Source organism: Callospermophilus lateralis, unplaced genomic scaffold (assembly GCF_048772815.1).
Source record: "Callospermophilus lateralis isolate mCalLat2 unplaced genomic scaffold, mCalLat2.hap1 Scaffold_805, whole genome shotgun sequence".
Taxonomy (NCBI): domain Eukaryota; kingdom Metazoa; phylum Chordata; class Mammalia; order Rodentia; family Sciuridae; genus Callospermophilus; species Callospermophilus lateralis.
In genome coordinates this window covers 47,557-119,645 of record NW_027516097.1, presented here as the reverse complement: position 1 = coordinate 119,645, position 72,089 = coordinate 47,557, and the positions used below count along the sequence as shown (strand labels likewise).

General features: G+C 36.9%; 1 pseudogene; it reads left to right on the top strand.

Annotated features, from left to right (window-relative positions):
• The first annotated feature begins 34,725 nt into the window (after positions 1–34,725).
• LOC143387728 (hexokinase-2-like) lies at positions 34,726–48,886 on the top strand (annotated as a pseudogene).
• The last annotated feature ends 23,203 nt before the right edge of the window (positions 48,887–72,089 follow it).

Below are 72,089 nucleotides of genomic sequence, written 5' to 3'. Positions count from 1 at the left end.
AAGATAAGACAATAAGAACCTCATCTCTGGCCACATTACTTAGAGTGCTGGAAACAGTCAAGTTCCCTGAATCCCACAAACCATATGGCAAGTTACTGGGCACTGAGTGCAGTACCACTATCTAGATGACACCCTTTCCTTTATGTGAAAGCCAATCAAACAGCTTAGAAATAAATCACAGTGCCTTTCTACTCTTTGAGATTTGGAATTCTGAGGAAGTGAATCATCTTCTTCCAAAAAGATAAACTGATTTGACACAAAATCATTCACTTCTTTCTAGTCACTCCAACATGTTCCTGTTTATGTGCACACATGCATACACACACACACATACACACACACACACACACACACACACACACACACACACACACACCAACCCTCGTATTCCATGTATTTCCATGTATTTGGTGGGATAAAAGTGAGCCAGTGAGGGACTACAGGGAGGTCTGTCAGAGCTTCCCCCTCAGACATACAAGTCTGCCAAATTGCCGTAACTGACAAGCCATCATTTTCCCAGAGCAGAGGCTGACATTCAGGGTTGCTCTAGAATGTGGAAAGAGGTCTTCACAGCCAGGAAAAGACACTCAACTCCTCTGTCTCCCCTCCCCCACACCCTGCTCCCCAGTTGTGGCTCCTCTAAGGCTTGGATACAGGTCTCCAGAGGTGAAAGGAGCATGGATTAGCCCACTGTGCTGCCTTGCCCACTGCATAGTATAATATTAATTAGTCACCTTCCTTATTATTCAGTCAAAATATGCCAGACTGAAATAAATTACATCCTTAGCACATATTTCACACCCCTGGATCAAGTCTTGCAAGGGTTTTCTTTTATTATTTATAAGATCATGTGCTGTCTTCCTGCAGAAAATGAGATGGTCTGCATGAGGAAAAAGGTAGAAGAAATGCAGAGAAATGAAACAATCAGATATTCCCTAATGATATTTAAAAATAGAAAATTTGCTACTGTTACATACAGCATGTTCCATCTTTTGAGATTTAATGGCTCTCTTGTGGTTTAATGGAGAATTACTTTCAGTAATTGATTATTAAAATTTAAAATTGCTAACCATCTTCATTATTAGATGAGCGAACATGTTATCCTTGTAATTAAAAAAGCCCGAGAATCACTTTCATCCTGTTGACAGAGCGGGCAGACTGTCTCCACACTCAGACTTGATGGTTTCAGGCTTCTTGTTTGACAAAAATAGCCAGGCAGTCATTTGATGATGAAAATGCAGAACATCCACAGAGACTGAGAAGAAAATATAATGAACAAAAAATAAAATAATAAAAAGCCCTACAAGCTAATTAAAGTTTTCAGTCCCGACTCATTAAATGCTATGCATCACTTATGTGATATTTCAGTGTGCCGGGCTCAGGTATCACAGGGCACTGTCACTTTCTCCCAGCCTCCCTCCAAGTGCCCTCAGAAGGCACACAGCCATTCCCTCTCCTCATGAGACAGCTCTCACCCTTTGACATTTCACCTCAAATGTTTACCGTTGCAAATTGTTGATTTCAAAAACATACTACACAAAGTAGGCACTGGAACAATCCAGTACAATGCCCATTGTCTAAAATGTGTATAGGGAATCTCTAGTTTTTGCACACAGAGCTCCAAGGTTTGACCCCTGCTAAGTCAAAAGAGAAACCCTTCCAAAGTCTACATCCCGAGAGACAAAGTTTTGCCAGTCAGTTTCCCACGCGTTGGGGATAGGGGATTGCCAGTGTGGAATCTGGTGTTTCCTTTGAAGTTTCACCATATTAGAGTTCCATTTTGTAACAGCAGCAGGCAGTGATTTCCAAAAGGATCTTTTATAACTGTCAATGAAAAGAACCTATCCAAAAAGGCATTTTCACAGCCTAAGTATTAGACAGATGTCAGCCTTTAGGAAAGGAAAATCCAGCATACCTAAGAAATACAAATTTGAGTGAAGCAAAGATTTTTGTTCATGAACAGGTATTCTGGAAATCAGGAACGACATTTGAGTATCAGCATTCCCACAGTCTTAATTGTTTAGCTCGTAAAATCCCTGCTTTGAATGTCAATTTTTAAAAATTGACTTGTCAATGAATTTCCAATATTGTTTTAAGATCCAGGTCCTCAAGGATGTCCTCTCTGATTCAAGCCAGCCAACCCTGATTATTCTTGAATGCAAATCATATCCCTACCCTTTGTCCACATTCAAAGACTAGGATATCACTGGGCAGTATTTAGATCATGCTGTGAAGCTGCTCTCATGTTTTTGTCCTTGTGTTTGTCTTCCCAATTAGATTATGAAACCCTCAAGAGTAAAAGCAATTCCTTTTATTTCTTTTGCTATTTTCACTTACCTACAGTCTCTCACCTGATGTCGAACTTAACAGACATCAGACCTACCACCCATCTACCACCCATCTTATTTGCTTACAGAGTTAGATATGAAGGTTTGACAAGAAGCTGAGCTTGGCTATTCTAATTAAATATAACCTTGAATTTAGGATACATACAAATATAACCTTGCATTAGGACCCTTACAGACTGGATCAGCCTTTCTCACCATGGAATTATTTTCTCAGTACTCCCAAGGATGGTAAATAGCTAGCGCCATTCTACATACAGATGAGACAAGTGAATTCATTGTATCACTGAACATAAGGGTTTGATAAAGTCTAGTCTAGATCATTCTTTCAGATTATTTAAACAATTTCACAAAGTCATTAACAAAAAAGAAAATTCCTTTCCTCCCCCATGAACTTTCTGGCTTTGGTAATATGACTATTCATCTTGGGATATAAAATGTCATTCCATTTTTATAGCCATATCACACATCACCCCCTCCTAATCACTTTCCTATACCCCAACATCATGGTACCTTATCTGTAACACTATCATATATGTGCCGATAGGATAATTCATAATTGAGCATTTTCCTACCTCTCTGGGCACCTAGTGGAGTGCTTTTAAAGTGTAAGAGATTATAGTATATACTAACTGAATAATAAATGAAACCAAGGGGATGGCTTCACCCTGGATTTTTATCTATTTCTCAATTTTATTTCTTAAATTTAAGCATTGATGAAAATAATTACTCAATTTAGAAATTTAGAAAACATTTCCTTCTCATATCAGCATTAAAAAACTTATCTCTGCAAATAAATTTCCATCTCAGTTGATGGCAATTCCATAGTTTTAGTTGCTGGCTATATCCTCTGTATCACCCTATAATTCTCTATATCTCTCATTCCCCTTGTCCACTCCATTAACAAAGTGTGTCAAATCTTCCAACAAAATAGATCCAACACACACCTGTAATCCCAGCGGCTAGAGAGGAGGAGACAGGAGGATTGAGAGTTCAAAGCCAGCCTTACAAAAGCCAGGTGCTAAGCAACTCAGTGAGAAACTACCTCTAAATAAAATACAAGATAGGGCTGGGAATGTGGCTCAGTGATAAGTGTCCCTGAGTTCAATCCCCAGTACAAAAAAAAAAAAAAGATCCAGACCATTTCTCACCATCTTCATCACTAGCAGTTTGTTCCAAAGTATCATCCTCCATCCCCTGGTTTATTCTATTGTCTCTTAACCACACTCCCTATTCATCTTTACAAATATCCTCTTATGACATCACATGGCTCAAAATCATTCTTCTGTCCAAACCCTCTAATGACTCCCCATTTTATTACAATGGCCTACAGAAGCCTAGGAAATCTCCTGTCCCTCTTCATCATAATATCATCCTTTACCACTTTTCCTCTCCTGTATTTACACTAGGCATGCTGGCCCTCTTGCTATTTCTAACCAAGCACCTCACTCACTGTCTCAAGAAAAGCTTCAAGGGTTCTGCACATACTCTTTCTTTAGCCTCCATGCAGATCTGAAAATAGAGGTTTGCTTCCTCACTGTCTTCAGATTGCTGTTCAAATATCACCATTTGATAAGACCTCCAAGAGTAGGATCCATCTGTTTTTTACTAAGAGTAATTTAATCCAGTTAGTTTTATCAAAGCAGATTTATAATGGAGAAATCCTAGCGTGTTAAGCTATTTGCTGATTATCACCATGTCAGAGGAAGATAAAGAAGATTACAGAGTTTGGGTCCATTATGTGGGCACATTATATGGAAATGTTATGGCTTCCTAGAAGGGGACTGCTGGAAATGCATTTTCCACTGCATTGTCTTTGTGTCTCTTTTTCCTCTTCTACATATGAAGAGAACAAAGGAGAAGTGTTCTCAGGAAGTTACCAACAACTGAGAGAAATGGTTTAGACCACTCCCATTCTCAATTAGTGCCTAATTGGTTTGATTTTCTCTATTTTTCTGCATGGTTCATGAGGGAAGAAAAGAAGAAAGAAAGTGGAGAAAAGGAAGAAAAAAACATTTTTATAAAGAAAAAAATTTACTACTTCTTTGTGGTCAAAAAATCAGAGTTTAAAAAATTAAGTGGAAGTGAAGTATTTTCCCTCAAGATTTTGTTTTTGTTTATGCTTATTTTTTTTTCAAGTTCTTACCACTCATGATAATATCCTGGCACCAATACAACTGATAACAGTCTGTTGGCATTAAAACAATTTTTAGAAAGTACTTGTTTCCCAAATTATTACAACCTTACATGATATGTGGACTACACCAAAGCTGATTTTTATGTTGAAGGAAAGATTTTATAGTAGAAACTTTTTCTGTTGAGTGACTTTATATATTTTTTTTAATTCCACAAGTATCTGAAAATTTAACCTGGATACAACATTGAATGATTTGCCTCCTCATTTCATAGATGAAAATTCAAACACTAAGTACGATTAAATGGTTTTCCTAGAGCATAGGGTTTGTTACCAGGAGAACTGAGAATAAAATTCAATTCCTTGGCTTCTGAATCACTGTTTCTGCTGCTCTGCAATGTCCTGTGTCTTATCCATGATTGTGCCATTTGGTTTCTCACAACAGAAATTCAACTAATATCTGCCCTACTTCCTAGAAAGTTGTAATCGAAAACTTGAAAGTAAATAATAACATGGAAATAATCATAGTCATAATTATGATGAAATAGATCTACCAACTTCCAATTTATAATCTTCAAAATATTTATATATTTATCACCTCATTCTGTCCTTGAAAGAATGTTTCACAAATTATACAATAGAAAACATTATATAAATATTAATAGACAACACTTAAATAATCAAAGATTTTCTTAGATGGTGATGAGAAAAAAAGTCACCATGGCATCTTAGATGGATGAATGAAATGTTGCTTTCACCATCTGTGCTAGGTTTCATTAATTTGGCTTGATGAATTAACCTTTATATGTATGTATGTATGCATGTGTGTGTTTGTGTGTGTGTGTGTGTGTGTGTGTGTGTGTGTGTTTATATGCTGTGTGTTCTCATATTTATATTTGGAATTTACTAATGCTCTTTGCCATTTTCCATGTGTCAACATTGATGAAAGCCATCTCAGGGCTCTAGAAATGGCAGATTGTAAATCATTAAGATCAGGCATCAAGACATTGACATGTCATTCACTGGTAACACAGAGGGACAGGATGCCAATAGTACTTTTTAAGTATGCCACCAATGGAGGAAATGCCTAGATCTTTAATAAAATTGGCCGCTATACATAATGGATATTACCAGCCATTATCTGCTTTCTACCAAATGGTTTGTCTCAAAATTATGAAGGGAAAAAAGGAAAAAAAGATATTGTCCTTTTGCTTATAGAATAGACACCCATTTATTCCATGAAATCTGAATGGAGTCAGGCAGGGCCTCTGGTCAAAAGTATATCCCACAATACCTGTAACACTGCCTGAAATCCTACTGTTATTGACTCATTCCTTTGTGCATTGAATCTTTTTTTTTTAGCCCTTAATCAAACCCATTAAAATGCATAAACCCATAGCACAACCACAATCTCCTCTCAGATCAAGCCTTTAATTTATGGGGACCCAATAAATCAGGAATAAGGAAAGTGATAGTAGAGGGAGTTTTAGAAATAATGCAACATAAGCAAATAATAATTCCATACAAGGAAAATTGGCCTAGGTCCATGCTACATATGAGAATGCTGCAAGAGACTTATCTGATTGTCTCCAAGTGAGCACCAGGGTTCACAGATGAAATACAAATGACAAGAAAAAAAAAGAATGCCTAAACTCTAAAGAGAAAAATCACCAACCCACTGCATCAGGCAGTCTGATACCAGGCAGGAGCTTGGGATTCTTAAGAAGTACCTGGAGCCTGGTTTCTGGAAAGGAGTCCAAAACAAATTCTCTATTTAAAAAATAAATAAATAAAATAAAATAAAATAAGCTTCCCCTGACAGTGAGAAGAAGGTCCTGTTTTTTTTTTAACCCCCGTGAGTCCCTGTTTGAAATCCTGTATGCCTACCAATGAGTTGTAAGAGCAGATTATGCAATCATGAATATTTCTATTTTTTTCTCTCAGAAAAATCAAATTCCATGACAATCTCACCACGTGGGAAGACCTGACTCTAGCTGACTCAATGTCATTCAGGCTTGGATTCCTAAAATCTAATTGGTTTAACTAATATGTGACCATTAAAAGATATTCAGTTGAATCATTTGTTGTGAGATTAAGAAGATAAGGTGGACAAAGAAGCACTATGTAAAACTCCTGAGGAAGATGTGGCAGCAAAGTGATCGTGAGAAGTGCTAGGATTCTTCACAGTCATTTTACACTCTTGACAAACTCACACACGCCTCCCACTGCCGTGTACTAAGGGAAATAAGCATGAGGATGGCCGAGAACAGGAGAATATTGGCAGCCTACTGTGCAGAGCCAAGATGGAATGTCTCTATTCTCTATTGCATCTGTTCATTTGACCACTAGTAGGTAGAGAGGAAATGTTGCCCTAGATCCTCAATAAGAAACAAAACTCTACTTATGATTAAATAAAACCGTGGCTGGGTTTAAAACCAGTTGTGATTTTGTAAAGAATGAAGAAAATGGTAGTGAAAATGCAAAATGCAGTAGACTCTAGTAGATAGGCTATCTGGCAAAACCCCTTCAGTCATACCAGTCTGTGATGAATCCCAGGAAGCAGCAGCTCCTTTGGACAAAAGATGTTTCACGACCCCCAGTGGGACAATGAGGCCATCAAGGACAGATTCTACAAACCTAGACAGACAGAGTGGGGAAAGGCTCTCTTCGCTCACTGGAATTTCCTAGCACTTTCATAAATGTCAATAAACACTGGTCTTAGGGGCATATCATGTTCCAATATATTTTGGTATAAAAGTTGTAACCAAGAGAGTCTTAAAATGAAAGTACTGAAGGGAGATGTGTGAGTTTGTTGAAAAAGACAGGTCATTCTCAAAGGCAGTATATAACTGCAGAGGCGGGGCTTGAGTGCCCTGAAGCCAATTGAATAATCTGTTTTATTGACACAATTATTAAATCATTGATTAGTGTGCTGAGTGGTCTGAATCTGTTGTCTTTATTACAGGTGAAGTGTAGTCATTGCCAGCTGTTTCTGTGGCAAGTTCTTCAGCTGCAGCAAAGCTGGTATTGTGCCCAGATGCAGGCTGGGAGCCCCACAGCTTCAAAGTGTTTTTTCTTTCCCCCAGCGAGTGCTTCTCCCTGTCATTACATGGTTTCCCTGTGCTCTCATCATTACAACAATAGAATCCATAAAACCAAACGCAGAAACAAAGAGATAACTTATTGGCAACTAATGAAACACAGGAAGATTGTTCAAGCGTTTTAAATGCGAAAGGGCTTTGAACCGTTTTAAATGATCCACTCGTATTCCATCGCCCCATTGTTAACACAGGCGTGAAGGCAAGTGTCTCAGCCTCATAAAACTTGCACCATCTTTGCCTTAAAAGTCTGCTCTTTTGTTGCCTCTACTTCTAGAACTCTTTTTGGATGACTGCTTTGCTTTCTGTCCACTTGCCCAAATTCTACCCACCAGTTGAGGATGACTCATCTGGCAGTTTTTCCTGAAGAAATTTTCCCTAGACACTGCAGACTCAGTTTTCCTTCCTTTTCATTCCTCCAATAACTTAGTCATGTGTCACTCACATAGTCAGCAGATGCTAGGGTAGGATAAGAAATTATAGAATCCATGTCACATCATAAGTAGTCCAAGGTGCTTCCCTCTGATACCAGATGAGCATTGAGAAATTTTCTCAATCAACTCTCTTATTAGCTTGCTATGATGTGAGGTGCCCTCCAAAAGCTCATATGTGAGATGATACCAGAAGGTTTAGAGGTAAAATGTTTGGGTGATGAAAGCCTTAACCCAATCATTGAATTAATACCCTGATAGGGATTAATTGAGTGATAACTAAAGGCAGGTACAGTGTGGCTGAAGGAGGTGGAACATTGGGACTGGGTCTTTGGGGTACATATTTTGTCCTTATTGAGCAGAGCTCTCTCTCTCTGATTCCTGGTGAGACGTCTTCAGATGCTTTCCTCCACCACATTCTTCTGCCATAATGTTCACCCCACATTGAGCCCTGAGAAATGCAGTCAGCCATCTATGGACTGAGATCTCTGAAACTGTGAGCCCCAAAATTAACTTTTCCAACTAAAATTATTCTTGTCAAGTCTTTTAGTCACAGCAGAAAAAAACAAAAGCTGACTAAAGCATAGCTCCATCAGTGACTCAGCATTGGCACTTGGGCTGAAGTCTCTTTTCCATTCCTGATGTTGAGGAAATTGGACAGGCTGTGTTATCAGACCAACTGGGATTCACACTCCAGAACAAAAGCTTATAAAGTGTGTAATCATGGATTTTGCTCTTTTTTTTTTTTATTTTTAACCCTCTGAGACACAGGGTTTTAATCTATGGAAAAGAAATTGTGGACCCTTCCTCACAGTGTAGTGTATACTGAGCATCTGGTACACAGTATACATCTAATATATGTACATTTTCTATTCCCTGGGCCCCTACCAACACTGTTCATGTATTGCTAACTAGGTCTTATCTGTCCGACTAAGTTTTAAGTCTCTTGAATATAGGGCTACAGAAGCTTCTTTATACTAAGGCTAAACGTATCTATCTATAATCTCAGGGTGTTTATCCTATTTCCCCAAATGGTAAGTATTGACTGGAAGAAATTTAGTTGATTTTATGAATGAAAATAGGGGATTAATGAGCTAATATTTTCAAGCAGTTGATACCAGTAATATAATAATTCTCCATAGGGTTTATGATATAAAGATACATAATCGAAAATCCTGCCCATTTATAACCCAGATATGTAACAGCCTTAAAAATCTTCTCGTGGATTCCCGTCAAAATTCTGATTCATATTTTCAGTGTCTCAATGGGGTCTGCTCAAGTCTAGAGATGAGGATCTGATATGGTCAGGCATAGCTTTGACAAATGGCAAATGAGACCCACATCCACCCCTAGCCTGATTTGTTCCTGCCAAATTGTACTTGAAAACCACTTTGGACAAGGACTGGAGTTAGTACAGATGTCAGGTTATTCTCTTTGAGCAAAGAACTAGCCTATCCTGGACATAAAATTGCACCTCTAACCAGGGCCAGAGGCATTTTTAAAAAATACTTTCATGCCCCCACCAACTGCCTCAATGTGCCACTACATGGGCAGGTTACTATAAGTAGTTCAAACTATATTAGAAATCAATTTCTTTAATTCTAATATCTATATCTAAATTTCATTTCCCTTTCACAATCAAACTTACGTACATTGTAAGTAAAATTTCTAACTTTCCAAGTTAAGTTTCCTTTGCTAACTTTCTACATTTGGCAATTGCAAAACCTTTGGTAACTAAGAAAAAAAATTAAGTAATCATAGAATCATAGAATTTTCAGTGCTAAAAGAGATCTTAGAGATCATTTATTCCAACCCCCTCATTTTAACAGATGAGGAGACTGATGTCAGTGGAAGAGTATAGCCTCAGGGGTAAACCAGAGTTCATTAACTCATCTTAGAAAGCACCTGTTTTTGTTGTTAGAATAAATGATTAAATGATTCCAATTTCATGCCATCTCCTTTATTCAGAAAGTTTACCATTGCCTTCTCCTTTTGTCCATGTAACCATGACAATTGCTGGAAATAATATAGCTATGAGTATAAAAATAGCCTCATTAGCATCAACAAGGAGCCCGCCAATCAGGTTGGACCTATTAAAGGGCAGATAACTGCCCTCCCTGCCTTGTAGTTTGCTACATGCCAACTCTCCCACTCCTCCCTCAGGCTGGCTCTTTCCTCTTCTGAAGCTACGTCCCTCATAGTTTGACAGCTGGATTTACAAGTGATATCCTACCTGAGAAAGCCCTGTTCTCAAACAGGCTCAACTGCCTCTTTCCCTGGGATTTCTGGCCTGCTCTGCTTTTGAGATCCCCTGATGCCATGTCTAAAGTGAAAGTGAACATTTTCCCTCTGTGTATTAAAAAAGCAAAGGACAGAGAACAAATGAGTATAATTTAGAAATTGACATACTTATTAGCAGGAAATCTTTAGAGGGGTTTTAGTGTTCATTTCTGTTCTTTCCACAATCTTTCCACCATTGCTTCTCACCCCACATGAGTAATTTGATGATTTATGCTGACTTGTATATGTTTCTCTGCAATAGAAAATAGTGTATCACAATGTTTCAGGGGCACCTCCTTCTCCTCTCAAAAGAAGCACAAACCAAATAAAATGGAAACTGGGAACACAACTGGCAAAGGGCAGGAAGAGGGGCTGGGGTTGTGGCTCAGTGGAAGAGGGCTTGCCTGGCATGTGTGAGGTACTGGGTTTTATTCTCAGCACCAAATATAAATAAATAAAGCCCACTGATAACTAAAAAAAATTAAAAAGGCAGGAAGATATTTTTAGAGTAATTGTGATCACTGGCTAAATTCATTTTGTCTAACTTTCACTGAAAGAGAAAATTACACTGAGTTTCCCTGTTGAGGAACATGGAAAGAGGAGGAGATGGATGGAAAGACAGTCAACAAGCTGCTTCAAGAGTTAAAAGTTTTTAAAATATATCACAGTCTTAAAGTTCACAAATAGAATAAAGAAGTAGAGTGAAGAAGAGTCCAAAAATGGGTCCACCTATCAATGAGCATTGATTTTTTAAAATGATGCTAAGAAAACTCAGTAGTAGAGAAAGAACTGGATTTTCAACAAATGGCACTAAAGCAATTGAATATACCTACTGCAAAAATATAAATATTCATTTATGCCTTTCACCACAGGAAAAACGTTTATTCAAAGTGACTCATAAATCTAAATGTAAAATCAAAATCTATAAAACTTTTCAAAGGAAACACAGGAGAAAATTTTGTAATCTTCAGTTAGAAAGAGATACACACACACACACACACACAGAAAAAAAATTGGTAAATTATAGTTCACCAAAATTAAGAACTTCTCCTCAGAAAACAGCCACAGAAAGGTGAAACTATTGAAAAATCATGTTCCCAATAAAAGATTTTTAATCAAAACATAAAAAACCCTCAAAAATCAGTGATGATAAAACAATGAACTCAAAGGGAGGAGGCTAAGTATTTGAATAAGTACTTTACTAAAGAGGATATGAAGAGGAGGAAGAAGCACACGGGAATCATTAGAGAATTTAAAAATAATATCATAGGGAGATACCACTATGTCACTCTTAAAAATAGCCAAAATTAAAAAGATCAACCACGCCCAGTGTCCTGGGGCATATGGAGCAAGTGGAACTCTCACATGATGATGAAGAGAAAGGTGGGGCACAAGCTCCTTGGGCAGCAATTTAGCAATTATTCAACAAATTAAACCTGTACCATATGATCCAGCCCTCCACTCTTATGTATTTCCCCAAAAGAAATGAAAGCACCTGTCTGCACTAAGGCTTGTGTTTGAATGCTTAGAGCAAATTTATTGGCAAATACTTGAAACAATCAAAACAGACAACAACAGGTAAATGGAATGATAAATACTGCTGTGTTTATACAGTAACTTTCACAGCAAGAAAAAGAAATAAGTCATGGATACCACCCAACACAATGGATGCATCCAGTAGATAGGATGCCTCATGGGGTCAAAATGTTTAACTTAAAAAGAAACCTCCATATAATTATGCTGCATGAAAAAAAGCAGATCAAAGTATCAGCAAATGAAAAAATAGATACTGGACAGTTCTACTTATATAAAATGCTGAGGAATGGAAACTCCTCTATAATGACAGAAAGCAGATCAGGGGTTTGTCTAGGGGTAAGAAGGTACAATGGGAGTTGAGGTGCCAAGAGGGAGGGGGCAGGAGAAAGAGCAGGAGAAAACATTTGGGAGTGATGAATAAATTCATTAATTTGATTGTGGTAAAGATTTCATGGGTACAAACATGTCAAAGCATCCAATTTTAGAACTTGTAAAAAAACAGAGGAGAAATGATTAGGCTAACTATACCATGGGCTCATTTATTTATGTGATTCCCTTTGATGATAGAGGGCATAGGTCAAGGAGAGGTCATAGGTCAAGGAGAAGGCATAGGTCAAGGAGAAGTAAATTATGAGGAAACCTGAATAAAGAATATTTAGCAAAGGCATTATATAGGTAATTGTTGTTCTTATTTCAACTTAATTTGTGAGTTGGGTTCTAGAATCAAGCTTCTTAGAACAGCAATTGTTTCTGGTATTTGTTTCTTTAATTTGTCCCTCCCCACTTTAAGCACTGCCCTCTACTGAGCATTTACTCTGTACCTCGAATTTTACCAGTCTAATGCATTTTCTAATGCATTTTCTCCCAACAAGCATTCTTACACCCATTTTACAGATGAGTAAACAGAGGGACCTAAGAGATTAAGACCACACTTGAAATCACACAACTAGCAAGTATCAGACAGAACCAGGAGTCACAAGCAGGTCTGATTACAAAACTCCATGCCCCAAAATGTGCTGTTCTTCCTTGATTATTCAGAAAACAGAAGCACTATACTGGGTTTGAAAATAGTATGAGATTCTTCTGACTTCATGAATCTATCCCCTAAAGGGGCTTGCCTGCTCGAGTGCATGATCTCCCCTTCATACAGCTCACCAGAATGCATCCTACTCCAAAATGCTTAGCAGAGTTGAATTATTCAAGGCCTGAGCACACTGAGAAAACTTGCTTTTCCCTGGTAGTAAAATGTAAAGACCCATGAAATTGTGAATGAAAATAAGTGGAGATAAGTAAATACAGATAAGTAAGATAAGACACGGAGCCACTAAAAGATGGCATGTGCAGCAGTACAATTCGTTCAGGGCTTGGGGCTGAAGGGATGCCCAGGTTTCTGTACCTCAACTCCATTTACCACCCCTGGACTTTTACTCTTGCCCAAAGCTTCCTTGACATAAGAAAGGGCATTCTCTAAAAACATCTGCATAGAGCTGCTTCATGAACCAGCAATGGCCTTCATGAACAGATTTCCTTTGTTTGTCTTTTGTTCTTTTACTATCTTCCAAACTCCTGGCCTTACATTACCACTTTGGATTCTGTATTATTCATGACAGATAACCTGCTAAATAATGTGTCCTAGAAAGAGCAATCTGAACCAAGGTAGTTCACATTAAAAAGAAAAAAATACTGGCATAAATGATAAATAAAATAAAGATTTTAAAGAAATTTTATGGTATTTAATTAATCTAACAGTTTTATTAAGTTGCTTTCAAGTGAAATCGCTCTTTACCAGCGCATTTTGAAAAGGTTAGAAGTGAATTCCCTGAGCTACAATCATTAGCATATAGATGTCTCTAAGTGTTAATTTCTGTTTTCACTGAATGAATGTAATTTAAAATGAGGCCCTTTCAAATCAGTTAACTTCGGCCATTTGAGAAAGATAAGAAAAATGGACTCACGCATGAACCCCCAGCAGAACCTGCTTCTTCGGGATAAGTACTGTATGCCACAGCCATGCACTATTTTGGGAAATTACAGATCTGTACAGAAAGAGAAAGAGGGTTTGAGGTGAGCAGGTTAAAAGGACCCCAAACATTTGCTTTCGATTTAACTAACCATGAAAAGGAAATTGAAAATAAATGAAGGAATCAACTTGAAAAATATGGCAGTTCTGTCCCTGTTGGAAACCCAGTAAGGTTGATAACGAAGCCCAACAGCCCCAGTGTTCTGCTTCAGTGTTCTGCTTGGCACAGTGCTTGGCACATGGCTGGTACTCAGTATGCTTTGGCTTAATGGTGCCCTATAAGTGAAAAGTTGTGCCTAGTAGTTGTGCTTAGAGGATTTTATTCATGCTCTCTTCATACCCTATCTTGGTCTATTTGCCATAACAAAATACCTGAGATTCAGTAATTTATAAAGGATAAAAATTTATTTCTTTTAATTCTAAGGTCTGAAAGGTAGGTAGATCAAGGCATTGGCAAGTTCAGTGTCAGGTGAAGGCCCTTTCCCCAAACAGTGTCATCTAGGTGTTCTCATGGGGTGGAAGAGCAATAAAGAGCCTACTGGTTTCCTCTAGCCATCTTACAAGGCACTAACCCATCCACATCCACCAGGGCAAGGCTCTCACCATTTAATCACACAGCAGAAAGCCCCTCCTCTTAATGCCACCATGAAGGGAACTGAGTTTCAACACATAAATTTGGGGAAACACATTTAGACTATAGAATGACCCGCTTCCCTTTACTTTTAAAATAACTTTTTAAAAATATAAACCATTCCTGTTATCTTATGCTTACAACTCTTCAACAACTTCTCTTTGTTTTTTTCTTAGAATAAAACCTTAACCCCTTTGCATAACCCACAGATCCACATGACATAGCTGCTTGATCCCCCTCTCACTTTCATCCTAATAAGGCTCAGCCTCACGGTCTGCCTCAGTTTTTGCACGCACACCATTGTTTTACCTCCAGCCTGCATTGTGCCTCTCTCTGAACAGGATGCTCTTCATGTAGCTCTGTTATGGACACCATGTGCACATTCCTCAGCTCTCAGGACAGACCTCACTTTTCTCAGGGAGCCTCTTATCAGTCAACTACAGTGTCCCCACCACTCCGAGGGACTGTTATCTCACCACTCTCTTTCTATCACAATACTTATCAAACTGGAACATTGTCTTTCTTTTTAAACATCTGTCTTTCTTATGGATGTAACAGCATTGTAAGAAGAGAGAAGTCATCTCTCTGTTCACAGCAATATTCCCAGTGCCTAAGACAGTGTGCATAGTGCCTGATGCATTTTAGGAGGTCAAAAATATTTTCTGATTTAATGAGCAAATGGTAAACAGATAGATTTTGCCAATCCCATGTTAGATTTCTAATGGCATACAGACCTAAGAATATACACAACCCATTGCTTAGGTCTAAATTTGTTAGAAATCTAACATGGGGTTGGCATATCTATTTGTTTACCATTCACTCATTAAATTAGAAATTAAATTAGAAAGAGTATAAAATGACGGAGTTCAAAATGCTATTTTTAAAAAGTCAAGTTGTGTCTATGTTCCCCCACTGTATTTACAGCACACTGTAGCAAAATGGAACTTCATATACCGTGCTAATCTGCCTGCCACGTTCACACTACACTTACCTGCTTATGATCCCTTCACATTCCCTAAATTAGAAGATGTGTTCAGAAAGAGATCACACCTTCCTTGATTTTTGTACCCTCCATAGAGTTGCTTGCACATAATAAATGTACAATAAATATTTAATTAGTTCTCACCTTTACCACGATTCAGACACATTGTCACTTGAAGTTTTTCTCTAAAATGACTTCATATTCAACCTTAATTGAGTCATCAATTGATGACGTTCATACATATATGAAACTATTAGTATGGAGCTCCAATCCATGTGACTGGTAACAGATTCTTCTAACGGATCTCCATAAGAGAGAGCAGGATTATCAATTCATTCATTCATTCATTCTTCCTTTAACCTACCCACCCTCTGTGTTCTGGACAATAAGTGTGGCCTACACCACAATATAAAAGGCAGAGTAGGATCCCTCTTAGATCTTAGTCTAAAACCACATACAAGCAAGTATAAACAAAACCCATAATTCAAGTCACAAAGAGCTTTATGAAGATATCAATGGGGCTAATGATAAAGATTAAGACAGCCTAACTCATACATAGAACCTAAATTGGGATGCCCACTTGGGAACAGAGAGAAGAAAAGTAGTTACCAGAGACTGGGGGACAGAAGATTGCCTGGAAGGTGGGGAGAGATTGGTTAGTGGTACAAAGTTCCAAGTAGATTCAAATAAGTGCTAAAGCTCGTGTTCTACTTGCACACTAGGTGACTGAGATTAACAAAGATGCATTTTATACTCCAAAGTAGGCAGAGGACAGATTTTGAACACTCTTACCACAAAGAAATGATGTATGTATGAGATCATGAGATTGTTAATTTTCCTAACTTGCTCATTATATAGTGTAAGTCATCACACTTAACCTCACAAATATGTATGATTATGTAAATTTAAAAAATTAAAAGGAATGAGATGTGTAAGGGTCTCTCTGAGACAAAATTGAAGAGGAGACTTTGAAGATGAGAAGGAAACATTCATGCATAAATCTAGAGGACAAGTGCCCTAGGCCAGGAGCAGCATGTGTGACAACCCTGAGGTGTGAAGATTCTGGCTGCATAAAGAGAGCTTCAGAGACCCCGGCATCTGGCAGCACAGCTGAGAGAAGAAAATGGATGGTGATGCAAAGGGAAGCAGAACCTGTGTCCAGGGGACCTCATAGGTCACGGTAATAACTTTCTATTATACTCAGTGCAATGGAAATTCATTGAAGGTGTTTAAACAAAGGCATCACAGACTATTTTATTGTTTTAAAAGATTTTTCTGGCTGATATGTGGCGAATTACCAATTTTACAATAGTCTCTCTGCCACTTGTCAACATTGTATTGTGCATAACAAAATCTTCCCTTGACTGATGGGACCTCCCTAATACTCTCAGAAATCTCCACTGAGGGTCCCTCGTTTATCTGGGTATCTGATTGCACTGTCGCACTCATCATAGCTTCTGCATGCACAGGGACACAGACACTGGGATATTGCTGAGTCTCTTGCCTTGACACTGGATATAAAATGGATTTCCTCCAGAAGGACTTCATTCTTTTGAGAGGAGGTCATTCCTTTTGTGATTGCTTGCTTCATGTTTATTTTATTTTTGGTTTGTTTACCAAGGTTTGAGTTGTATAACTGTAAGATCACATGTTAAAAGCCAGCAACTTCAGACACTATAACGTCTATCTCCCACTGTATTGCTCAGCCAGTTCTCCCAATCCTTATTGACAAAGACAATCGTGGGTCACTCTGCACACACAGACATATGCACATACACACTTGGGGCAATGGATGAAGGGAACCAAAAGTTTTGTAATTTTGTTTTCCTTTTTTTCAAGGGCAAAACTAGAATAAAACCTTGAAGTTCACATAGCCACTCAATGGCTCAAATCGCCACTCTACAATAGCTCCTTCCTTCTGCTTGAAGAGCTATTTAAAGGACTCAATTCTCTGAATGTCCATCCTTCCTTCAGTGCAGAAAACACCAGCGCATAAAAAGCATCTATTCTCTGTGCTCTAAATAATATCCTAGGCAACCTGATTTGATGTGTCAACTAAGACAACAGAGGATTACCTAGAGTACCCTAAGCTACAAGTTAACATAGTTAAAAGAGGGATCCTTCTCTATATTCAAGGTTAAACTTCAGAATTCATGATAAAAACATGCAACTAGTTGGTCAATTCAGAGTACAATCTGCTTCATCTGTTCCTCTCCCAGCCTTATTTATGCAACAAACATGTATATCACTAGGACAGTACTGACCTTAGAGGATAAAGATAATAATATTTATAACAGCTAATTTACATTGAGCAATTCAGACACTTAATCCTTCTAGTATAATATAATGATGAATTAATGATTCCCATTTTACAGAAGAGAAAAGCTGAGCTCCACAGCCTATATAATGTGCCAAGGTCACATTTTTACTATATGACAGACCTTGATTTGAAATCCTAGGTGTGTCCAATCCCAGGTACAAATTCTTAACCATATACAAATCAGTTTATTGCTTTTAGAAGCTCACGGGGGGGACGTCAATCATGAAATCTATTAATGTTCACTGTGCAACGTGATGATCACAACGACTATCTGGCAGATGCTCAGACAAGACTCTCTGGGTGGGAAAAGAGTTGCAAGAGCCAGGGAAGGTATAGCTGAATCCTTTGGTGCCAGTGTAACATGGAACTTTCAATATCCTGTTCTGGAGTTACATTGTCAGTACTTCAAACTGCTGTAGACTTCTTAGGAAAAAAATGATTCAATATTTCAGCATAGCAGTTTTTCCATCTATCAAATGGGAATGATAACAACATGTATTATATCAGCTCCATGGATGATTTAATGAGTTAAATCGTATCATGTGCTTAGACCAGTGTTTGGCAAATAGTAAGCATGCAATTAATGTCTTTTTTTAAATCTATGAAAACATAGAAGGTTATCAGTGTGGATTAAATGTTGGCAAAAATGGCTTTCTAAAATGAAGGGACACAAATGCCTATAAGGAAGAAAGTGACAGAGTCAAAATCTTGAGACATTCTATAGGTTGGAATTTTGGGGTTTCCATATGTAGAGGAAGGTGGTATTATCACATGACAGGAGAGGGAGATAGTATCATAACATCAACAGCATAAGACCTTTGTATTAAAGAATTTGTACTTAGTGTTCTCATCAGTAAAATGGCAGAATTTTATGATATGATAGAGTGGCCCCTGGCAGCTCTATTAATAACCAAAATCTATAATTCCTGTACTCTATAATTGTAAAGTGGATGGAATGGACTTGTGAGTCTTTTTTTATCTGCCTGGCCACTGGGCACTCTTACTAAAGAATCCTTAATCAGTTGATGTAAATAGTGGACTTAACATATAATATCATCAATTTTATTCATGATTGTATCCCTGTAAGAAGATAATCCTGACATTTTGGTAACTTTTTTAGTTTTGTAAAATTTCTGTAACTGTTACGGTCTAGATATGAGGTGTCCCCCAAGAGCTCATATGTGAAACAATGCAAGATGGAGAGATGAAATGATTAGATTATGAGAGTTGTAACCTAATCAGTGGATTAGTCCACTGGCATGAATTAACTGGCTGGTAGCTGTATGCAAGTGGGGTGTGGCTGGAAGAAGTAGGTCACTGGTGCCTTGGCTTTGGGGTTTATATTTTGTTCCTGGTGAGTGTTTTCTGATTGTCATGTCCAGAGTTCCTTTCTTTTGCCATGCCCTTCCACCATAATGGTCCCAGACCTATAGAGTCAGCTGACCAAGAATTGAACTCTAAAACTGTGAGCAAAATAAACTTCCTCTCCTTTAAATTGTTCTTATCAGGTATTTGGTCACAGCAATGCAAAAGCTGACTAAAACAGTCACTAAGCTTTTCCTCACCAAAATGTTGTCAATTTTGACATGGTGTCTTTTTTAAACAAGTCTATGATAAAGCTATAAATACTCTTCAGAAATAATAATAGAGAGAAATGCTGGGGACATAAAATACTAATATTATTTAATGCCAAACAGTAATGTGTATCTAACAAATATGTACAGTGTGTTTGACATTTCTCCTGGCATCAATTTATTTTATTTAGGTTTTTTTTTTTTCCCACTTACGGTAGTGCAAGTACATTTAAACAGTAAATTTGCTTTACATTTAAAATGTTCAAACTCAACCTAAATTATATATATCTTGTTTTAATCCCATGTTGACTCTTTTATGAGAGATAGATCCAGCACCCCATATGTGTTCAAAAGATTGCTATTAGGGAAATCGTTTGTTTCCAGCACGTTCAAGTCCTGAAAAAAAAAAATAGGGATTGCCATTGTGCTGTAGATACTGCATTATGTTATTTATAAAGTGCTGCAGTGGAACAGAACAATGCCATCCATCAGTTTCCAATCAGCAATGAAGTTGGCAGAGGGAAGTGGGGTGTACAAAAATGCATTGGCACAGACCATTTAAACTGGAAGATTCTAGAGCTTGAACTTGGCAACAGTTTTTGAAACTAATTTATTTGTTATTTGCGGGAATGGGTTACCACTTTGAAACACACTCAAAAAGTTTCCAATTTCAGGACATTGAAGAGTCAAACAATACAAATAGCACTCTGTGTGATTTCTTTCCAACCACCCGCTTCCCCCATCCACATACCTGATAAAATGTCATTTCATTATCTGCCATGGTTACATTTTTTTGCTCATTCTCTATTTCTGTTTTTAAAATTGAATCCTCTCCAAATTCTTTTCCATTTTTAAACACCACCTGTTCTTCTTGCTAAAGTACCTTCAACACAGGTTCACGTTTCTTGAGAGTCCCATTAGATTTGGAAGTGATGCATTCCTGCTTTTTCTTGCTTAGCTTGAAAGGCCAGAGTAGTACTGATTCTTTATTCAAATATATTAGCATTATGTGGACAAGTCCAAATGCCATGGGCCCCATTAATTCAATGCCATTCCAATCAAAAGCAAAATAGGATTTTTCATATACCTTGACAAACTGACTCTTAACTCCATATAGGAGCACAAAGCTCTGAGACCTGACAAACATTTGTGAGCAAAGAATAAGAAACAAACAGATTTTGCTCCACTAGAAATGAATGCTTTTAATTTTAGACCATGGTCATTAATATAACATTTTAGACTATAAAATGACAAATTGATTCATGGGAATTAATTAGAATCTCATAAACAAAAATACACATATAAGTGAATTTGTTAAATGATAGAAGAGACTTTGAAAATACATTATCACAAAACAGTTCATGAAATGGCTTCTGGGCTGGAGATGTAGCTGAGTAGTAGAGAACTTACCTATTATGTGCATGGCCCTGGGTTCTGTCTCCAGCACTAAAAAGAAAAAAGCTTTTCATATTAAATGACAATAATAATAATAGTAATAAAATCAGACTCAAATAGCTGTATGTGTGTATCTATACACATATGCATACATATACATACATATATATGTTATACATATTTATATTTCAAGGAGATTGAAACATATATAAAGCCAGGTGTAGTGGTACATGTAGAGGTACCACAGGAGCAGCTCAGGAGGCTGAGATAGGAAGATCTCAAGTTCAAAGTCAGGTACTAAGCACTACTCAGTGAGACCGATCTCTAAATAAAATACAAAATAGGCCAGGGGATGTGGTTCAGTGGTCTGGATTGAACCCAGAGTTCAATCCCCAGTATCAAGAAAGAAAGAAGAGAGAGAGAGAGAGAGAGAGAGAGAGAGAGAGAGAGAGAGATTGAGAGAGAAACTTGCATATAAAAACAAAAATAAAAGTATTTGTAGTCTTAAGATTTTATACAATTAAGATTCATAAAAGAATGGATGAGTTAGTTTGGCCAGATCCAGATCAAAACTAAAACAAAGTTTAGGGACAAGGCACACACAAGGAAAAATATTGACACACATATCACAAGAAATTGCATTAAAATACGATTGTACAACTCTTGTACGAGATTAAAACACAGCCAGATAGTAAAATGAGTAAAGGATATAGTCAACAGAAGAAGAAAGCATTTTTAATTACCATGATCCCATAAAAGGGATCACCACATACAAAATTTGTGAAAGTGATTACCTTTGGGGAAAAAAGGATAGAGGAGGCTATAATGCTTTACTTTAAAAAAAATAGCATGAAGCAAATATAACAAAATGTTGTTTATTAATTCTCGAGGATATGTAAAATACCTGTCGTGAAAAATAAAACTGAATTGGAGGAAGTATATCATTTTTGCTTCTTACATAATTGAGGAGTTAATATTATATCTCTGTTATTGTATGTTTTGCCTCCCTGAACTAGATCTATGGTTATTTTTCACATTGCTTCTTGAATAAATTATACTTTAAAAATTTTAGAATATCTTAAATTTAAAATTTAAGAAGAAACTGATTGTGAAGTTTACACAGATAGAAGCTAGCAGGAAAAGAATTATGGTTTCAGAAAGAACTAGTATTCCATTGGTACCACAGGAAAAAAGAGGGGAAAGGCTCTCACTCTAAATTCATTCTCCCCTGCCAGTCAGCATGGAGCTATGGCTGAGGTATAGCTGAGCTATGGCTGAGATAGAAGATATTCTACCAACATGCATTTTCTTGCATAAAAATAGCATTACCTTGAAACACTCTGGCATCTGCCGTCCCATTGCTTTCTTTCCTACCTCTAAGGTTGAGTATATCTAGTAATATTTTCACATAAATTGACTTATTTCTTAAATGTACTTCTTAAACACCTTTGTAATCTAATGAAACAACCAACTAAGATAAAGATAGTTTTGATAGAAAGTGTAGGAGTGGAAAATAACCTGCGTTGGGGCTTTTATTAATTAGGTTGGACTAGGTTTTGCTTAGAGGAGAAGATTGCTAAAATAATTCCAAAAGTCTAATTGGTTTTACATAAAATGTATCTTGCTCATGTCATATGCACAAAGCAGATGGGTGGAGGGCTTTCTTTCACCAAGGAATACAGTTGACAGAGGTTGCACTGTCTTGCAGCTGTGCCATCCGGAAGATGCAACCTTCTCAATCTATTGGTCAGGTGGAGAACAAGTGTAGAAAAGCAGGCCTTTCACTATCAAGGTTTTTTTTTTTTTTTTTTTTTTTTTTTTTTGTCAAAGGAGGTCCAGAGCCCAGGGAATCTCTATGTCATGTGCCAGGCATGGGAGAAAATTGAATGTTGGGGACAGTTAGTGATGTCCACCTAGGTCTGGGTTGCCAAGGGCAGCTAGAGTGGACACCTAGGGTGAAGGTAAGGATAAAGTCAAATGATGGTTAAGAAGGCAAAGAAAACAAACGATCTCAATATCTGTATCTTTCGTAGAGACATTTTTATTTACATACAAAAATTAGGGGAAAAAACTGCTTGAAGTCCAATGTTTTTAGTGTAGAATTTCAGTGAAAAACAAGACATATATTTTCAGTATTTTTTTCCCTCAGAAAATTCAAGTCAGATTTCTTTTATTTTGCTGATGGATACAATTGACAAATAGATGCTAGATCTTTCATAATTTGATATGAAAAGATACAAAAATCAAAGAAAGATAACTCATTCTCGTTTTTTTCTCTTATTTTTATTGAATTCACTATAAGAAAATGAAAATTTGCTAAAGTGCCATACACACTTTGAAAGAGTTTTTACAATGATCTTTTGAGGAGATTATATTGTTTATCTTCAGTGATGGCTACAGTTTGCACAATTACATGTAAAATTAATCACATTAGGATGAGTCTTTTTACTCATTTCATTTATTACACTATAGCTACCATAATATATTTGATTCACTTCTGGTTTAGCTAAATTGTGATCATGTATACTAGCAGTTCTCTATGGGAAGTTGCATACTAGGTATTTTTAAATCCAAGGCAATTTAACAGAGCTTGTCTGCTTCCTTTATATTTTGAAAAAAACTATTGGTAATTGCAAAAATAACATAATCTCTCCTCAAGCATAATATTTATCTATTGGCTCATAATTTGTTAAATTCAGTGGAGCAACTATAATGAGTTTATTCAATTTTGCATTCAGAATCAAGATTTTGGGAATAAGTAATCTTCTTACATTTCTGTTCATAACTAAAATACAAAGCACTATTATCAATTTGTAAGATAGCAAAACCTCAAAGAAATTTCTGCAGTCAGCTAGATCTGTAGGCTTAATTTTGACAGCACAGATAATGTGATAAACTTATTCAGGAATATTTTTATTACACCTAATTTAGACACACTGCATTTATTTTCAAAATTTTCTCTGAAAAAAAAAAGCATTTCTCAAAAGCATTCCATCTCCTTTCTCCTTTTTTAATGGAGAAAGAAAACTAAGTCAAATGGCAATTTTTGTTCCCTCAAACAAGAGCAGCAGGGCCTTTTAAGGACCTTCATTATTTTATGTGTGTTTGTTCACAGCTCTCAAATTTATTGGTACAGCTGTCAACATGTATGTATAATTTGATAGCAATGTTCCAGCTTAACAAGTCCTCTTGGAATTATTTATTACTAAATTTCATTACTTCGTACAAATGTTCAGGCTGATTAAGCCCACAATTTCAGGTTTCACCACACTTAGACAAATCACAACATCATGAGATTGTAAGATTTCAGCTAACTCACTTTCTACAAGACCTATTTTGTCAAGGCTTTACATATAATTCAATGAAATGTCTGTTGATATGGCTACAGAAAATAGAAAAAAATATTTTTAAATCACCAGCTGTTCCTGAGATATATTTGCAATCAATGAATGTTGAGAATCACTTGTACATTTTGGACTTCCTTTGTGTGGAAAGAATTATCAAATATTATTCCAAATTTACTCTGCAATGAACATGGTACATCTTCCCTGGAGAACATGTCTTCCAAGACTCAAATCTCTATAAACATGTCATGAAAAGAATTAATTTTAATAAATACTTTTCAAGCTGTATAAATTTCATACTTATGAATGTTTCAACATGGAATATCAAAATACTAATTTTTTTCTGAACTCAATAAATAGGAACGAAAAGTGTGGATGTCAGGTAGAGGTACAGACCCACTTAAAATCTTCATGGGGAATCGTAGGACAATATCTTAATTTTGAAAACAATGACAGCTAAGAGCAGGTTAACTTTACCCATTTGGAGTAAACTTATGAGTCCTACATTTATACCAACATTATTTTCATATTTATATTCTAATGGATTTGTCCTAATTTTTTATGAGTTTTTAGAGAATAAGGATCTTCCCTTTCTTATGTTTCATTTCCTTAGAAAAAAAAGGGAAAATAAAACAAGTACTAAGAGGGAGGAAGTGTTCAATAAATATTGAATAGATGAATGGAAGTTGAAAAAGCAATCACAGTCAAAAGTTTGTGAAATTTTCTTATATTCTAATTTGATTTAAAATTATTTTATAATCCTAAAAAAGAAAAGAAAAGATTAAATATGTAGAACGAGAAAAAGAGCAAAATTATTTCTATAAACTTGAAAAGGATTTTTTATATTCTCCCTGATATGATTTAGTTGGAGATATATCTGCTAATATTTACTTGTCTACCTTACTAGGTAGCATTGAGAGGACACTGACATGAAATACATTCCCTGAGAGTCTACCTAAAGGGGACCTTATATTCTCTTTCAAACACATGCTAATTTGACAAGGCACTCTTGAATATGTCTTCAGAAATGTAAAATTTTCAGAGAGCTGTTTGCTGTGTGAATATTTTTTTTTTGGGGGGGGGAGGCTTCATGGGAAAGATATATTTTAAGTTGTTCATTGAAGTACAGCCAGAGTGTGAATAGCAAAGGAGAACTTGACGGACAAAAACCGACTTCCAGGGGTGGATGTGAGCAGAGACACTAATGCCTGCCTAAAAAGAGCACAGTGTTCAGCACATGGTAATTCAGAGAGGTGTGGGGAGGTTTTCAAGACAGCCGCAGAATGGAAAATCTTTGCCTGCTACTTTCTGACAGGGGAGTAATATCCAGAATATATAAAGAACTCAAAAAGTTAAACACACACACACACACACACACATCTAATCAATAAGTGGATGCATGAACTAAACAGGTATTTCTCAAAAGAAGAAATGCAAATGACAAATATATGAAAAAAAATGTCCATCTTTAACAATTAAAGAAATGCAAAACAAAACTACACTGAGATTTCATCTCATCCCAGTTAGAATAGCAACCAAGAATATAAATAATAATTAATGCTGTCCTGGATGTGGGGAAAAAGAAACACATATTGCTGGTGAGACTTCAAACGGATACAACTGCTGTGGAAATCATTGTGGAGATTCCTCAGAAGACTAGTCAACTAGATAGTTCACTTCTTGGAATTTATCCAAAAACACGAAATCAGCATATTATATTGATACATGCTTTCTGATATTTATACCAGCACAATTCACAATAGCCAAATTATAGAACCACCCTAGTTGTCTGTCAACAGCTGAATGAACCAAGACAATGCAGTCTGTATACACTATGAAGTTCTATTCAGCCATTAAGAAGAATGAAATTATATAATCTGTTGGTAAATGGGTTGGACTATAGAATATCATACTAAGAAAAATAAAGCCAGACTCAGAAAGCCAAGAGTTGAATTTTTTCTCATATGCAGAAGCTAGAGAGAAAAAAGAGGAATTTTTTTTTTTAAAAAAGAGAGGGGGATCACAGCAAAATAGAAGGAAGATCAGTAGAGGTAGGAAACCAAGGGGGAGGGAGGAGAGGAGGAAAGTGGGAAAACTGGGGAATAAAATTAACCAAATTAATTCTATACAGGTATGAATATATTATGATGATAATCATATTAAGTTTTTAAATCCAATTATATATATATATATATAATTAATATATAATTATATATATAATTGTGTATATATATATATATATATATATATATATATATATATATATATATAATTTGTAGAGTAGAGGAAGCTGATCTGGGAGGGAAGAGGTTAGGAAAAGAGGAAGTACTAAGAAATGAAATAGAGCAAATGATGTTATGTTCATATATGAAGGTGTCACAAAGAATCTAGCTACTATGTATAATTATATTGCAATAATAAAATCTTTGTAAAATTTGGAATATGAGATAATGAAAGATTATGACAAGAATGGACATGATAAATCTATAAATAGGTTTAAAATTTGTTTATGCAGTACTTCATAATTTATTCTCCTAACCAAAATTTAGTGAAGGATTATTGTGTCCACAAAGAGAAAGAATGAATAAAAGAATTTAAAAATACTACTTATTAACCTATTTTTATTCCAGGTCCAAAGTCTTATGTTTTGTATATATTATCTCAATCATTATGACAATTCTCTTTATAAAGCAAAACTACAGTAAAGAGAGATTATTTGTCTCTTCGTGATAGAGTTAGTTAAGTGGGCTTGAACTCTCTGTGTTTCTGTGCCTAAAACTTCTGGTCTTTTTATCCATGCCACTGCTCACACACATAGTGCTTCCCACAAATTCCTTCCAACTGAAACATTCATCAACAAGTTCCTCTACACAAAGAGCTTATAACCTATTTTTTTTAAATAAAAAAGATAAAGAGATACATGATAGATTAGACAATTGAAAAACAGCACATCTGAGCAATGGCAAAATAAAGCAGCTTCATCAACATTTTATAAACGAATAAATCTTAAAATATGAAGGAAAAAGGCAACACATTACTTCACCAACATATTTGTTCTAAAAATTCACACTATTACTTTTTTATTGAACCTAGTTGAAACCACTTTATTATTACTATTCATCCACAATGTTTATCTACACATGTAATTGTGTCATGCTGATGATATTAGAACTCATAGTTAAATATTACCAAGCAAATATTATAGTTAGGAAATTAATTTTAAAAATTTCTACATCAGAAGTAGGCTCAATAATCAGCTTCAAACAGGTACTATCCAGGGGCCTTACATGAGAAAAGCTGGTCAGTGCTAGGGATAAGTCTAGATTCTTGAAATGACCTTAGAACCATCATTTATATCATTTATATTCACTATGGTTCTTCCATGTTTAAATTAAGTTTGAAAATATCTTCCACAGTTCCCTTCTTCTATGATAATGCTTCAAAGCCTAATGTTAATGTTCCACTGGTTCTGACTCCACAGTTTCCAAAGTGTAGGTAACTAGATTCAATGCTATGGGTCAGCAGAGACAGAGCCTACTTCAAAGGGCTCTGGAAGAGGCTTAGCAGGTACTTTCTGTGCTCACATTGAGGCATGCACTGCCAACCCCTAGCCAACACACTGCACGTGGAGGCAATTCAATCCAATACCAAGGCCTTAGAAAGCATGGCAACAGCATTATTGACTGAATGAGTCCTTTTAAAAATTCTTAGGCAATTGAATCAGACACCCCATGATTTGAAAGTGAGCTTCGGCATTTCTGTTTTCTCTTCTGTGATACTAGAGTAACACAGCTTCCTTTATAGGATTTTTTTCAATGATTAAATGAGATAAACTAATCAAAGAGTCTATGGACATTTAGCACAACCCCTCCACCCCAAATAACAACGATTCCTGGTATTGTTTGATTTGCCCTGTAAAACAGGGAAGAAAAAAGATATGTAAGGATTTAAAATGTCTTTTCTACTGTCACACAATGAAAAAACCCTGGAATAACTCCAAATGTATGCTTATAGTAGAAAAGAATCCATGATCTAAAGAAAAGCACATTTTAAAACTTAGAATTGGGGGGTCAGAGTTGCTGAGTGCAATTTCTTAAATTTACAATTAACTAAAAGTAGCTTAGTTGTAAGCCCAGGGATCTCCACAGCAGCCCCAATTTGATTTGGTCAGCTATGATTCACTGCTTAGACTTTACAACAAACCTTCAAATGGCAAAATTCACTGGAATAATGAAGGTTTAACTGGAGGCAAAAGTATACAATTCACAAAATGTATTTAATTAGCCCTCAGGCCACTCACTGATTTAATATACAATTTCTAAAATGAATTGTGGAATTCTATAACATAAAATTTACTAAAAATGATATCAGTGTTTTAAGACAAAACAGTTCTCACTTTCTTATAGGGTATATTCTAATGAAAGAATATTCTTACTTCTTGCCATTTAGCCTGACTCTCTTTAAATTTTCATTTTCCTTACATGCTTTCAAGCTTGTTTTTTATTAATTATACAAATCATGAGCATTAAAAGGCAATATAATAGTTTCAAAAAGTAGATTCAGTGACTATCTGCATATTTAATTAACTGCTCTAAATTTTTATTCATTTTATCCATGGCGCAGTAGTGACATCCACTGGCTGTCCCTTAATATTGTGTAGATTCCTTGGGCTTTTAGTGTAAGTCTTGTAAAAAAGAATCTGTATGCCCTACATATTTATGCCTTTGCTTCATGTCAACTGTAGTTGCATTCACCTATACATTCACTGCATTTAGTGCTTCGTGTGTCTCATACTTAAACCTTGAAATTCAATAACAAATGAGAAATATTCTGTGTTTTCAGAGTTAGAGGGACTCCAATAAACCTCATCATTATGAGACTAAAAGGAAACAAACTAAATATAGTGAGAGGGGGAAGCATCTTTACTGGTTGTTTAATCAATGAAAAAAATCAATATTGTCATTTTACACTACCAGAAATTTGGTGCATTGCTCTGTTACTATGATTTTGAAAATTGTGAAGTATTTAGAAAAGATGTGCCATGGGCAGAACTTGTCAGGTGCACTAAGGCAGTAATTTCCAAAGTTTAGTAGGTGTTAGAATCTTCTGGAATGCTTACTACAAATGCAGATATCTGAGCCCCTTTGCATAACTGTAGAAGAATCTTCAACAGACAATTTTGGTGCATTTGGTATATTTCCACATTTTGAGGAACACAGCACTGATAGGCCCTATTATCCTTAGTGTTCCAATACTGAAATCTCATGCACAATGCAGGTTGCATGCTGTTTTGAATTCCTTATTACTGACAACCTAGAGAACAGGTTCAATTTTATCAGGGGGCCAAACTCTTCAGAAATACTGTATGTTGTACTATGCCACTTACTAATATTTCATCATCTAATCAATTAAAACTTACAAAAATATTTCCACAGATTTTCCAGGCAGTGCATAGAAAACAGGAATAGTTTATGATTGCTTATAAGTAAAAATCAGGTGCACTCCAAAGATGAGATTAAATAGATGGGGGGTAACTAGTATGAAATGTTCAACGACAGTACAGAATGTATTTTCACTGTATATTTTAATATGTTAGCAATATAACATCATCTGCTGGTGATGAAACTACAGCTGATGTTTTTCCTAATGTTGCCTAATTTTTCTGTAATGAAGATGTACTATGTATGTGATTTGTTTTAAGGAAGCATATCCTACAAGTTTTGGGGAAAATTGTGGGTGTCAGGGAGGACTCAATGCTGCATTCAGCATTCTTGCAATATTTAACCAATCATCATCATCATCATCACCATCATCATCCCTCTAAATCTCACAACAAAGCTCTCAATTAACCAGAAGCTTCATGGATGATTTGAGTTATTGCACAATGAATTTGGGTACTTACTTGGAAGCTATGATTTAATAACCTTTCAGTTAATAATTGTGACATGGAGTAAGAACAATTCTGAAAAGCACTGAGGAGGTAAGAGAAACAAGGGCAAGAAAGCACAAAGGCTAAGCTATTTTCTATGAGAAACCAAGGAAAAGGTATTAAGGGGATGGAGCTATAAGATTACAAGAAATGAAGAGACAGCATCTAGAACTTAGAGTGGAAGAAAACAATTTTTTTTTTAATTTTCTAAAGGGACTAAAAATTAACCAAGTAGATTGCAATTCCAAATAAGCAACTTCCTCCTCCTATAGAAAAGTGTTAAAAATTACAATGTGCAGCAAGAAGAAAGTAATATTCTTTCTGAAAACATGTTCAAATAACCCCCAGCTTCCCCAGTACCTCTGTAGGATGTATGTGCATCTAGGGTAATGGTGCTTGCTGGAAGACGACTGGGGAGTTTGATGCTAACGCCAATTTGTAATTTTCACCAAGTCTCCCAGGTGAAAAGCTGGGAAAAACCTGGCTTCAGAAGTTAAAAATAGGCCTCTTTGCAAAAAAAATTTTTAGGCTCCTTTGCCTTACCAAGACCACAGACTAGGGAGAGAGTCTAAATTTAGATTCTTTTCCTTAAGAAAAAGGCAGGCACCTGCCAAGATGCATGTTCATCATCCATAGAGAATTAATGGAAACTAATGAATCTCCATATTTTGGCAGAAAAATAACATGCTCAGGCTCAAACTCTGGATTGTTAGGATGAGACAGCAATATAAAAATGTGCATTTTATCCAAAAAGATTGCCAGGTCACATTAAGAGCCTACTACCTAATGTGGTCAAATTTAGAAAAGTAGGGAGAGAAAATAAACAATTTAAATAATTTCATCCTGTATAGGCAAGTTTGTCTTTCTTCCTAAAATGAAAGGTTGTTTGTTTGTTTTTTTCTAATTAAAAACAGCATGCCCATTCATAGGAAAGCTACATGGAATGAAAAGATAAACCAATTTATAAAGTCACCTCCACAACCCACTAATTTTATGTGATAGGGAGAGCCAGGCCAACTACTTCTATCATTTTGTTCAGATTTTGTAGCATGGACACACACAAACATACAAGCTGGCCTTGAACTTAAAATCCTCCTGAATCAATCTCTCAAGGCAAAGAGCTTTTACATGCACACACACACACACACACACACACACACACACACACGCACATACACACTTTTTCTCGTTGTAGTAGAAATTTTTTCTAATAAGTGTAAGCAGATAGATGATCAATTCATTATGATCCCTATTAATAAGTATTTGGTTTGAAAAATTTCACTATTATAAATGGCATTATGGGAAACATCTACTCTTACTCAGTCTCAATCCATGATCCACAAAGCTTTAGAAGGGATCTTATAGGAATAGAAATCTTATTTTATCTTTTTCATTTGTTTGTTTAAAGGCCATTCATGGAATTCCATTCCCATTAGAATTAGGCTCACACTCCTTTCCATGGCCTAAAAGATTAGAATGTTTCCTGTATCTTCACTACCCTCTTTACCCACCATGCCCACTGATGCTGATCTTTATTTTTTCCTCAAATGTGACATGTTATTTTTTGCCTTGGGGCTTTTTACACATGCTCTTTCCACTGCTTCAAAAGCTCTTTGACTTGGGGATTGATTCAGTAGGATTTTAAGTTCAAGGCCAGCTTCAGCAATTTAGCTAGGCCCTGTCCCCCCAAAAAAGAACTGGGGATATAGCTCAATGATAAAGTATTCCTGGGGTCAGTCCCCAGTACCATAAAAAAAGCAAACTCTTCACCCAGAGCTGTCTTTAATTTCTCAGTGTTCATCTTTCCATCTTTCTCCTCAGGTTCAACCTTCTACCTGTTATTGGGCTCTTTGTTTCTGTCTCCATTCTTCATCTTTATGCCCCAGTTCTAACTTCCTATGTAAAACAAGGTCTCAAGTCTTAACTATTCCCTTCAGCATCTGCCGTAAGGCTTCCCCTTCTTGTATAAAGAAGTTCTAAATAAAAACAATTCTTGCTCTAAGAATTCTCAAGACATGCTAAAATCAATTTTTCACCTACATGAATGAATATCCATTCTCCTAGTTTTCTAGACCCTAAAGGTACTAACTGTTTTCTATACCTCCCTTGCTGCCTTCCCATGTCTCTCATCCAGCGGCGTGTGTTATCACTGACAACTTCTCCTACACAAAACATCTCTCCATGCCCAGACTCTGGAGCAGACTCTTCTGGTGATTGCCAAGAATATTCAATAGCTCTCTGCTGGATTCTACTCCTGTGATTTCCTTCTCCACCTTACTCATCAGTCCATGGTTACCCTTCTCACTCCAGATCATCAGATTCCTTCTAAGATATAATAAATTTACACATTCATTCATAGTTTTGAGAATTTCTGATGTGCAGGGCAGAGATAAAAATTTAAATAAAGCCCCTCCATGATTTCAAGCAGGTGAAGTGTGCAGGCCAAAATACTGAAGTGCCTGGCTATGGCCTTACTTAACTGGAGTATCAACTGCTTTGCCTAACATTGGAACTCCCCCTAATGCAGCAGGAGCTTGCCTGTGTTCTATTTGCCATGACTTTCCTTTCTGTTATACTGTTCCACACTCTTCAGTTACAATGAAGTTATCATTTGCTTAAAAACTCTTAAATTCAATCTCTGTCCTTTCCATGCTGGCTGGCACTGCCCCCTCCTTTTGATGACGCTGCACAGTCCTATCTCCAGTGCTTTGTAAATCTAACTCCTGCAGCCTTTCAGAAAGCCACTTCCCTCCTCCCATCTTTCAGCAAGTGTAACCAATATCCCTCTCACTTTGTGTTTATAGTAGAACACTTACCCAGCCCGCCTTTAGGTTTTGGGTTATTATGCATGAGTATTTTAAGTAAAGGAAAATAAATGGATTTTTAAAATGCAAATTTAGTTAAAACCAAGACCAATTTACCAAACTCCAAACTTGCAGAGGTTTCTTGAGGAACTCTGAACCTGGGCAGAATGAGATTCCCATATTTTCTCTCTTATCAACTTCCCCAATAAAGAGCAGAACTGCCTCTAGATAGATATCTCTAGAAACCCTATTTGCATATTAAAATACTTGACCTCTGTTAGAGGAAGTTGGCCCTTGTACACTAGTGATCTCCTTTAGTGAGAGACCCCAGTCCTAGCTTAGCACTTATCCTTGAGAATGTTTTGGTTTAGAGGTAGAAGGTTCAGTATCAGCTGTGTTATCAGACAGAGGGACAGAATACATCTAGGGAGCCTAGGTAGAACTCTCCCCTCCTAGGTTGGACTGGCTCTGCCTTCCAGCTGCCTTCTGCTGACCACACCCCAGGCATCAGAGAGCCAATCAGGACTGTGAATCTTTCCTCAACCTTTCAGTTTCTAAGTAAATGCAAACAATTTTCTGTGGTTTAAACCACAGCAGAATTTCTGCTATGGTAGGTCTTGGGAGGAGGGTGAATGGATTTTGCATTTTTAACAGGTTTCCAGGTGATGGTGGTGGTGGTGCTGTTGGCCCAGGACTATTCTTTGAAAATCTTTAGTAGAATTTTTACTTCTTTCTGGAAAGGAAAAGATAGTTGTTCTTTTCCACTTCCCTCTGCCCCACTTAGCTTTTCATTTTTGCCACCTGGTTAACCTTGCACTTGGAATGTGTTCAGCCTCTTCCTTATATTTTGTTCCCCAAACCTCTGGCCTCATCCTTTCGCATCTGGAGGGTCACCAACTTCTCTTTGAGGGTGCTGAATGGCCAAGAAGGAAGTCAGGGCGCTTTCTTGGGGCTGATTGAAAACCTGGCTCATTGTGAATGCAGCTTTCTCCAGGGCTGAGGAGCTGTGGGTCCTGCTCAGTGTAATCACAGTTGTGAGAGTGCCCATCCACAAAACCCTATTCTTTGTTGCTCTTCAGAGAGAACTTAGTCTTCCATTTTTTTTTAAAGAGAAAATCAGAGAGGAGAGAGAGTGAGAGAGGAGAGAGAGAGAATTTTAATATTTATTTTTTAGTTATCGGTGGACACATCTTTGTTTGTACGTGGTGCTGAGAATCAAACCCAGACCGCACGCATGCCAGGCGAGCACGCTACCACTTGAGCCACATTCCCAGCCCAGTCTTCCATTTTTGAAAGTAGAAAACAAAGATAACTTCTTTGGATTGGCCCTAGGTGATTAGTTTTCTAGAATAGAGGAAAAAATAGGAAAAAGTTACTCAATTTTGCTAAGTTGGTTCATAGAATGCCAACACAGAATGTTCCACCACTCCCCCAGTCACAAGAAAGATGGATGATGAAGTACTACTTGATGGTGAGGTGAACTTTCCTTTCTGGTAAGATAATTGGCTAGGCATTTGTGTCGGGGGGGTCTGCCAGGGCCACCAAAGGATGTCCTATTTGTAGGGCATGCGTGGACTTTCTGATAACTTTGGTCATGATTTTCCCCTTCCTCTCAGGGTTATTTTGACAGATATTTAGATAAATGGTCTAAATGTAGGACAGCTTTTAATGAGTACTAACTAGTATTAAGCCCTTATATGAACTGACTCTTTTAATCATTTGAGGAACTGTTTGTGGGCAGTCCAGTTACATTCCCATTTCTTTGATGAAAAGCAAATGAAGACTCAGAGGGTAGGAAGAGGATCTGGTACAAATTCAACTAATTTATTTGCGAGCCCAAGGTCTTAATTTCTGTGCCATTCTGCCTGCTCATCTTCCTGTATCATGTGTCCTTAGCTATTTGACCACATTACTGAATGCCTGGCCAACTTCATGAATAAGCTCCAAATCAAAGACAGGAAGCTCCCATTGGGCTTTACCTTCTCATTCCCCTGCCACCAGACTAAGCTAGATGAAGTAAGATGGGTTCTTCAGAAGACTTGCTGCATTGCTTTGCTCCTGGGGCTGGGAGGACTGGGAAGAACTCCCTGGTGGCCATCTGTTGCTGTGGTATCGGCAGTAGCACTGAAGGATTTTATAGCTAAGGATTCAGTATTGAGAGTTCTGGGCTCCAGGTGACTGTGCATGTGTGGAGGTGTTGAGGGGTGAAAAAGTATCGGGGAGGTAGGTGCTCTTTGTTACTCTGCATTTCACACCCATTGCACAGTGTCCCAATCTCACCCAGGGTGACAGGAATGAGAAGCTAGGAACTCTTTTGATCCTGAGTGTTTTGATGAAAGGTCTTGAAAGAAGGATGCTTTGTGAGTTAATGATTCAAGGATATACATATCTTATTTTGGCAAGTATATAGCTTGCTCCTTCTGTTTCTTTGAGGCGGTAAATCATGAAGGTATCACTCATTTGATCTCCTTTCCTGAAGCTGGGAGGAGCCTGAGTTTCTTTTTCCTCCACTAGTCAGGAGACAGTCTACAAATTCAATGATGACTTTAGCTGGGCATCAGAGAGCTCTACTAATGATGCTTGGCAAAATGTGGCCTGTGTTTTAATTGTAGAAAATCAATATTCATTCCTTGGTTGTTTTGTAGCAGAGTTTCCTGGTCTCATGGACCAAGGGCTTCAAGTCCAGTGGTGTAAAAGGCAAAGACGTGGTGGCTCTGATCTGGAAGGCCATCCAGTGAAGAGGGGTGAGAGTGGAGTGGTGGGACCTCGGGTGTGTAGGCCCTTTGGGATTCACTCTGAAGTCTGTGCTCAAACTCAGCCTGAGAAGCTTTTGTAGAGCTTAAGGGGAGGTATTCTTCTTCTCTGCTGTTACCCAGTAATTTTATATATGATCAGATGCCTTTGGGGTTTTGAGATTAACATGGTGGAAAGTAATCTTAGTCTTGGTGCAAGAAAAACCCTTCAGTCCTGAAGAAGACTTCATATCATTTCAAGTAAGGAAGTTGGCATGATGGTGACATGACGGTAGAATGGGGCAGAGAGTGGACAAGATAAAGTTCTGTCATAGGAGTGGGAGGGAGAGAGAGAAAAAGAGAAAGGGAGGGAGGGAGAGAGAAGGAAGAAGAGGGAGGTGAGAGGGAGAAGAAAGAGAAGTAGAAGAAGCCAACAAGATTGACTTTTCTTAGTGCAGTAATGGCTACAAATTAGACCACAGGGCTGGTGTCAGGAAAATGGTTCTCCACAATGAGAACAAGCAGGGTGGGAGTGAGTTGCCCGATATTCACTCGGGTGTGGATCTAGCTTTCCAGCTCGAACATTCCTTGGCTCTGAGTTGGGTTAGTAAGCCCGTTGCACTTGAGCTGTGTGTCTTGCTGCTCTTTTTCCATCTTTACATCCTGTATCCATCCCTTCTGTGATGGTGAAGGTCAGAACCCTCCATTTCATCCCTACAGGACTTTGATATTGACATTGTGGCTGTGGTGAATGACACGGTTGGGACCATGATGACTTGTGGTTATGATGACCAGACTATGAGTTTGGTCTCATTGGGGGTGAGTGAGCTCTGGGTGTGAGAGCCAGATGTGCAGTAGGGGGAGTAGGCTGAAAAGAAGGGAGTGACCTGTAGACTGGGTTATATTTGAAGATAATGATGTAGTTGCTTTGGAGGGCCAAGCCAAGGCTTGTGGAGCTGGGGGTAGGGTAGTAGAGTTCTGGATCATATATTGGGTAGCCCAGGAGTCTGCAGGAAGGGATCCTAATATGGAGCAGCCTTGGACAGTAGCGTAAGAGGAAGATGGGGGCAGGGGAGGGACGTGTAGGGAGGTGCTTGAGCAGTTCCTTGCTTTGGTCAGGCACTGGCAGCAATGCCTGCTACATGGAGGAAATGCACCACATCGACATTGTGGAGTGCGATGAGGGGCGGATGTGTATCAACATGGAGTGGGGGGCCTTTGGGGACGATGGCGCGCTCAATGACATCCGCACGGAGTTTGACCCAGAGATCGACATGGGCTCACTGAACCCTGGGAAGCAACTGTGAGTGGGCCTTTGGATGGCGGGGTTGGGGGGTGTGTTGGGAACTGAGGTTGGGGCTGCTCAGGGACAGGGGATTTGTTTTCAGGTCATCTCTGTAGTCTTACTTTGTCACCCAAAGTTTGCCAAGGCACCCACTAATTATGGGAACATTTGGGAATATAAATTGCTGAGAGGGCTCTAAAACCAGCGCGAGTAATAAACCCCATCATCCTTCAGCACATTCACTTTGGAAGGCCATATCCTAGTTCTTGAAAGCCCCTTTGTAGCTCCCAACCACTGCACTCCACAAAGGACCAGGTTATATCATATGGCTGCTCACTGCCAACCCACAGAGTCCCAGGGCCTCCTGCTTCAGCTGCAGACTGACTAAGGCTTATGGAAAAGCTGGCTTCTCAGAAGCCTTTTTGGGCTCCATCCTGGGTCTGTGGCCCAACCATAATCTTGAAGTAGATCGGATAAAAGGCCCCAGCATTTTGTGACCTGAATGTTCTACACTCCAGCCAGGCCAGACTTGGTTTTATGTTACTTTCGACTCTTACACAACCTTATTTCATTCTCACATTGGCCAAATGTCTTTGAAGATGTTGAGACAGGATTGCTGCAAGCACTAAACATAGTTACAAAACATTTTGAGCAATGCAGCATCTCTCTGGTCTTCTTGATGTTGGGACTGTTTTGGGAAGTCTTTTCACACAGATCTCTACTTAGAAAGGAAAACTAGCCCTATAAACCAGGTCAGTGGTGGGCAGCCTTTTGCTTTACTGGGGAGTCCTTTCTTCCTCAAAGCTTGGTTTCATTAAGTCATAAGCTTTTTTTTTTACGTGTTGGAATGTGAGTCCATTTACCTGAACTTAGGAACATACTGGTTGTGTCAGCCATAGGTGACCAGAGGTTTATGAGCTCAGAAGTCACTCACTCAATGTCCAATAATGAGACACACCCATGTCATTCCAAAGAGCCCTGTACCCTTTGAAGTATCAAAAGACAAAATTGCCAGCCAGGTCTTGACAGCATATTCCTGGTTTATCCATAAAAAAAAAAAAGATTGGGGAGTCATCTTTCAAATTGTCAGCTGAGGTAGCCCCAAAATCATGAGTGATGACATCACACTGTAGAGATCCGCTTGCCCTGGGGGTGCTTCCCTTAGCTCCCATAGAACTAGATTCACATGTGAAGATGTAGAATCCTCACTGTTGAAGCCAGGTTACTCCCAAGGCAGGTGCCCATGTTGTTACTTTGACATTTTCAATGTGCCTTGTGCTCAGAACAAATGCTGCCACCTGTCCCTTAGCTCCAATGCTTCCTGACTTGTCCTGAGTTGTCTCTTTGTAGGTAATGTCCAACTCCCTTCCACACCCCTGCTCTGGGCCTCCTTGTCACTGAAGCCAGTCCTAGACAGTACCAGTAGCCCTAGGAGCCTCCTTTCTCTAAGACCCAGAGGCTTTCTGAGAGACCAATGGGTCTTCTTTGCCCAAAAGAGATTGAATTTCCTCTGCCACATAGTCATCGCCGGAAAGACTTCTAAAGGAAACAGTGTCACCTAGTGCTGCAAAATTAAGTTACAAAACTGCCTCAGGTTGGGAGCTGATCTCTGCCATTCTAAAACATGTTTCTTCTATCACCAGCCTGCTCAGAAACTTCCATTGTGTTTACCCCCAGACTCTTTGAGATCTGTTCCAACTTGGTCTTGTAATCTTGCCTCACTATCTTCCTGCCCCAACTTGTCCCCCAAACCCACCATTTTCTCAGGAATCCACAAATCGCCTGTAAGAGGCTTGTGCCCTATATTTAATAAGGTTAAAATTTTTTTTCTCTTGAAAAAAAATATTGGGACTCTACATGAGATTTTATTTCAAAGAAGTTTTTTTTTTTTTTTTTTTTGGAGAGAAGAAATTTTAAAAAACATTCTCCTACACAAAATTAAATTACCTAAAATTCAGTCTGTTCCAGAATGTTCTATACTCCCTGGTTGTTTCATCTGTTTAAGTCCTGTTTTTCCCCATTGTTCAAGACTCACCAGCCTGAGGGTCAGTCCCAATCCCACAGTTCCTGCAGCGCCCCCAGTTGTCACGTCGACACACACCTGAATAAGTTAATCTTTAATCATGTTGACCTCTAAAGCATGCTGAATCTTACATATTTGTGTCTTGCCTCCCTAGGAAAGTTGTGCATTCATGGACGGTGAGGGGGTATTATTGCTTTGATCTATATTTCCCTGCAGGTTTGAGAAGATGATCAGTGGGATATACATGGGGGAGCTGGTAAGGCTCATCCTGGTGAAGATGGCCAAGGAAGAGCTGCTGTTCCAGGGGAAGCTCAGGCCAGAACTGCTTATCACAGGCAGCTTTGAAACCAAAGATGTCTCAGATATTGAAGAGTAAGTTTCTGGTCCCAATGCCTCTCCCCATAACCGAGTGTCTGGTTATAGGGAGAGGCATTTGGGGAACATGGATGGGGCATTGGCTTTTGACTCTTTGAGCAGGAGGTCCACATGATTGTCTTTTTTTGGGGGGTGGTGGTACTAGGGATTGAACTCAGGGGTGCTTAACCACTGAGCCACATCCCTAGCTCTTTTTAAAATATTTTGTTTAGAAATAAGGTCTCGCTGAGTTGCTTAGAGCCTCACTAAGTTGCTCAGGCTGGCTTTAAACTCATGATCCTTCTGCCTCAGGCTCTCTAGCTGCTGAGATTATAGCCATCTGCCATGTCACCTGGCCACAAGAGGGTCTTGAAGGTGGCCCATGGTGGGCCTGTGAATTCACTCTACTTACTTGTCTGTGCTCCTGTGGATTTTGAGGGTGATGCTACCAAAGTGACTCAGGGTTCTGGGAACAGTTGGCCTGCACATGCAGGGACTTGGGCTGTTGCACTGGGTTAAATTCTGGAGGCATTAACGGGGGCACATTAACACTTGTTTGCATCTATCTCCTTGTTCTTCTCCTGAATTTCTGACATTTCTTTTCTTATCAGCAGTTCTCAAAAGGGACTACCCTGAGCCCTACTTCAAAACAGAAAAATAGGTGCTTGAATGCCCACAGATATATTCACCCACTCATAGTGCAGCTGGGGAGTGGGAGTGAGGATGGCCCATGGTATCCTGATAGCTGGGGCTAGTTTTCCATTCTTGCTATTTCCTCGTGTGAATAGAGGGGGTCCTAATAGTTGAGGAACCAGGTAGAGAGAGGAAGTGATTTCAGTGCCAAAAGGAGCAGTGAAAGCATTCCAAGGACTTTGTTCTGAGTGGAACCTTTAAACAGTGGCTAAAGTTGCTACACCCCAAGGGGATGGTAGTACTCAATCTAGTGAGGCATTTGGTTCCCCTGAGAAGGGCAGTTATGGTGTCAAATCACCTACCCTTTCCCACCATCTTCAGACACAGACAAACTCTGGCTGCTTTAGAGAGAACAAATGGGCACCACAGCTGGATTCACATGTTTAGAGGTGACTCTATAGAGGCAGAGATTCTGTCTGTTTACCCTAAGACAAGCAAACGGCAAATGCAAAGAGTGCAGAAGGTCCATGAACCGGGTCTTATCTTCATATTAGCACACAGAAAAGAAATACTGTTTTTTTTTACTGGGGGAAAAATGAGCCAGGGTAGTACTGTATGTGAGTGTGTGTGAGTGTTTGTGTGTGTGTGTGTGTGTGTGTGTGTGTGTGTGTGTGTGTGTGTGATGTCTGGGAAAGATACCTCAGGGTGGTGATGTTGCATTGTATTCCCTCCTTGTTGTCCCGACCCTGCTCACAAACAGGTAGCAAGGTCATAAGATATGCTGTCCTCACTGATAGATGGGGTTGGCTGGAGCTGATGGGCTTCCTTGCCAACCCATACCCTCCTCCTGTTGGCCACAGTGGGTCAGACAAGTGCCCACACACTAGCTTTCTCGTTCCCCATGATAAGGATGACATCCGGAAGGCCTACCAGGTGCTGGTGCGGCTGGGTCTGAATCCATTGCAGGAGGACTGTGTGGCCATTCACCGGATCTGCCAGATTGTGTCCACATGCTCAGCCAACCTGTGTGCAACCACCCTGGCTGCTGTGCTGCAGCGTATCAAGGAGAGCAAGGGCGAGGATAGGCTGCGCTCCACCATTGGGGTTGATGGCTTCATCTACAAGAAACACCTTCAGTGAGTCAGCATGTTGGGCCCAGGAGTTAAGGAGGTCCAAGAGTACCTGGGCCCTGGTGACTCCATAGTGCAGCTCTGTTTTTCATCCCAAGGTGTTGGGGGGTCTTTGTAGAATTATAGTTCCCAACAGAGCAAGCGGCTACTGGAGGATGTCATTCCTGGTGTGGGTGGAGGTGATTTCTGAAGGCTGCTGATGACTCAGAGCTCCCCTGGCTGCTGGGTACTCTTCTTGGCCACCCTCTTATTTATAAGACAGAGTTTCAGTATTTACTCTTATGATTCTTGGTGGTTCTTATTGCTATGTATTCTGCCAGGGACCACCTCAGCACTGGGGGTTACCAGCCTCTGATTTGGGTATTGAATTGATGCCACACTGCATGTTTTGATCCCTTGGGTTATATATATCCAGACATTCAAGTTTCAGTTGGGACCTGGAAGAAGCCTCTTGTTGCACTCACTTAATTTCTCCTAACATGAGTGCCAGGTCAATATGTCATCATTAACTGAGCTGGTCACTGTGGAAGGTCTCAGCTCTGAGGCCCCCTAATCTCCTAGCTCAGTGCCTCCCAAACTTTAGTTAATGTGCCCATGAATCATATGGGAATCTTAAGAGGCAGATTCTGGTTCAGAAGGTCTGAGGTGAGCCTGAGATCCTGCATCTCACAGCCTCCAGTGAGGCAGTTGGCTCATGGACCACACTTGGAGTAGCAGAGCGATACCTCAAAGCAGTCATCACCTGGAGAGTTTCTTGCCAAACATAAGATGTTATCTTTAGTTGTTCAGATACCTTGAGATGGTTGGCAGAAATTGGCAAAAGAGAGGCGAAAGTGCAGAAGAAGTAACATATTCAAATAAAATGAGTTATGAAACATGAAAAATGGGTAATGTTAGAGCCACCTGAGTCTATTAGACTGCAGAGGCTGATTGCAATCTCCTGGGCAGAGGAGATTTCTTGTGACTGCACGTAGGGAACAGTGTTTTGCTAGAAGTGTCCTTTTCTTTCACTGGGGATAAACCCCACCAGGGCGGTCATCTGAGTTTTTATACAGGGATTCCTAACATGGGAAAGAGTGGAGGGAGAAGGCTTAGGGAAGCCTCTGCTCTTGCAGGCCCAACTTTTGGGCTGAAGCAGTGAGTCACTGTGCAACCATTTATACCACTGACCTTAACTGTGGACACCTGTCTCTTATCTCACCTGGGTGGCTACAGTTTTGCCAAGTGTCTTCACAAGGTTGTACGTTGGCTGGTGCCTGACTGGGACATTTGCTTCCCCGCTCTGAGGATGGCAGCAGCAAAGGGGCAGCCATGGTGACTGCAGTGGCTTACCAACTGGCTGATCAACAAAGAGCCCACCAGAAGACCCTGGAGCCTCTAAAACTGAGCCATGAGCAGTTGCTGGACGTCAAAAGGAGGATGAAGCTTGAAATGGAGTGAGGTCTGAAGAAGGAGACACACTCCATCGCCCCTGTGAAGATGCTGCCCACCTACTTGTGTGCTACCCCCGATGGCACAGGTATGCAGCAGAGATGCTCACCTAGCAGGCATTTGTCCTAGCATTGATGCTTGGGTAGCTCAGTTAGCATTAGCCTTGGACATTTGAACTGCCACCTGTTTTTGAAGCTATATTACTATAATACTAGAGTCAACCAGACATATCTCAGCTAAAATCAAACAGTATTTACTGGTACCTACTATGTATCAACACATTTAATGCCTATTAATTCCTTTAATATTTGTTAGCTATTAAAGATTAGTAGTTACTTTTGTGTATTAACAAACTGCTGTATGTGGCAAAAAACAGAGGCCTGAGAAGTTAAGAAACTTGCCCAAGTTCACACTACTAGCAAATGTCAGAGCTGGGATTCAAATCCTGGAATTTAGGTACCAGAGCCACTGCTCACAACCATCACTTGGTCCGGGTCAAGGTTCAGTATACTGTACTACCTGGGCCAGGTTTGGCCTATGCCTGTTTTTGTGAATAAAGTTTTATCAGCACACAGCTATGCCCATTGGTTTGTACAGCATTCATGACTGATTTGTACTACCCCGGCAGAGTTGAGTGTTTGCAGTAAGACTATGTGGTCCACGAAGCTTAAAATGTTTCCTGTCTGTCCCTTTACAGAAAAAGGTTACTATAAACCCTCTTGTAGGTCTTGCAACCTAATAAATGGAGGTCTTTTCCCAATTCAGAGAAAATGATTGCTGAGCAGGCCAATGTAGCAGTTAGTATAGGTTCCAGAGACTAGGGTTTGATCCCTGCTCCCTTTCTCTACTGATGTGATTCTACATAAGTAATGTTGTCCAGCTCAGCCAGATTTTGATCATCCATAAGAAAGGAATGAACTGTATCCCTTAGGATGGCCTAAGTGTTGGATGGGGACTGTGTGTGAGGCTTGTGGCACACTGAAATTGCCTAATGGTGGAAGTTTTTCTCATTTTAAAAGATTTTCCTTCTAATTCTTTTAAAGAATTACACTCTCTTTTTCCTTCTCTAGTCTGGAATCTAACCTAAGATGGTATTTGATTTGGCACAAATAGCGTATTTAGATAGTTTTAAATGTACTATATCAGCATCCCCAGAGCTCTGCAGTGCTCTCTTTGACTTCTGGGCCCCCAGCATGTGGACTCATTTGAGAGTCACTAAGGAGCCAGCAGAGATCTCATCCTGGGGCATCATTTTTCTTCATCATTAAATAGAGCTCACACTCCATCACCCCCTGAGGCTGCTGAAGCTGTAGAGTGGCCCCTGTCAGGGGAAGGTACATAAACTGTCACTCTTTGTCACCCCAGCTCATTTCCTCCTTGGATTTGTTTTCCAGAGAAAGGGGACTTCTTGGCCTTGGACCTTGGAGGAACCAATTTCCAGGTCCTGATGGTGCGTGTGCAAAATGGGAAGCAGCAAGGAGTAGAGATGCACAACAAGATCTACTCCATCCCACAGGAGGTTATGCATGGCACAGGCGATGAGATGAGCAGCATGGAGCCTCCAGGAGGGCCCAGGAAGCTTCTTGCTTTCAATGACAGCTCTTTCCTTGTTTACCCATGGACCTGGAGAAGGTTTGTGGGCCCCAGGCCCAGGCTGCTCTCTGGGTTTGTGTCTGAGATTTCATTTCTTCTGGATGGAAACCTTGAGCTCCTGCTGAGGCCTTGTTGGGGGCAGCCCATCTAGGCCAGGGCCTCTTTCTTAGTGCTCCAATTTCTCCCCACAGCTCTTTGACCACATCGTCCAGTGCATCACTGACTTCCTGGAGTACATGGGCATGAAGGGTGTGTCTCTGCCTCTGGGTTTTACCTTCTCCTTCCCCTGCCAGCAGAACAGCTTGGATGAGGTAACAGTGCCTTCCCACAGGGCTCTCCTATGGGCTTTGTTGACCTTAATGAGTTAAAGGAGGGCACTAGTGACCCTTGGGGAGGATGGGCCTATTTATAAGAGTAAGATGGTTGAGGCTGGTGAAGGTTAAGTGGGTTAGTTAGGATCCAACTTTCTTTGGAAGAATGATGATGGTGATGCTAAAACAAAACATTAAACTCACATATTTTAAGCACTTATTTGTATGCCACATAATACATTTAGCTTCCTATGTGCATTATCTCATTCAATCCTCACAGCAACCATCTATGTTAAGTGTTCATATGCCCAATTTTCAGTACAGAAGATATGGTCTACAAAGGTACTTGGTGCCTTGCTCCAGGTCATCTAGCTTGGGAGTAGCCAAGCCACTATTTGAATTCTGTTTTTCTGATGTCTTGAGACCGTGAGCTCAAATTCTCTCTCCTGCTCCTGAGGCTCTTACAGGCTCAGGCATTTTTATTTTGTCTCCTGTAAATGTGGAAGCTCTGGTCTTTCTAGACTCACCTTTGCCTCTCATTCGTGTTCAACTTGCCTTGGGTGAATGAAAGAGGGATTGAAGATCTGGTGTTCCCAGATATTCTGGACAGGAGTACATAAAGAGATGGAGGACAGCTGAGTAGGCAATGCTGGGATCTGGGCTGATGGCTTCAATATTAGAGTATTTTTATTTGAACAGTGGTTCCTCTCTTACTTAGCCAGTCATGTAGAAACCTGCATGCATGCTGCAGGGTTATGGTGCTGTGGATGCAGTTTCTAGGTGCAAAAGGATGGTTCCTGCCTTAGATGCTTCCAAACTGGGCTGTTGAAGCAAGCTCAGAAAAGTAAGAGCTGCTGTTTGGACCATGGCAATGAGATACTACAGCCCTGAAGACTCACAGTGAGGTGATGATCTGAGTGCAGTCCTGGAGGAGGTGAGGAGTACTGGGAGCAAATTTGAAGAATGACTTGATGGGGAGAGGTTTTACTTATTTATTTGTATTTTTTTTGAGAATTATAATATCTATATTATATAGAAAAGAAGAATAAATGATTAATAGAAAAGTAAAAATAACATTCCAACAAAGTCCTTCCAGATTTTTCCTACAAATTTTTATTTTATTTTATTTTAAACAGACACTATCTTTTCATACCAACATGTATTTATATATTTTATTGGGTATGATAACTGTTTCTATCTGAATAGAAGTAGTCTATCTGAATAGAACAGTCATCCTGCTCGATCTTAACCTGTATGTTCCAATTTTCTGTAAGGAGCACATGTTATGTCTAAGATCATAAAAATGAACAGCAAACAAAGGGAAAGACAATTCTATCTGTTAGCCAATGAGGTTATCCTGATGATGAGGTATTAGCAGGTGCTCAGGAGGCCTGAGGGCCTCTGGCTGTGCTTACTTGCCACTGGCCTTGGGCAAGTCTCCCCAGCTGTTGGGGCCTGTTCGTGTCTTTTATAAGGATTACCTGAAGTGATGTTACTTGAACATTCTATAAATTTTAAAGCACCGAACTTTTGCCAGAGATATGAAGCTAATGTGCAGATGAGAGAGATGGGTGGAGGTGAGCACATCCTTGTCTGGATGTGAGTGTGTAAACCAAGGCTCCACAGGGATGCACTTTGTTCTTCTGAGTCTTTTGGGATCTGATCATGGTATGACACATCCAGTTGGATGAGATGCCAAGGTGATGGGCATGAACCACCAAGCAATGCCTGGGGACACCATGCAAGTGGGCAGTAGTGAGCACACAGTCCACTGGTGGGTCCAGCCTCTTGGGAAATGGATCTGGGAGTGCTGACACTGGTTCCTGGTGTTCAGCAGCACAGAGGGCTCAAGTGAACAAAGATTTCTCCCACATGCAAAGCCACCAGGCATCTACTTCCAGATGGCCCTGTGACATGGTCAAGGGCCACATTAAAGATGGACCCACAGAGGACTCTGAGAAGCCTTAGAGAGCTTTCTCACTGAGAAATGTGGAGGAGTGTAAGGCCTAGACACTTCCCCAGCTGTGGCTAGGTGCTCGTTCACTGGATATGGAAGTATGAAACATTAAGAGATGTACTGGCCCTTCTGATTTAAGTGAAGGACAGGGACAGGGCAAAACTGCTTTGCCCAGTGAAGGAAACATGTGTTGGGACATTTGCACAGTGCTTATGAGCCATTAATTGGAGTCAGCAGGTCTGGAGGTGAGTCCTGCTCCTAGCTTCAAACTAGGCCTAGGCAAGTCACATGGGTGCCTGGGTTACCTGTAAAAGGTGGGTGTGATCATGATAAATGTTCTCCAAAGATGGCTGTGGGGATTAAATGGTGTAGCATATATCATGCACCAGCATTGGTGCACAGGAAGTACTCAGTAAATCCAAGCAACAACCTTTGGGACAACCTTAGGTTGAGTATCACTGGTAGGTAATATAGCTAGTTACTCCAGGGAATCTGTCTAGTTTAAGAGGTTGAGAGCCCAGAAATGACACAGCAGCCCTTCTCTGAGGTCTTCTCTGTGCTTTTTAGAGTATCCTCCTTAAGTGGACCAAAGGCTTCAAGGCATCTGGATGCGAGGGTGAGGACATGGTCACCCTGCTGAAGGAAGCGATCCACAGGCGAGAGGTAAAGGAGACCCCATGACTTGATTCATTGATGCCTGAAGTGATCTGTGAGGGGCAACATTGAGTGCAGTTGCTTTGGCTGGCAGGAAAATTGATGTAATCATTCAGCTCACAATGGTTGAGTGTCCACTGTGCATAAAGCTCTGTTCTGGGTGTGGGGATTCAGGAATGACAGCAAAACAAAACAACAAAAAAAAAAGAACGTTTGTTCTCAAACATAAATCCATCATCCAATGGCAACTGTTATTAAGGGCTAAGATAAATGAAGTTGGACAAGGAGAGCAGGTAAAGTGAGCAGGGAAGTGGCAATCTTAATAGCAGCACAACTAGGGAAGTGTTAAGGTCTGTAAACAAGTCAGATTGGGACCTGTTATTTTGCCAGAGAAATGTTAGAGTCTGTAAACAAGTCTGGATGGCACCTGGCAAAATGCCAGAGGTAGTGGTTTGTGAAGTAACAAAAGTGAGCCATTAAGTGTGGAGATTCCTTATTGGTTGACTGCTGTATCTATTTAATGCTAATTAGATAAGCTGTGTAAAATGTATAAATATCGCTCAGATCCTACAATAAACGGCTCTCACTCCTGCTTCATCAACGTACACAAGTTATTCGTCACCCCCCCGGTTATTCTGCTGCAGCGGGACTGCGGCAGGGAAGTCTTCATGCAAGCCTTGAGTGAGCCTCGCATGAAATAAGGGAGTGAGTCACAGCATTTGAGATGTATTTTATATACATGTAAGTGTCCTTGCAAATGTCTGAAGGGAGAATGTTGGGGTTAACTTGTGGACTAGGCATCTGCTTCTGCCTTCTTAGGAGTTTGACCTGGACGTGGTGGCTGTGGTTAATGACACAGTTGGAACTATGATGACCTGTGGCTATGAAGACCCTCACTGTGAGGTTGGCCTCATTGTTGGTATGGTTGTCAACCATCCTCCCCACAGAGGTGGGGGGCAAAGCCTTGGATGGGTGGGAGGCTTGAGCTGAGTGAGACCTGGTGTCCCTGTGATTGGCAGGCATGGGTAGCAATGCCTGCTACATAGAGGAGATGTGCAACGTGGAGCGGGTGGATGGAGAAGAGGGGTGGATGGAGAAGAGGGGCGGATGTGCGTCAACATGGAGTTGGGGGGCTTCAGGGACAATGGATGCCTGGACGACTTCCACACAGAATTTGACAAGGCTGTGGATAATCTTTTGCTCAACCTGGGCAAACAGAGGTAGGCACCCAACTAGGTGAGGGTCTTGCATCCCAGAATGGACAGCAATGAGTGATCGGAGTCTCCACCATAGCATTTGCAAGGAAGCTTATTATCTTGAGATGACAATGGGTTTCTTAGAAAGTTCTGAGTTAGTAAACGTGAGGAAGCTGCTTCCACCTTGAGGCCTGGGAGAGTGGAGGTGGGGGTGGGATCAAAACCTAGTGCTGAGTCTGTGAGGGACAAATGATGAGTGGACCACTACTGCTCCCAGGGTAAAACAGCATTTCTGGGGCACCCACACAGGAGTAAATCCTTTCTTCCTCCCCCAGCCATCCAGCATCAAGCACCCTCTCTTGCCAGAACTGGTCAAGGGCCAACATCACAAAGCTTCATGAGTGGTGGTGGTGGTGGTCGGGTGAGGGGAGGGTGTGAGCAGAGAGCACATGCTCAGTTTTGCTGAAGGTGGAGGATCAGTGTGAGAGGACACTAGGAATCCTGCTCAAGTGAATTAAGTGGCATTCCTTTCCCACCATGCTGCCCTCCGCTTTCCGTTCTGTCTCAACACATCCCACCACCTTTCTATTTAACCTCCATGAACTGCAGGTTTGAGAAGATGATCAGTGGCATGTACTTGGCAAGATTGTCTGTAACATCCTTATCAATTTTACCAAGCATGGGCTGCTCTTCCGCGGCCACATATCAGAGCGGCTCAAGACAAGGGGAACATTTGAAACAAAGTTCTTGTCTCAGATTGAGAGGTGAGAGTTTATTTAGGGTTTGGAGGAGGATGCGGTCATGTCCTATGTATTTCTCATGGACAGACAAGCTGAAGGATTTCACAGCTCAAGTGAGATCAGAGCAAGGCTCACACAAGTCAGTCTAGTGGCTCACACATGAAAGCTGGTGCTGAGCATGGCATGGGGCCATGAACAGGGATATTGTTGTATTTTTAGGTCAAATAGAACAAGAAAGATACCCGATCATAGGATGTAAATTAAAATGTGCAGAGGAAAATAATGTGATGAAGCATCCATGCTTGGCTTGCGGATTCTTCTTCACTGCTGGTTGCAACAATCAGGCAATGAGGATTGATTAAAGAGGGCAGGCTTCACTCTATCAAGGACTAAGTAAACATCAGGCAGGGAAGAAGCATGCTATGCTGTGGCTTGTTAGAGTGAAGCCTCTGTCCTCTGGTCTAATGGCAGAAAACTCTGTTCCAAATTAGAATGGCGAATTTCAGAGCCCTTAAAAAATTAATGCTGTGGTTACTCTCAAAGCATAGACCAGGAACTGGGTTACTGACCTGAGTGGGCCCCAAGGGCATCTGCACCAGTGAATAGAGTCTGCTTAGTTGATGGGTAAGAAGATGATTCCAGGTCTCTAAAATAGTTTTCTTTATAAAATAGGGTTTATTTTCTCACTACAATTTTATGTGCACCTATTTCATAAAAAGGACACAAGCAGAATGCAGTGTGGGGAATGGAAATCAAGCAGGAGTATAATGCTAGTGAGTTCATGCTTGTCCTGAAGACCCAGGGACAGCAATGAGAGAAGGGACATGAATGTGTTCTACAGCTGGAAATGCCACAGGCTGGCATGGCCACTGTCTTTATTATTTCCAAATGAGTAGACAGTGAAGTTCCTTTGGGTTTGGATATGTTTTGTAGTGACAGTGTTCTACCTTCCCTGTACAAAGCAGAATGAGGACCGTCTTTTAAAATTTCCTGTCACTCTCAGGAAGAGTGAGTGTGGTCCAGTGGGAGGAGCACTAATCTGAGTTTGTGATCAGGGCCCTAAGGTTGTCAATTTAATCTATCTCTGGGAAATGAGCCATGACAGAAAAAGAACAAAATGGTAAAGCAGAATACTGGAGAAAAAAAAACTGACTCTCGTTAGGTATCTTCAAAAAATAGATATACCTGCACTGCAACAGACCAATGTGCATCTGAACCTTATCTTTCAATTTTGCATGTATGCATACAGATCAGGGACAGCCTAGCTAACTTCCCATTTCTCACCGTACAATTACCTGAAAACACATGTAATTGAATATATTAAGAATTCTGCAGATGCAACTTATATACCAGCATGAAAATTGCATTTTACCCAATTGTAAAATATTAATTAATTTAGCAATAATAGTTACATATTTTAATAACTTTGAAAGTGCTCACATTCCTTTTACACATTTTCTTTGCAAAATATGTGTACCAAAAATACTACTAAAGGACCAAATGCAAGTCATACATGAGAATATACAGGGAATAATTCAATTTTCAAAATTGACAAGTAATAATGGTCTCAGATTATTCTACACAGAAGGTATATATTCTCCTACTTGATATAAGTCAGCATAGTTCATCATTGAGGTAACTATTCTCCTTGTACAATTTCTAGGCCTCACAGTAATGTCATTAGTTAAACAAGTAAACCCATTTTAGAGATGAGGACATAAATCTAAAAGGTTTGTGAACTGTATTTTTTATAGCCAGGAGATCATTTAGACCTACACTTTCAAGGAAGAACAGAGTTCAACAACAATGAGTGTCTGTACTAAAACTAGTAGGCTACAATTAATTGATTCCTATCCCAGTGGTAGGTTTTTTATATTATATGAATCTAATTTTCTTTAGGCACTATAAAAGAAATAATTTGAATACTTCATGCAGTCACAGTCTAAAATTATTAAAGGTGAAATATAAAGTTTACAACTTCCTAGTAAATAATAATGGTAAATACCCTGAAGAATAAGGTCACACTTGTTTGTAATCAATGATTTAAATTATCACCTTGTTATTCTTTTGATGTTACAGGACTGATAAGATTGAACAATCCATTTTTTAGGATATTTAATTTGAGAAGGAAATGGAAAGAAATCACTTGAATTTTCAATTACTATTACTTTAATTACCAAATTGAACAATCTCCTGTCTCCATTAAGATAAAAGGTGAGAAACAGTGTAAAATCAAGCCATGAGTCTATTGAGAAAAATGATTGTTAATTTTCTTTCAGGATTAAAATCCTGTTTGTATATCATTTTTAAAAAATAGCATTACTTATATAGTTAAAGAGGAGAGTTGACCAGTAGTTTACAGTTTGGGATTGATCAAGGAGTTTGATGGTAACCAGTGCTATAATCATTAACAGATTTAATTAGCTCTTTGTTGATTTGATTATATTTTATTTAAATTTTATTTGCCACCTATTCAATTGGTAGCAGGAATGCAGTAAAATCTGAATTTATCTGTTCAGTTATATTCTGGATTTCTACTACTCCAAATCAATCAACCATCAAGATGAAATGTTTAGAGTTCAGCTAAAACTATATTTTGTGACATGAGGCCTCAAAAATATAACTGGGTCTTTTGGTATTCCTTCAGTGTAAATTTCCAGGATATTCAACTGTAAATGTTATACAATAACTAACATAAAAATACTAGAATTACAAAAGTTATAGTTTACTATTTTTTATTTAGATTAGCAAAAATAAAATATCATACCTCTAGCCTGGAACACATCACAGTAGACAAAGATTAACTTGTACTCAGGTAAGTAAGGTTCAAAATCAGGCCTATTAAGAGCAATCAAATAACTTTAGATTTTACTAATCAAATAGATTGGAAAACAGACATTAAAGGTGGTGTAGTTTAAAAGAAGTTAAATGACAGCGATCTTTTATATTAAGGAAGCAGATGTTTAGTAGGGAATACAAATGAGGACAAAATGACACATTGCAATAACAGGCAAGGTCACTTAGAACTACACCTAGCAGAAACCAAACAATTCTACAAAATACAAGAAAATCTGGAATTTTTTAGTTATGCATTCCATTCTGTAAAGATTAATACTGTGATTCAAGACTTTAAAAAGCATTCATTGGGTGTAAACTTTCTTAGTTTGTGGAGTACAATATTATTATTCCTGTGGTCATTTTCAGCTATTACATAATATTTTTATGTTTATAGTCTCAAAATTCTAATAAATTATTATTTCAGCATCAAAAGTTTATTTCTTCAATTTTTCTGACATTTTAGCCTTCTTTTTTTTTTTTTTGACTCTCTGATATACTCTTCTCCAAACTCCAGGTTATGATTGCTAGTCTGATTATTTACTTTCAAATTATTTTTGGTGGTCCTCAAATCTATCCCTATTCCTTGTTCTACCTCATTAAATTGGCTCACTTTCCCACAAGATATACAGGATTCTAAATGTCTTTAATGTTTATGCCCTATCTGCTTTACTATAAGAGCATTTGTATACATATATAAAGCATCTCACACTTTAAGAATCACACTCATGAAAACTATGATAAAAAGAACAGTCTACTATTTATTCTATTCAATGCATAATTTGCATATATATGTTACACAGCACTATATAATGAAAAGTGATAAACACACAATACCAGCCATTTGGCATATAATAAATCCTTTCTACTTGTTTTATTAAATGAATATAAAACTACCTCTATTTCTTAAAAATATTTTTAAGTACCTATAATATATGCACAATTCTTACATTTTCAGAATTAAATAATAGGGATTGGAGCTTATTAATGAGAATATAAAAATTCTAGGGGAATGATAATATGTGGTTTCAACTTTCTAAAGTAGTACTAACATTAAAATATAATAATGGCAAAAAAGTTAGAAACTGAAAAATACACTACCATTTTAAAATTTTTAATAGAAAAAGTTAGGCTGAAATATAGCTTTAAAATATGAAACATAACTTTAGTAAAATTTAAGGAGAATTATTATATGTATAAAATTTATCTGATAATAAAAGTATCTACATAAATATAAAAATCAGCTTCATAATTGTGAGGACTTGCAAGAGTATATAATTACTTAGATTTCTATATACAATTAAAAATTGTTGAAATAGGAGGGTAAACCTACAAGTGTCTCAGGATAGAGGTTTGTGAATAAAGGAAAATATAAAATAAATAAGCAATCAAAGTACAAGGAAAAAAAATCCTGCTCTGTTAAGAATTTTTTCTAAAGCTCAGCTGCTTGGCTGGGACCTCCTTTTCCGGTTTCTTCTGGCCTTCCCACACTTTATCACTGACCTATGTAAATGCAATGCACATATATACACAGACACACACACAGTCAACACCTTGTATTTCACGCATTAAACTCCTATTATTTCAATAGGCAGAAAATATGTACAAGGAAACAGAAATAAATATTTCTACTTTGAGGTATAGTCTTAGCAAAAACATGTATATGAGTAATATGTAAAAAGATGAAATATAATAAGACTCTACTATTCAAATACTCTTGCAAGCTACATGCCTCAGTTTAAAGGTGAAACTATATTCATATTTGAAGTGAATATTTTGCCAAGCATAGGATGGGACATAAATTAATAGTGTCTGCAATACTTAAAAGTTCACAGATTTTCTGGTTAGAATTAGTTGATATTTTATAATAAAAAGTTTTATATATGTTCAGTTATATATATTCAAAAATATATGTTCTAAACAGATAACCCACATATAATATTCAAGCATAGGTCAGATTTTTACAAATTATTTGGGCAAATATACTTTATTTTGGAGTAGTATTTACTTAAAGATACTGCAATCCTTCAATCAGAACTCTCAATTGTGATGAGATTTTATAAACAGAATGACAAATCATTTAATGGTAGAAACAGCAAACAGGTATACAGCTTATGCCTAATAGGCCTTCCCTTAGTTTCACAGTCTGATAATCTTTTTTCATACTGTCTTGACCTGATTATTCATGAATTTTTGCATAACAAGAGAAAATTTTCCGACACTTTAGGTATGACATGCAAAGTTTGCAGCTACTCAACCATCCTGGAAAGTCCTGTTGATTTTTTTAAGTAGATATAGCAGTCAAATTATAATTTGATCCAGCATTATTAAAGTGGTCAACCTATTTAGTGAATTCCTTGAAAGCAAAAAATACTTTTAAATATTTCAATGCATCATCACATGCATAAAACTACCTTATACTTGAATAAATGTGTCTAAATGAACAATTAACACTCTTCAGCATTGTTTTGAAAAGTTCCCTAAACTATTTTACTCTATTACATTTGTTAATATTGTCCATATTTACAAACAAAATCTGAAATATTCATTAAAAATATCATTTGTAAAATGTTCTTTGAAATATAGAAACTACAGAGATAAATATGATCAAGGAATTTTGTAAAAATTCATATTAACTTGCCTAAATTTTAAAATAACATTTAATTCAGGATATCATATTCTTGCACATTCATATTTTCAGTATCAATTAGAAAATTTTTCTTTAACTTCAATTATTCCTATTAATACTGACTTGTTAATTCTGCCATATATATAAACACAATGATTTAGATAATCGGCTCCCCATCTTTTGGCTTTAATTTAAAATTTATTTTTATTATTCAGAGTGGTATTGTGATGTTTGTTCAAGTCTTTAATTTTTTCTATTTATCTTAAGTTACTGTGCCAAAATTAAATATTTTGTGAATTTATTTTATTGGATGGTATACTCAGTTCTAGGTTATAGTGTCAGATTTAAGATTTTCCTTTGAATTTCTTTTTTTCTGGTATATTTACAATATTTTTTTTTGTATCTCATGTTACTTTCTTTCAATTTTACTCTAATACACTTAACTATTGGCTATTGACTTTCAGGTGGAATTCACAGAAAGAAAATTCTGAAAATCCTTCCATTAAAAATATTATTCCATTTGTCTATACTTTTCAACACTTTCATTTTAATTTACTTGCTAACTCTATTCTTCTACAAAAAATATTCTTGCTTTTATCATGGACTGACAGAATATTTTTCTATTTTTGAAGAATTTCCTATTACTGATGAAGTTTCAAATATCAGTTATTGTTGCTTTTAGTAATATTTTCCAGAACTACCAGGATTCCTGGAATTCTCTCTGTCTTTTGCTTTGTTTTCATTCATGTCATTGTGCACTTGGTGATTTTTTTTAAGTGAACATGTATATCACACAGTAGCTCAGGAAAATTGATCTGAAGGTCAAAAAATTGTTCAATATTGTTCTCAATGCTTTTGTTATCTTCGTTTAGAACAGATATCTGAATTATATTGTGATATTTGTTATATCACATCTTGCCCCACTCCCCATTTTTTTCTGTGCCCATTTTTCTATTGTGATCTTTTTTTTCTACTTTTTAGGATATCTTAAGATTATTAGCTTTATCTTTAATCATGTTTATTTCATTGATTAATTTAACCATATTTTTATTTCAAAAATTATAGTTCTTATTATTAGCAAATATGTTTTCATGCCCTCCCTCAACCTTTACCTACTTTCTGCAAACAGTAACTCTAAGGATGCCAAGTAGAAATCGTGAAGTTCCATTTTTCTAAATTATTTGTTTTCTCTGTAACCAGAAGTGGTCTTTGTCCATCTTGAGCTTTCTCTTTTGTGGTTTCTGCTCCCTGCCCCACTCCCCACCTCCGTTGTATGCTATACTCCATACCCCATGTTCCTTACCTGAAATCCTCAATGGCTGACTGCCTACTTGTTTATGTCAAAAAATGCTCGTGTTGGTTGAGAGAGAAATATTGTGTGGTGAGAAGCTTATGTCTATTTCAGGTATTTGGATTTCTTCTTGTTGTGTTTAGAATTCTTTAGGAATCCCTTAGAACACACTACCTAATCATAATGATTTGAATTATTTTTTCCCTTTATAAAAGTGTTTTGCACTTAGGTTTTCTTAGTTTTTTATGCAATCATTTTAATCTTATGTGCTTCCCTTGCTCAAGAATTTTTTCAAGCATGAGAGTAAAATGACATGTGCTCCTTTCCTAAAGTTCAGTGGAATTGATTTTTAACACTTTCAAGAATTAATATTTTCTATTAGAAACTATTTTAAAAGTATTTGAAATCAAATTGTATTTTTATATTAATATATTAAATTTTGATATTTTATTGTTTATTTGTATTTTTTCATGAACTTCCTGACAATTTACATATTATAAAAAAATTCCCAAATGAAAGTGATGTCAACAAAATGGTGCATTAGAGACTCAGCACTTTTCCTCACACAGAGGATACAGCAGTTCAACAGCAATGGAGGAATCAGTTCCTTTTATGACCAATCTAGAAATTAGTAAGCTAGATCTCAGCAGGGACAAATCCAACCATGCGAAACTACTAGGAAAAGAAGAGATATCATTTTTCCATTACCCTCAATCTCACCTCAATGTGAAATAATCTTGAAGAAACTCCTAACCTTCAGCTTCTCCCTGAGAAGCAGAGGAGTTGAATTGCATTTGTAGCATTCCTAATAGGGAAAGTAGTTCCTTCCCAAGGGATAAGCCAACTTAGCTGCCTTAGAGAGATAATTGGGCTCCATATATGCTAGTAACTACCAAGACCAAAGCAATGGTTTGGATTAACTGTAGAACCAAGCAGCTAGAAGAGTTTAATATAAGTGGGAGATAATATCCAAATTCCACTAACTCCATAGGAGGAAAATATTAGATGACATATATGACACCCTCATTTTTCAGATGGCTTCTCAAAACACTGTTTTCTATCTAGTCTATCTGAGAATACTAAATGGAACCAGCATATTTTTAGTTTCTAATGGCCTTGGGGGCCAGTCAGAACTAGGATGGTGGTTTGACATTGTAGCTAGTTGTTACAAATTCTATGAACCAGCTCTTTGTTAACAGAGCAAAAAGAGAAAGAAAGAAAGAAAGAAAGAAAGAAAGAAAGAAAGAAAGAAAGAAAGAAAGAAAGAAAGAAAAAGATCTCAGGTCTCACCAGCTACCTGTGGAGGGAAAGAATTGTAGAAGCATCCATAATTCAACTTTTGAGGAGCTGACCAAGAAGCTGACTTTGTTCTCACTTGTCTTCAGAACATGATAGGCCCTGGCATGTTCTAAGTTTCTGGAGACCACTAACAACAAAGAAAGTGGATTCATCTAGGAGGAAGGTTTAAGAAGCTTCCAGAATCTCTGGTTGGACTGACTAGTGAAGTTATTTATTTACCTGTATGAGGCCTGTCTATGAAGACAGGCAGAAATAGTCATTTTGTATCATGTACAAATACCAATACAAAGAATGAAGAAAAAGAAACAAAAAAAAATGTTCCTTCAAAAGGATAAAATAAATAAATCTCCAATAACCCATTTTAAATTAAATAAATATGATTTATTGACAAGAAATTTAAAATAACCATCTAAGAGCTGAAGAATTTAATAGTGAACTAAAAATTTACTACAGGGCTTAAGAGAAGATTATATCTGATATAAGGAAAAACCTCACTAAACTCAAAAACAGATTACTGGAAGTTATTTCAGTTAATGAAGCAAAAAAGAAAAGGGAAAATAAAAGAAGAATGAAGTAAGCATAGGAACTTATGACTTATGGAACATAGTAAATAAGATTAATATATGCATTATGAGAATCTCAGAATGAAGAGCAAGAGCAAGAGAGCAAGTGATAGAGAGGAAGAAACTAAAATGTATTTAAAGAAATAATACTTGAAAACTTTTCAAGTCTAGTAAAAGAAATGTACATCCAGATCCAGAAAGTCAAAAGTACCTTAAATAATAAGTATCCAAAGAACTTCACACTAAGACATATTCACATTTTTAAAAGTTAAATACAGAGAATTTTGAAAGCAGCACAAGAGAAGCAACTTGCTGCATACAAGGTTATGTCCACATGACTACCAACAGATTTTCCAACCAAAACTTTGCATGCTGTAAAAGAAATCAGGACAATTGTTTATAAAACGCCAAAGGAAAACAATGGCCAAACAAAAATTCTACTCATAACAAATTGTCTTTTAAATATGAAAATGAGATAAAGATATTCAAAGATAAACAAAACTTTATTTTTCATCAATACTACTTTAGAATAAATGGAATAAATTTATTTTATTCCATTTAAAATTTTTAAAAAAAATTAAAAATTTAAAAATTTAAATTCCATTTAAATTTTTTTAAAAAAATTCTTTTTTTCCTCCAGTTTGAAACCAAAGGATAGTAAACAGTAACACAGGACCCTAAGCAAGCATAAAATGCATTGGTAATGAGAAATATACAAATAAATACTGTACTGTTGTAATGGTGGTGGATAAATCACTTAATTCTAACAAGGCAGAGACTTACAGTATTAAGATAACTATAATTAAAATATATGATAATGGGCACACAAGATAAATAGTTGCACATTCTGACATCAATAACTAAACATAAGGAAAACGGATATTGTAGTATTTGTATCCCATTTAAGTTGTAACCAGATTAACATAGGCTGCTATAAAGATTGGTCTTGGGAACAATTTCTTATATGTCACCAAATGGAGAGGCATGTAATCGAAAAGCAGACAAGAGTGCAGCAAACTAAAATGCTCTGCACAACAAAAGGGGGAGGGGAAAGTCAATGGAGAAAATGACAACGTGTAAAATGAAAGGCATTCGTAAACCATTCATGCAATAGGGGTTAATTTCCAAAAATAGTTAGTCCTACAATTCAATAGTCAAACATAAAAAACCTAGTAATCCAACTAAAAACTCAGAACTTGAACAGATATTTTTCCAAAGACAGATTGCCAACAGATATATGTAAACATGATCAATGTCACTAATTATTACAAAAACACAAATCTAAAACACAAAACAATATTACCGTTATCTCTAGAAGTATTAGGAAATATTATCTGTTAACATGGATGCACACACACTAGAAACACTCCACAATTGGTAAGAATGCAAAATGACACATCAGCTGTGGAAAACATTAAAGAAATTATTCAAATAATTAAAATTAGAAGTATAATATGATCTAGAAATTCCACTTTTGGATATTTATATAAATTAAATGAAACAATCTTCTTGAAGAAGTATTTTTTTTTATGTTCCTTACAAAACTAGCCTCAATAGTCAAGATGTGGAAAATAAATAAAAACATCCACTGACGGGTAAGTGGATTAAAATATGTGGCACATGTATAATGTGAATATTATTCAGTCTTAAAAGGAATACGAAAGTCACGGAAGAGCAAATAATTCATAACCTTGCTTACATAAGGTATCTAAAATAGTTATAGAAGAATAGAATACTGTTACCAGAAAATAAGGGAGGACTGATAATCAGATTGTATGAAATATCAGTTATGGAGACTAAGAATCTGAGATCTGCTGTACAACATGTTCCTTTACACAATAATACACTCCTGGCTCTTAAAAACCTGCTAAGAGGGTAAATCCTTTGTTAAGTGTTCTTTCCACAATTTAAAAAGTCCTATTTGTATATCCCAATACTTTTGTCTTGGTTATAAAAGGAATTTTAAAATATTCACATATTTACCTTAATACTTCAATTAAGTTTCCCAAAACTGGAAAACTTAACACTTTGATAACTAACAAAACTTGATAGTAAATACAAAAGTGAGAATATTGCTGACTTAATCAAAATGTTTAAAAAATCTCTATAAGCTAAAAAGCCATTAGCATACGATAAATTTCTCCAAATACATGAGATTAAATCAAACAAAAATTTAAATATTACTTCTTCAAAAAGAAATACACAAACATCCCCAATATGTAAAGATTAATGTAAATGAATTATTTTTTTAAAAAAACAAGAAAGATGTTTCCTCCATTATAACATCATGGTTTTCAATTTTTATTTAAAGTCTCAGAGAATGCAAAAACATCTTGGCTGCTTGCAAAGAGACAATGATCCACTATTACAATTTACTCAGGGCAATTCATCTCTTCCTGTAGAAAGATTAACAATACTAAAAGATTATCCAGACCTCTAGAATCTTAGAACATATTTATTGAAGTGATAAGCAAGTGGGACATCACTGTAGAGATTGATAGTAATGGAAAGAACATTTGGGTTAGGTTTTTGTCACCAGGACAAAATACTTGACCACGTTAATAATTGTGCCTATTCATATATATATTCCACTCTACTAAGAAAACCACCTGCATTAATGCCGCTTATTAAGACCAAACAAGTATAAACATCAGAACAAGTATTATAGCTAAAAAGGAAAAACAAAAATAGCAAATATTGGACAACAATTTATTCCTTTCAGTAGGGTCACTTACTCAATCCCTTTTTTGCCTACTCTGTAATTTGAAGGTAGTTGAGAATATTATCCTAAGTATCTGAAAAAAGAAGTTTTGAATTGTTTTTGTCATTGTGAGAAAAGAAAATGGATACTTTGGGTTTTCTGTTGACTAGTCTAAGATTAGTACCAGAGGACTGTGGTCATTGACTGGTGATGTGATACCTGTGGCCATATGTCCTCCACTGTATCTGGAAAATGTGAGCTTAAGTGTCTTGTGTCACAAGTGTTTATTTTTGTAACTCTTTTTTTTTCTCCCCAAGAGTTTCCCAATTGCCCCCCTCCTTCCTATTCCTTCTCTGTAAAATAGTTTTGTAGTGACACAAACCAAACACATTCTTAATGAAATGTTTCACAACATAATTTGGAGATTTTACTATTATTTGCTTATAATGTTCTTCTCTCTCAGACATGGGTAACTCCTTGCATTTTGAATGACTGTTCACAGGTGCAGTTATCACAAATGTATATGGAAATGTACAAGGAATAGAAAAGATAGAAAAAGAAAGATTCAGTTTCCTTGTGGCAGTGATCCAGTTTCCCTAAAGGTCACTGCTCAGTGTGAACAGCACAATCAGCCTGAGGGGCCAAGCTTATGAACACAACTGAATCCAGGGTATTCATGGGCCAGAGCTTGTTTCTGCATAGCAGGAGTTCTATTTGCATGAGAAGGCTCTTCTTGCAGAATTAAGAAAAATTCTGGAGGAAAAAAAACTATTGTAAGTGACTACTTCTAGTAATTAATGCCCAAGCAATTTCCATGGTTTTCTCCATTGTTGTTCTTAAGTTTGTTTCTGACATCTTTTCATGTTACCTTGGAGACTTTTCTTCTCAGAAGCAAACTTACTGGCTGCCAGAAAATGCCAGTTTATACCTTGTCTTTTTTCGAGCATGTTCTTCTGCTCCATAGAGATAGAAAAAACTCACAAAAGGAGAGGAGGAAAAAAAACTCTCACAGTCCCAATATGTGCATGTTGGGTGAGTTTCTAAGCTGCTAGTTGCCAGAACAAAGCTGCAGGAAGAAGTCAAGATGCCAAAATGGTATCCGGTCTTTGCAATGTGAGCAAATGTGACACATCCACGATCAAAAAGCCACCCAAGATAGGACTTTCCTTTGTATTCTGTTTTTTCCTTTCCAGCTGCTAAAAATTACCTTATTTTATCTAATCCCTTAGAATTTAGGCTCTACCTATGATCTTTTACTCTGCCACTTCCTTTGCAGTGATTATGTTACAGGTAAGTTCAAACAACAATTAATAGAAAGAATAAAAGGTGGCACTTATGTATGTGCAAACAAGAAATTTTCTCCAGGTTTGATTATTTTTCATTTTTCTTTCATATTAGAAACAGTTGGGTGAGTAGAATACTGTTCCACAGTGAAATCAGTCAAGTGTGGAACTGCCTGCCCCTGTCAAATTGATAGAGTGAAGATGTTGAAGGAGATAATGGAAACTTTCTCCTCAGTGAGGACTGGAATGAAGAAGCCATTTCTAGTCACTCATCAGCATGGATTGCCTTGGTGCTTGTGGCATTGATCAGAACTTCGACTTCACAAAGGGAGATCCAAACAAGCACACTGATCCACTTTGGGAAATGCAGTTGGCTTCTGCTGACTATTTAGTATGAAGCAATAATAACAAATGGAAACAACATGGATAAGTCATGAACATGAAGGATGACAATGGTGAAGGCAGATATTTCTTCATACACTCTGGTCCTGCACTATTAACTGGGGTTGCTAAGTGTTTAGTTTTTTTTTTTTTGTAAATCATGTGTAATTTAGAAGGTTTTTATTTGTTTCTTTCCTAATCATTTGTGATGATCAAATTTTTAAGAATTGTTTAATTTTCAGAATAGTTCAGTGATAAATAGCTATGCAAAAATGCAATTTAGTGAACATGTGTGAGCTTGCATACTGTAGTTTATTTTCTGTAAAGGAGGTATTGAAAATATGTAAATTATGCCTTCAGTAGTTTCCAGTTTTATTTTCCTTTAAACATTTACAAACTTTATATGCCACAGAATATGTACATGTTTTCACTACACTGAATGAATATGGTAGCTCGTACGTTTGCTTTTGGACAATATATACTAGCAAAATGAAGTAGAGAACTGAAACAATTATCCAAATCATTCAAACAAAGGAGCACTCTGGCCCCAATCATTTAGATACAGAATTTCAAATCAAAGTGTTTCTTTGGCTTGAAGGATATGGCCAATTTTCTCGTTGCTCCATTATCGCTGACTATAGATTTCCAATCTGATTATGGGTCTAACATAAGATGGAAAAAATGATAGCATGTAATTGTGTTTTGAGAACTTGGCTCATTCCAAAATAATTGTGCCAGGGTGTCCTAGTGCAGACACAATCTGAAAGGTTAGTCATCTTTTGAAGATGAATGAACACTTAAAGTCTCTTGAATACAGTTTAGAGCAGAAAAATGCAAACTCCTTTCTTGGTTAGTTTGTCTCTCTAAAGGTACTTCTTGCTTCAACAAATTTTAAATATTTTCTTTCTAAAGTGAGTAATGTTCCTCTGTTCAGTGGAACATGACAAGCTATGAAATCGTAATGTGACTTTTGCAATGAATATGTAAAAAATGAGTTAAATTTTTTTTGTCATAAATATGTATGATTACATCAGATCAGAGTTTTTAGGTTGCCCTAATAATTTATTTATTTTTTTAAATTTTTATTTATTTTTTTTAGTCATACATGACAGTAGAATGTATTTTGACATATAATACATACATGGAATGTACATACATCAATCATATTGTCTATTCTATCCTGCTGCCCTTCCTATCCTCCCTACTCCTCCCCTCCTCTCCCTCTATCCAATCTAATGTGACACACTTTTTGCCTTAATAATTTATAAATAATCATAAGTAAAGCCAAAGCATTAAGGCAATTATTTTATTATATTGAATATTGACATACATAGAAGAAATATACTCCAATCCAAATCCCTTTTAATTCCTTTTTTGTTACCATGTCTATCTTTAGGGAATTTCCAGCAAAGGTCTGAATTTGGCTAAAAAAATTGTTGAAGTGCTGATGGTTTTCTCTGTGCACAAAATTTTTTTCTCCTAGGAAAAGAAGGTAGATAAATTCACAACACAGTTAAATAAATTTCTCAAGTGCTAATGACCTTTTTGCATTTGTAAGTAATTACAGGGTTTGTGGTGTCATGTCTAATGTGTGCTTAACACATGAAGATTCACAAGAAGTGGGTGCTGTGTGCCAGGTGTTTCTCAGTGGGCTTTGCACCTCTGACACACATCATGTGCATTGGCAACATATTACTAAGGACTGCCCCTACTGAGGAAGATCTCAGGCTTATGTGAAATTTTTAGTGCACTGTTTTTGGTTTACTATTTCCTCTGCTAAAAAACTCAGGGGCTATGTGATGAGTATAATCTTAAATATATTGTAAGTTCCAACTTATTTAGAATGTAAACCATTAACAAATTATAGTTTTTCAAGAAATTATAACAAAATCTTTGCTAAACATCCTAACTCAGGAACCATGGATCGAGGGTCCTAAATTCAATCCCAGAAACTCACTAAGCATTGGAGCTTCTCAGATGTCTAGCGAGTTAATGAGCTCCAGTTGGAATAACACTGGATAAATGATTTGCTTTTTTATCTGATAAAGAAAAAAGTGCATTCCTCTTTATTTTCATTTTCTATTACCCATTTCTCTGTAGAATTTTCTGATTAGGGTTTTTCATAGCTTTCCATTTTCTTGCCAAACATAACACTTTTGTAAATCACCATTCTGCTTTCTTTCTCTATTTTTATGTTTTCTATTAATAATTCTCTTATAAAATATTTTCTGTGGACTTTAGTGAATATCAATTATTTTAATAAACTCAGCTGTTAACATTTATATATAGTATTTCACTTCCTTAATTGTCCCAAATCTTTACAATAATCCTGTGATGACATTTATATTTCCATTTCAAAGAAAGAGTGTTTAAGGGTCAGATTAAATTATTTAACTTATAGAGAAGTGCATAGGCATTTTTTGTCAGCTCAAATATCTTTAAAACAAAACAAAAACAAAAAGTAAAAACTGAGCTTCTTTCATTAATACTGCAACCCTTTATTAAAAAGATGCAAAATGGGTGTTTCTCATCATTCCCAGAGCAGTCATTTGCCTTAATTCTTCATGACAGCATTTGAAATATTGAGCAACAAAAAGATCAAGTTACTCCCCAAAATTCTCTTCTTCAAATAGGCTACCTCTAAAATTTACAAAATAGAACAAAGTTTTCATCTTACTTCTATTTTCATCTTCATCATGTATTTCAGTCCCTTTCTGAAATGCTTTGTTTGGATTGTCTGTAATCACATATATAAAGCCTAACCATATATTGCTTTTATAACCCTGAAATTGAACCATGTTACATTTCAGTGAACTCAAACTGCACAAAAGCAAACTAGGCCAAATTTCTCTTGACTGAAGTGCCTTATTAGGTAATATAATTCTCTTTCTGAATTCTAATTTTATTTATGTTACATGTCATATTTTTCTATCAATAGCTGAGAATGTTTTTAGTCTGAATTCTGCATCAAGAAGTCTATACTTTTAATAATGTTTTTTTCTAACATCCATCAAATTATTGATTAAATATGCTGAAGAAAACAGACAGATCAAACCAAATTGATGTAGACTCCTTTATTTTATGATATTAGAGTTTGTTTACTCAATAAGGCTGAATTTATCATGTTCTTGAAAAATCCCCTAATAAAGCCAAGGTTAGTAATGCCATGAACTTGAAAATTGCCAGAATAGACAACATAATTTTGTTTAAGGGGTCTAAATTTATTTTCACATAAATACCTATGGTTTAGGCTTTTTCTCCCTCTGGAGGTGGCCTGCATTCTCATTTGAATGTGTATTTCTTACTTTTCCCTAAACAAAGTCTCTTCCCTGAGATAGTCTACATTCTCTCTTGAAAATCATCTACTTTTCTAAATAACTGTGTCTCATAAAAAATAAAGACCTATCAGATAGGCAATAGCATTGCCCTTAGTGATATGAAAAGTAAAATTTGGAGTTAAGCCCCGTATCAGGAAGGACAGTTTCTACATGGTTGAGCTGAAAATGAGGCACCTGGTGTCCAAGGAAGTCTGCAGCATACAACTTTGCCTCCCTCTTTATTGCTCTAAATTGGAATTGCTATACTCATTATTTTTATAGAGAAAATAAACTCTACACAGACATTTTTACAATATGGTAAAATAAAATGCATATATATGCTAAATCATTTCAAATCTCATGTGTAAGTATGATATATTATGTGAGATCATTACTATTTATTCATTTTTATAATTATCTATACCATGCATGTTCTATGTATATGAAGACACACAGGGTTACACAATACAAATCTCAAGTCAGTAATGTAATGTCATCATTCTGTGTATAATCAGGGGTTTCACATTCAAGATTTTATTTGTTTTTCTCACTTGTTATATTATTTAACTTATAACCATAATTATTAGTTTATAGTGCATAAGCGTATAACTTGGTGAGGTGATTTGTAATTACATAACTATTAAGTAGCAGTGCAGAATTTAAATGAGTCTCCCTTACCTTAGTGTCAATGGTCTTATAAACTAACACCTTATTGATTGATGTGAATTAATCTTGTCCTGAATACTTACATGTAAAAACTGCAATCAGAATATTTCCTAATAATGACATTGACACAGTCTTCAATATATAAAGAATATCAGTGGCTCATTTGCAAACTGGAAATTTTAGCACCATTGTCTTCTAGAACTTTTCATTTTTCTAAAATTTCCAAATAATTGAAAAAATTTTCTCTCTGTTTTTCATCTCTGCAATTATCTTTTAAAAATAAATCTGGAATATAGCATTTGGAATGTTCAGATTCATTCAAAATGCCTATATGTTTTATTTGATACAATGCCCTGGCTTACTGTTTTTCTCTCTCATTTCTAACTTTAAGTTTATTCTTGTGGAAGATATAGAATGAAAATTGGATGTTAGTTTTGTAGTTTCTCTGTCATTCATTATCAAACATTCACCTAACTTTTTGTTGTTGTTGTTCCCTGCTACTATCCAGAGTTTGGATATGACAAGCTTTTGTTTGTGTTGCTTTAAAATCTCACCATGAACTTTTGTATTCATTTTCTAGAATTATCTTTAGAGGTCCAAACCTGTGTTCTGAGTGCTGTTCATTAACACACAAACCAAAAACTGATATTGAAGCTACATATTCAAGCTCCCATTGGTGCTCCTGTTGAGGCTCCCAGTGCAAATATGCTTGATTATAGGGAAACACTGTTGATAGAACTTTTCCTCATCTTAACTGTGTTCCTGGCATAAGTCCTTGCCTTCAAAATACTTTATGCCATATAATGAATAAGATGCTACTCCCAAATGTTTATGCCACATGGCAATGGTACTTCATAAACTAGACTCCATAGAGTCTAGCTCAACTAGATAATACAAATCCTATACTTATACTTATTATAACTTCACCGAGAAAATGATTTTTTCTTCATTGGAATATTATTCTTTTATGAATTTGTTTTCTGGCACTGTTTTTTTTTTTTTTTTTTTTTTTTTCGTAACTCTTTCCCTAGATAATTCTTCTTTGGGCATCTTTGCTAGAACTATTCATTGTCTGTGATTAATTTTTAAGCAATTAATGTGTTTAAATCTAGATCTGTGCTACATCTATAAATTCAGAATTGCCCATGAATGTGCATATTGGTGTTGAGCAAATCACAATTTCTCAAATTTCTGAGAGACTGTTGTTGGTCCAGAATATGACAAACACTGGATTTCTACATCCAACTTCATAGCTTCACAACCATGTTGTGATTGGTAATGCCATGTAAGATTCAATAAACACTTGGTTTTTGTTTACCACGCCATTTTAAAATGCTAATCTATGTTCTTCAATACCTTTCATTTTTGGTAAACCTAGTTATATTTTATTTATTTTGAAGCAGGACATCACAGCATTGTATAAACACTTTTTTTTTCTGGGAAAAACAAGTGACATTTTTAACAACTAACTATGGGAAAAACATCTATGTATATTTTTACCCAATTTTATTGATGTGAAAATACGTTGCATACAAATTTCTAATAATAATAAAAACATTATTTATTGTAAGTTCCATATAGCCAGATCATTTTTACAGAATGATTTGTTGATTTTGACACAATTCTTGTGTCCATTTATATATGAATATCAGTGACAACTGACAAAATTGTCTACCTCCAATAAATGTTGACTAATTTATTTATATTTATATTAATAATAATAAGACATAAATAAAATAAGGAAGTAATTATTGAAACTTCATTCATTACTCAGTAATTTATCATTGCTGAATAGGCAATGTTTTCTGAATATTGTATGAATACATTCTCAATGATTTGTGTTGCTCATGACTTAAGAGCTAAAGACACTTTAAAACATTTTTTTGTAAAGTTTTATTTTTTAGTGGTAGTTGGAAACATTACCTTTTATTTTATTTATTTATTTTCATGTGGTGCTGAGGATCAAACCCATGATCTCGCACATACTAGGCAAGCACTCCACCACTGAGCCACAACCTCAGACCAAGATACTTTAAAATTTAATCTTCATTATTAAATCTTTTTCATTCCTTTCTTAAATCTTGTATTTTGACTATCCTTAAAACAACAAATCCAACTCTCACTATTAATTGCCAGTTTTTGAGTCTGTAAATACTATTAGGATACCTGATTTCAATCACTAAGGAGCTGAATGGTAAAGATAAAAAATAACACACTAATGTGTAGTATTTCCGTGATAGGGCTATCATGGCCATAAACAACAAGAGTATAGGTAATAGTGCAGAAAATAATTAGGAAGTTATGTGTTTTGAATTGTGCATTACCTATCTTAAATAGCATTTCATATTTATGTGGAAAGTAACTAAATATTTAATAATTCCTGTGTTTGACATCAAATCAACCAAATTTCAGATATTTTAATATGTGGCTTTTGCAAGAATACACAAGCTATTTCCAGCATCCCACTGGAATAGTATAAATTCCAACTTTGTTAAGGCAAATTATTTAATTTTCTGAGCCATGACTTTCTTAATCAGTCAAAATTAGATAAAAGAACACATTTGACACCCTCAGAACAACATTCAGAACATGTTAAGTGCTTGCTGCTACATATTGCTCCAGTGGCATTTGGAGAACTGTATCTATCTGGTTAATAGCAAGAAACTTCAGAATCCACATCGACTTTAAATGTGCATATTATAATTACAATGACAAAATTTCAGATTGTTTGCATTGTTTAAAATATTACATTATAATAGTTATTTATTAATTTTAACTTATCTGAGTTGTTTACATTTCTCCAGTTATGAAGTACTATCAAGGAATATTTTTCCTTCTAAATACTATTTGTGGATTTTTTTCCTATAGATGCATTTCAAATTATAATGTCTGAGAAGAAGATTCCAAATTACTGTGTACTATGTAGAACACTTTGAAACTTTAAATGGCAAGAATAATTCCTACTCATAGCTTTCAGTTTTGCCAAACTGCTTTCTTTGTATCATATAATAAACGTATGTTTTGCAAACCTCTTTTCTCTGCCCTCCAGTATTAAGTCTGAAGAGACCTTATTATTTATTCACATGTTCGCAGGTATCTGTTTCTACCTTAATAGAGCCCAAATTGTCAACTTTTCAAACAGTAACTTGTTTTCTATTCCCTAAGGTTTGAAAGAAAGTAGTCTCATAATGGAAAATAGTAAGCTGACTTTCTGAATGCATACATTTCTCAATTCTTTCTCTAGATGACTGCAGGTGGAGAGATGGTCTTCTAACAATAGGAAATGAAGTTTGTGGATAAACAGGCCATAAATAACCACATTTGCTACTTCCCATTGGGTTTTTGCAGCCTCAAAATGAGCTCTTCAAACTCAAAGACATTCCTCTCACCTAGAATTGTTTTAAATTGTAAATAAAAATAAATGAATTTAAATGTGATGCAAGGAAGAGATGATGTAATGACTATCTGAATTTCAATATTTTTTTTCCTTTCCAACCAAATATACGATTTATAGTACAGGTAATAAAAAGATTCACATGATGAGAGAAGTCTGGCAAACAAATTTGTTTGTTTTTAACAATAAGGGGCTAGGGATGTGGCTCAAGCGGTAGCGTGCTCACCTGGCATGCATGTGGCCCAGGTTCGACCCTCAGCACCACATACAAACAAAGATGTTGTGTCCACCAAGAACTAAAAAATAAATAAATAAATATTTTAAAAATTCTCTCTCTCTGTTTAAAAAAAAATTAGCCTTAAAATTTTAATTATAAAGAAATTCTACAAATAAAAAAACAACACTAGGAATAATTGATATTAAATAATTCTCCATTTTTCAATGATTTTTCTAAACAATTCTTCTGTCAGATAAAGATAAGGAGAGGTGTTAGAATGTTTTCTGTAAAGACTAAGCAGAATCAGGACTTAAGATTTTTACTGAGTTGGCAAATGTCTTAAAAATACCTGGATATCATTTTGTTAATGTAGAAATATAGGAACAGATATCAGGTGTTTCATATTGAACTGCTTAATAATCTATTTTCATGCATTCCTTTGGGTAATCAGCAGTTTTATTGCTTTAATATTGTAAAAGTGCTAGATTATTTTTGAAGGAGAAATAGAGGGGAAAACCAATATTGGATCAATGCCTTGACATTGCTAGTCAACTTAAAGCATGAAAACATCCATTTAAAACTCTAACTAGTAGATCTTCATAAGTAATCAACAGCAGTACTCTAGTTATGTTGAGAAATCTTCCAATTTATTAGAGATTTTCTCCTCATCAGGTAATATGCATGGAAATTTAACATTACAACCTAGACAAAGACCAAATTAGAATAATACATTTAAAGAAAGGTGTAAGCAGTTTTTCAAAGTGTTTTGAATAAGTAATAAATGCATCCCTTTACATTGAAAGTTCAGTCTAGGATACATTTGAAATATTGGCAATACATAATCTTTAGTAAAAACAAAATTTTCTACATAGTATGATTTTAAATTGTCTTCTCATCTCTCAGTACAACTTTCACAAGGAATGTCAGATATAATACAGAGACTTTATTTTTACTTTTACTTTTTGCAGTAGTGTCTGAAATGTGGTCTGTTCCAGTCACAATTGGAATGAGGGATCTCTCTTTACCACTACACCCCTTTGGTTGTTTTCAAGCATATGGCACAATCAGGCACAGTGTCACATGCCTATTGTCTAAGTTACACTGAAGACTGAGGCAGGAAGATCACAACTTGATGCCAGTCTGTGTAACATAGCAAGATCCTCTCTCAAAATTAAACGTATGAATGAATGAATGAATAAACAAATAGGGTTTGGGATGTAACTCAATGGTAAAGTACCCTGGATTCAATCCCCAGTATTGAGGGAAAAATAAAAATTCAAATACATAATATACAGCCTTTCTTAGTTTATAATACTTGCTCTTTACCATGAGCATTCCTTCTCTGCTCTGTTTTACTTCCTCACATATTTTAGATCATTACTAAAATGTCTCAATCTTTGAGAAGGCATCCTTGACTGCCATTGTTAAAATGACCATGTTTATTCATTTAGTTAATTTTGATCTGCTTATTTTCCCTCATGTTCTGCTTATTTCTTTTAGTAATTATATTCCTCCCCCCAAACCAACCAACAGAAAATAAATTCCATGAAAGAAGGAATCTTTACTGTCTCCCCAGGGCCGTAAGATGTATCTGGTAATAATACCTTAAAATATTAAATAAAATTATAATATGCAAGTTATAAACTGAGGAACTCAATACAGGGCATAGACAATGAACCCCCCACATTTGTAGCCTCTGAATCAGCAGTTTCAACCCATTACACTTGGAAAATACTAAAAACCAAAACAACAACAACAACACAAAAAACAAACAACAACAAAAACACAGCTATATTTACTTTTTGTCTTCTCATTATTCTATAAATAATAAAATATAACAGTTTACATACCATCTATATTATATTAGAAGTTATAAATAACATAAAGATGACACAGGAGTGTGTGTGTGAGTTCAGTGCAAATAATACAAGTATCTTATATAACAGACATAAACAAACATGGATCTTATTATCTGTGAAATTCCACAAATCAGTATCCAATGAATACCAAGGGACAACTGTACTGATAGAATTTGTTAGTCATAGCAATTACCAATTTGAATATTTTTAGATATCAAGAATCATGGTTTAAAGTATTTTCTTGGAAATATGCAAAACATTTATCTCATAATTTAAGAGGTGTGACTCTTTTTTAATGCACTTTACTTGGATCATTTCATTTATTTGTAGATTTTATTTATTGAAATGATAATGTAAAATTCTACAATGCATTATTAGTCACCATTATTACTAGGCACAATCCAATGTCATAAATACACTGAAGTACATGAGCAATAAGCCATGTAGGTTTCACATAATCTTATAAAAAATAGAACTTAGATGTTATTGATAAGTTTTTTAGAATCATGTTATAGGTGATGTGATTTAGTCTGCTGCAATATCAGGAAAGAGTTCCCTGAAGAAGTGATAGTTGATCTGATAACTGATGATGAATTGGTTACTAAATAAAGGAGATAGAGATAATTAGGGTTTAACAGCGGAAAAAACATTTGCAATGCCTGTGGCAGTTTGGAATAGTGTGATCTACTGCATCCAGTCCCATGAAGACATAATTTTGTTTAATTTAAAACTACATTTAAATTCAATCAATTTTCAATGGAATTTACTTACTGTGGCACAGATTGAAGCCTT